Source organism: Artemia franciscana, chromosome 2 (genome assembly GCF_032884065.1).
Source record: "Artemia franciscana chromosome 2, ASM3288406v1, whole genome shotgun sequence".
In the NCBI taxonomy this organism is placed as follows: Eukaryota; Metazoa; Arthropoda; class Branchiopoda; order Anostraca; family Artemiidae; genus Artemia; species Artemia franciscana.
In genome coordinates, this window is record NC_088864.1 from 17,840,830 (window position 1) to 17,912,918 (window position 72,089).

General features: G+C 35.9%; 1 protein-coding gene and 1 long non-coding RNA gene across 2 annotated transcripts; one reads left to right on the plus strand and one right to left on the minus strand.

Moving 5' to 3' along the window:
• Positions 1–392: 392 nt before the first annotated feature.
• LOC136038057 (uncharacterized) lies at positions 393–16,082 on the minus strand. Its single transcript, XR_010620123.1, has 2 exons — positions 15,981–16,082; positions 393–3,219 (listed from the first exon to the last, which is right to left on the minus strand). It is a non-coding gene; the product is annotated as an uncharacterized LOC136038057 (long non-coding RNA).
• LOC136038048 (uncharacterized) lies at positions 16,043–33,039 on the plus strand. The gene is made up of 2 exons (XM_065721002.1): positions 16,043–16,251; positions 31,933–33,039. The coding sequence occupies exon 2, from the start codon at positions 31,972–31,974 to the stop codon at positions 32,938–32,940; it is 969 nt and encodes a 322-aa protein (XP_065577074.1). The 5' UTR covers positions 16,043–16,251; positions 31,933–31,971; the 3' UTR covers positions 32,941–33,039.
• Positions 33,040–72,089: the final 39,050 nt, after the last annotated feature.

Below are 72,089 nucleotides of genomic sequence, written 5' to 3' on the forward strand. Positions count from 1 at the left end.
ATTTAATTCGTAATATAGATATCGATATATGATATTGCCCAACACTAGAAAAATGTGACCCTGACGTTGCTTGCCAAGACGAGTACAAGTTGAATCCTGATGAGTTGCCACCACTTATTATTACCAATGGTTACCTATACAAAGAAAAAAGTAATCTAAAGAATGAAGGATCTTTATTGTACATATAGTTTAAATTAATAAACAAATTCACCAACATTTTCAAAGCATCTCAATCTTAGAGCACTGAAATTTATATTATAAAGGTAGAAACGTATATATTCAACTAGAAATTTGTTCAATCGAGGATTGTCTATATAAATGCTGAGACATTCACTGCAAGTATATTCACAACATCGAAGAATAAACCATAATAGAACATGAAAAACACAACGTTTGGTTGATAAATCTTGTACTCTCTTCCAATATTTTGGAAAGAAAAGATAGAGGGGGGAAAGTATGGAGGGGGAAACTAACTCCAAGCCGAAGAGGTGGTTTGTTAGCTCTTTTTAAATTGTCTATAAGAGTGACATAGCCGAGTATTAAATGGTAGGGACATTCATTGGGAGGCACAACAAAAATTTGGATCGAAATATAATCTTATTGTTTTGGTTTTATAAAAGGAAATATCCATTTCATTTCTGAGAGAAAAAGAAACACAAGATTCCTGTTTTAGTTAATAATTCAAAGATATAAGTGTTTGAAGAGGTTAGGGAGAAGTCCATGACAATGCTTAAAAGTGAAACAAGAGGAAAGAAAGATATACGTAGATTGACCATCCAATAAATTATTGCTGAGCTGTTCTGTCATCTCAGACACTACTTTAATTGTTCTGTTCTATATTTTGAAAACAGTTAAGATAAAAGAAGAGAATATCGATAGGCAGTAGTACACTTAAAGTTAAATTAGAGAGTGAAAGAGGATCTTCATTATCGAACCAGGAAAAAAATGACGAAACTTCCGAAGACCTGCTAGGTTTCTGGAGAGTTTAAATTTCAAAAGAGCACAGTGATGTCTGAAAGAAAGACGTTCGTTCAATAAAAAACCCAGGAATCAAAAATGTCTATCAGGAGGACCAGTTTTATCACCATGAGTGGTAGGTAGAACAAAATTTTGATCATAAATACTACAACAATATCGCTTTGTTTGTTGAGACACAGCAATGAAAAGATCATTGATGAATATAAGGAATCAAAAATGTCCTAGGATAGACCCCTGAGGGATACCAAAATCAACCAGAATTGATCTTGATGCTTAGGGTCAATACTGATAGACCATCCAGATAAAAAAGTTTAAAACCAATGATAAGTATTTCCTCGTATCCCACGCCGTCAAACGCTTTCCCGACATCAAGAAATATTGCAAGTGGTAAATGTAACTTGCTAAATCAAGTGCGCTGTGAATCAACTTCCACAAGGCCATGCAAGTATGTTCTGTTGAGTTTTTAAGGCAAAAATCAAACTGATTGTAATGGAAATGTTCTATACAGAAACGACAGAAGTCTAGAATAAGTGAATTTTTTAAATTTTAATTAAGGCTGATGAAGAGAAATTAGTCCATAATTAGAAGGATTATCTCTAGAAATACCCTTATGGAGGAAAACTAATCTTACATATTTTAGGGAACTAAGAAAAGTTCCATTCAAAAATAATAAGTACATAAGAATTGTGAGAGGAGATAAAATAGAGGATAATATAAACTTCACAGCCTCGACATGAATTTGGTAGCTCAGAGATGATTCTCTGGACTTTAAACTCTAAAACAAGATCCAAAACCATCAATTTTTGACAAGACGGACTAAGGTACTTCTTGGAGTCACTGGTAGAAAAAGTATTAATTCAAAATGTCTTCAGAAATATATTTCCTTTTGGATGCAAAGTAAAATTAATATTCATCCATAATGACCTCACTATTAAGTATTATTGCCCCCTTAGAATTTATGTATTTGGCAATTTATTTCTTTTGGAAATAGGATGAAGAACTGCGTTCTGAAGTTACCAGGTTAATCTCATATTCTTGCCAAATTGGGATAACATCTGGGAGTAATAAATACACTTGGCCTTAAAATTAATGACTTCAATAAATTTCTGTTCTTTTATATTTTTCAAGATGATGACTATTTGTACTCGTACGAAAAGCTTAAGTTAACCAAGGGGCACAAGAGACTGAACGCTTGAAGATTTTAGAAGTTGAGACATAATCAACAAAAGTCTCTGGCCAATTCATAAAATCTGTTGAAAAGAGTATAAAATAGGGAAAGACTATCCTTTTGAGGTTATCCTTTGGCTGTATCCTAGGGGATTTAATCATAAATTGTGGGGAATTAAGGAGACCTACAAGCTACAAGTTTGGTTTCTACTAAGTTTAAAAAATCCATTATTTACCATGTAAGAAATCCTAACAAAGCTCTCCTCAAGACTCTCAGAATTATCGAGAGGGTCTTGGTATTTTCCCCATTATTAAACGGTAAAGAAACTTATTGTCTTTAGGATGGACAATACCACCTATCCTCCCTTTCAGAGATAGCGAACATGGCTCTCTTGATATTTTACTATTTCAGCACTCCACCATGCGTAATAAGTTAAGTTTTTTGGTACTAAAGTACTGTTCAGTAGGTAACATATAGCTAGGCTTCAATTTTCTTTTCGAAAAAAATTACTAAATACGAAACTTCAAACTCACCATACCCTAGAAGACAGAATATCAAACTTCTTATTTTCATGTATTTGAAAGGGTAGAGTCAATCTCCAGAAGAATGCATTATTTTTAGAGCCAGCAAGATCTTAGCTATTTCCCCTTCATTAACACGAAAAGAATGTCTTATTTTAGCTATTTCCTTTAAGACCATGGGAGGTCCTCAAAGCCTTTCGAAAACTATTGAGAGGACATAGGTTTGTTCTCTTTATTAAGCAAAAAAGAATTCTATATTTCTTAGGATTGGTATTGCCATCAGGGGTAGCGAGCAAGGTTCCCCATACCACTAAAACATTAAGCTTTACGAAAAATATACATGATATGCATTTACACTAGGACCTGAACCTCCACCTTGCATGCTGGGGGCGGCTCGTGAGGGCCCCACATCAGTGTGTTGTAGAGCCAAAGGGGCAGCATTCTCCTTGCTTTTTGTGGGATCGCAGAAAAACCTGCGTCTTCGCACTGTAGCGTTACCTCCTCATTGCATGCCTTTGTCCTCTTTCTAAGATGTTCTTGCTCAGAATTCTCCTTAAATAGACATAAAATTGGAGTTTCTCATGAAACGAAACAACTTATATTGATCATTTAAGAAAAATGGAAATTAGTTTTCATAAAATGAACACATATGGTTAAATTATATCTTGTTTTTCCTAAGAATAGCTTTCAAGAACCATGGAATTTAGTTTTCAGAAACACCTCACCCCCATCGTCCCTCACCTGTCTTAACGGGTCCCGAAAAATGAGGTAATTATATAAGACCTTGGAGGGTAAACATTAGCAAATGATGTGTAACCCCTTTGCTCTAAGTGGAATATAAACTTTAATAGGGATTAAAGGGGGCTCTTCCCTAACCTTCATAAGGTGGGTACGGCAGAAATGGGATATATGACAGAAAAATTTTAAAATAAGAAATATCGCAGATCGTAAATATTTATTTTGCCTTTATATGCGTTTGTATTCTTCCTGTACTATGTTATAGCAAAGAAAAAACATATGATTCTTCGCACATATTTTGTAATTGAGCTGCAAAAGTTTTGTACAACACCATTCTTGAGCTACAAAATTTGTATACAACAGCCTTTAAAAAAAATCGAAGAACATTTTGAAAACAAGAATAAATTTCTGGTTTTCATAGTTTCTTTATAGCACCTCCTTTTAAATTTGAGTTTAACAGGCCATGCATTATTGAAAGATCTGGCTTCAAAATTACTGCATATCACCCTTCATATTTTTAGGAGGAGGGACCTTACACAATAATTCATTATTATACTCAGAATATTCCTTGTTTTAAATATTTTTGTTTACTGTAAGAAAAAAATATTATCCATTCATTCATTATAAGTATCAAAAAGTTACATTTTTCGGACATTTCTTTTGAAGATTTAACTAGAACCATCTAATTTTGCAGATGAAAGCAGCTATTAAAAGTGACCTTTATTGGTAATTAAGTAACTCCAGATGTTGCTAGTAGCTAACTCTTTTTACCTGAAGGTATTATCAAAGGCTACAAAAATATCTAATGGCTATAAATCTTATCCCTGTCAGAATACAAAAAGTGCTTTGAAAAAGCTGGGCGGGTGAAAAGCGCATATTTTGCAAGATAAATTAATCAGCGATGGAGCTATATAATTGAGGAAGGGGGCAAGTTTTTACTTAGTAATATAATATAGTGAGTTATATTAGCTCTTACTTTGCTATAATCTTGCATTTTTTGCTAGATGGGGGCGGGTATACTTAATATACATAGAGACTTGCCTGCATATAACCAGACATCCAATCCTCTTTTTTCCAAATCGACTTGACACGTTCCATCTCAAATATAATACTGATAAAAGTTCCATTCTACTACCTTGTCCTATACCCCCCCGGAGGATAAAGAAAATCATCCGGTCCCGCCTGAAGAAAAGCAAAACAGCTGAATAATGGGAATCCTTTGTCCCTGGGAAATCAATAGAGGATCCTGTACGCTTCGCATTTGTTCCTGAAAAAAGCGGAAAATACGTTGTTTGCCAAGAACAAAAGGACAAAAGCAGAGGCGCCATTTGGAGGGGCAGGCGTGGGCAAATGGTCACCCCAGATTTTCTGGGGGGCCCAAGCTTCACCACAAAGGGTCCTTTTCCGGCCATAATAATCCCTTATGTCCAACATAATCCATTCTGTCCATTTGATTTGAAATTACTGCATGCCTATTAACCAAGTAGCGTAATTATCTGACGACCCTTGGGGTTTTGCTATTACGCTATTTGCTATTAATCATTGTCTACCATAAGACTCTAAAGACGAGAGTACAGAGAGAAGTAGAAGACTTTACATCATTAAGCCTATTAACTTTTTAGTTAGGTAAATATAAAGGCATTAATAAAGCCCTTAGCATTAGAACTCAAAAGATCACCAAGCATCTGAAACAATTTGTGACAACTTCGAAGCTAGGAAAGAACTTCATGCAATCTGGAAATCGGACTACTACTTTGGCGGATGAAATGAAGCGAGAGTACTCCGAGACTTTCGACCGTCTACTAGTCGAATTTGGCAGACAGTTTACAGATAACTTGCCAGTGCTGAGCACACTCGAAGCCTTGGGTCCAAGCTCGACCATGTTTATGGACACAGAGTTGTTCAAGCGTTTCTCAGCATTTTACGGCGAGCTGGTATTACCAAGCGTTTCTTGCTCGGTGAGGAGAAAACCCGGAAAACTTCCTAGACATTGTCGACCATCTTCAAGCATTACCAGTGGCTTACTCAGAAGTAATTAAAGTACTTTGTATTGCTGCCTCACTTCCTGTGACAACAGCGAGCGATGAGCGTTTGTTTTCTAGCCTAGAAATAGTGAAAAACTACCTGCGGGCTACAACAGGAGACGATCGTCTCAGTCACCTCCTTTTGATGTTTGCAGAGAAGGATTTAGTAAGAAATTGGACAAAGACCAGCTTGTTGGCGATTTTGCAAAGATGAAACCTCGGCAGTTCCCCTTGTTACCTTGAGTGTAGTAATATTTTTTCTCTTTTTATGTTTTTCCTTTTTGTAAATATATTTGATGAAGGAAAACCGAGATTTTGGTTACAACCCTCAGCATGTTAATGAAGATTACTTTCACCGACGTATTGTTTATTTGAATAAGAAAGTTTCTCACTGAGGAAGGCCAGTCTGTAGTCTGGTTGAATTTTCCACTTTCAGTTTAATCCCTTAACCTCGTTGATTGTGATCTTCTATGTTATAATTAATCCTAGAGGTCAGTGTGGCAGAGTTCCACATTCGGTTACAGTACATTTCCAAGCAATACATGGGTGCTGAAAATGCGTTTTTACTTAGAATATTCGATCGACCTGCTGCCAAAACCCGCATTTTTTCTTACGCGACACGAAGAGAGTCGGGAGGGGGGGCAAGATGGAGTTCATGCCCACCCCAAGACTTGGCCCAAATGGCGCCTCTGGACAAAAGGCTCTGTATGTGAAGCAGGAAAATATTGGTTATGAATAATTTGGACCATGTCCTCTTTGGCGACTCCCTGAAGGTTTTGTTCTTCACCAATAGGTTTTTAAACAACCAAAAAAATGTGATGTAACATCTGTGTTTGCATCATGATTTGGCGGGGGCCGTTGAGGTTTTTCCTGCCCCTCGTGGGTCCTTTACATCTATTATATAACAAACACCTGCATCTTAAGAAAATACTACCCGTTGCATAAGAAACACCTGAATTTTAAAGAAAATTAATAACACCTGAGTCTGGAGGATCGCCGTTAAAGTTCAACGTGATCTTAAACTATCGATGAAGAAAAGAGTAGCGACTATGTGGCATCACTACTGATATAAAGGATAAATAGCGGTTATTATTTGTGGACTTACGATAATTGGAAAATCTTAATTAATTGCTTCTTCTCTGAATCCGCATATAAAAAAGAATGACAACTCATTTTCTTAATTTGATTTCATTTGTTTTAAAAAACACACATTTTCAGATTCTCTGCAATTGCAGATATGAAAACATCATTAAGCTATCTTTTTCAAAATTTAAAATATTAATCTTAAGACGAATGTTTTATTTATTTGTTTTCATGGTACGCCAAACCAATAGTCGTAGATTATCAAACGAAAGCCTGTTCGAACAAAAACTTGTCATTTAAAGCAACAAAAGATGTCGCAATACAGAAAAAGGATTTTTTCTTGCCTTTTGACCTGTATAACAACCCCTTTGCTCGGAACATGACCGAAGCGTCTTCCAGCACAAACTAAGAAAAAGCCAATCGGATTAAACTTACTCTACTTGCTTAGTATACCTCAAGCCGCGTCTAGGCTGGTCGTGACGCCCAGAAAACGGCGACAGGTATCTTTCCAGAGGTTTAGTTCAAGGGTGATAGGTTCCAGAATTTTCTGTTACTGACGGTCCCAGTGACGGGCATATTTTCTGAAGCCTCCGATTGGTTCTAGATCGGACCTCACTGTCCAGCGTCAAGTCTTCTTTTTGCCTCCTGTTCTTTCTTCCATGCTGCTGGTGTTAGACATTTTCTTTTTCTGGCTTAAATAGTCATCTGTTGTGCGCATTATTTGGCCAAACCAACTTAGTCTCCTGTGCTGGACAATATCAGAGATAAATGGGCGATACCCACATCTCGCAAATTCGTCTTGTTGTCATGAGAGGCGATTCTGATGATTGTGACGTATATTTAGTGGAACATAAGATTATCCTTTGAGAAAAAAACAGGTCTAAGCGGCAGTAGGCCCTATCTCCTATTCAGGACTGCACTGGAAACTATGTTAAAACGTGCAGAATTTAAACTAGAAACATCCTTTTTCAAATGTAAGGTAAGAGCAACTTTAAGACTTAAGACCATCAGAAATTATTCAGTATATGAGGGGTCTATTACGACAACCCAATTTTGTTCAAAATAAAGTTTAACTTATTGGATCAACACTTTGAGAACGCATGTTCTCACATTAGGGCAATACATGAATGTTTTTTCAGTAAATATTTCTTTTGATATTTTTTTTCTACTCTACAGCCAATTTTGTGATTAATTTTCGCTCTTTGTCCTTGTAAAATCCTGCCTATGTTTCCTAAATATTGAAAGATCTTCAAACAATGACACCACACCCTCTTCTCCTAACAGATTAATAGCTATATTTTTGGATGTAACCGGGCAGAAGAGTCAACACAGAAGGGTTTAACCTTCACAATAAAAATCTAAGATATATCTTTGCATTTCCGATCTAGACCATGGATGCAAAGGCAACCCAAGTATTTATTCCTGCATGTGCCTTTTACATTTGGCACCCACTTCGTAAAACAACATATTTTTTTTCAAGAAATAGTAGCCTCCCTATTGAGAGTGGCTCTATTTGGCTACGCAATCTAGCAGGAAATTGCATTTTTACGAGGCTTAAATTATACAATTTTTAAGAATATATAACACCTACAAGACAGGCCAATTGGCAAAATCAAATGACAAAGAAATTAAACGCTATCACATCCTGTTTTGAGTCGACAGTTTTAATTGTCACAATTAAGAACCACCATACGTCCCGGAAACTCCATACTGCTTAAAGCAATCAAATATTTTAGGAGTAGCTGCTCTGACATCCATCAGTCTCATTTTTTCAAGTCATTATATACAAAAACAAGTTTTTTTTTAACTAAAAGTAAGGAGCGACATTAAAACTTAAAACGAAGAGGAATTATTCCGTACATAAAAGGGGTTGTTCCCTCCTCAACGCCCATCTCTCTACGGTGAAGTCTTTTTATTGTTTTAAATAGTAGAACTGTGACAGTCAAACTTTATCGTAAAGAGCGGGGCGTTGAGGAGGGGACAGCCCTTTCGATATACGGAGTAATTTCTGATCGTTTTAAGTTTTTATTTTGCTTCTTACTTTCAGCTAAATAAAAACTTGTTTTTGTATTTAATTTCTGAAAGTTTTTGAATTAATGCAGGTTTTGATTTTGGCTCATCGTACATGAGTAATTAAAATGAAATTTGCAGATTAATTTTTGCTTTTTTGGCTAAATGGATTTCTCTCAGTTTTCATCGGACGATTTTGAGAAAAAACGGGGCGGGAGAGAGGGCCTAATTGCCCTCCAATTTTTTCAGTTACTTAAAAAGGCCACTAGAACTTTTAATTTTATTTACGAACGTTTTATTAGTAATAAATGTACATAACTTACGTAACAAACTTCTATATTTTTATATTTTAATTACGTATATGAGGGGGTTCGTCCCCTCGTCAATACCTCGCTCTTTACACTCAAGTTCAAATTTTGTTCCAATTCTTTAAGAATGACCCCTGAATCACAAATACCGCTTAGTTAGAATAAATAGCTCTTTTGAAATTACAAAAAATACTTGAGTGAGGTACTAAGAAGAGTGAGGTACTAAGAAGGAGACGAACCCCCTCATATACGTACCAATTTTTGCTTGTATTAAGTTTTAATGGTGCTCCTTACTTTCAGTTGAAAAAACTTTTTTATTTAGTTTCCCATTGTTTTTATTTAAATAATACTAGAAAATCCAACGGTCCCTTCATTGAAATTCTCTTCCTTCATAATAAATTCTTCCGTGGAATGACCCTCCCACGTAACCCCCCCCCACCACTAGAAAAAATCCCCGTCAAAACGTATGTATACTTCCCAATAACCAATAAAATATGTAAACAATGGGCAAAGCTTATAACTTGCAGCCCTTCCCCCGCTGACTGCGGGGGATTAAGTCGTCCTCAAAGACATAGTTATTAGATTTTTCGACCATGCTGAACAAAATTGCTATCTCAAAATTTTAATCTCGTGACTTTGGGAAAAAATGAGCGTGGGATGGGGCTTAGTTGCCCTCTTCTCTTTTTCACTTAAAATTTGCACTAGAATTTTAAATGTTTGATAGAATGAGCCGTCTCGCTACATTCTAGCACCACTGGGTTGATAAAATTAACCTGAAAAAAAAAACAAAAAAAAACACCAATAAACTAATAAGCACGCATCCGTTATCTTTCTTCTGGCAAAAAATACAAAATTTAACTTTTTTGCAGATAGGAGATTGAAACCTCTACAGTAAGATTCTCTGATACGCTTATCTGATGGTATGATTTTCATTAACATTCTATGACCTTTAGAGGGTGTTTGCCCCTTTTATTGAAAATTTTCTCAGGGTCATAACTTTTGATGGGTCAACTTGATGAAACATATATATTTAAAATCAGCATGAAAATATGATTCTTTTGATATATCTATTGGTATCAAAATTCCGTTTTCGAGTTTCGGTTACTATTGAGCCGGGTTGCTCCTTACTGCAGCTCGTTACCACGAACTGGTTGATATTCTCGAATATTTTTCCAGTGTTATAATTAATTTTGACTAACCTTTTTTCAATGTTTGATTTTTTTTTGTCGCAGTGCACTTACATTTGTCAGGTTCGTAACTGAGAAAATAATTCGGAAGGAAAAGCAGGCACCGGTGTAAGAATTGTTTTCAAGTGCGGCCAATATTAATGAAAATATTATTTGATAATTAGAATAATAAGTGCCTAGATTTTTCAAAAAATCTCTTGTGTACGGGTATAAGGGAGAACTTATAAAATCAAAATGTTGTTATAGTTCTTAGAAGAATAGGGGGGGGGGAATGAGGTCTAACCAAGTTATACCTCAGATTCTAATTAAGGGGGTTTCTTCCTCGATTAGGTTTCAGGATTCAGGCCGCGTAAACCAAGCGCAGAAATATTTCTTAAAATGTGAAAAATATGCGATTTGAAGAGACTGTGCGTGATCAGACATTTAACATTTTTAGATCCCAAAATTGGAAGAATTTTTAAACAGTAAATGGTAGAAATCTTTTAATCATTTTATGATATAGTCATTCTATGCAAGAAACTTCGTGAACGTAGATACGTCGAAAGATTTTGCTTAAAATGCGCACAAGAATTTTGGTCACCAGCCTCTTCTCCTGAGCTTGAATGAGATAGCGTTTAAGACTCTCCAAGTGGACTGGTTGATTCTTCCTAAGGGGAATGGAATTAATCAAGGGTTCCACTGCCACTGAGGCAAAGTGGTTGCGGCTTGGTCAGATTTTTAGTGACTAAGAGAACATTTGGCGGAGCTGATATGCATGCTCATAAACACCCTGTCCTGCCTGTGAGCCCTACTCTTAGTTTTGCACTTGAATAACTCTGAGAAGAGAGGAATAAGCCAGACAGAAGACCATAAGATAGTGAAGACATATGGTTTTCGGAACAAAAATTATACAGTTTTCTCAGAATAAGGAAGACAATGACTTTTAAGACACAGAAGGACTTAAATTTTCTACCCTTTTAAGCACCGAGTTTCTCTGTACCCAATGATTATTTCGGTAATGACTGGCATATCGTACTTGTTAAATCCCTAATTTACAACAAGACAAAAGCAAGACCCCGTTATCTGTTGTCAACTGCTAAAGAATTATCGATAGATCAAAATATCTGAATAGTCACATAATAATATATTTGATTGATTTCTATTCCCAGTAGAGGATGTTGTGTCAATGTTATCAAACAGTTTTCATACTTTTATGCTGGCACATGCTGTCAGATATTCACATGAGTTGAAGTCCTAAAAAAAACTATATATAAAAATATTGACGTACCCATCGTTACCTCTGCACTAAAAATAGATAAATAGAAACATCATAGGACTGACACATACAAAATAATATATTTCAGGGAGGGCCTAACACTATGGAGGGGTCAAATTCTAAGAAATATACGATTTATTTAGAAAATTCTTGAGATTTTGGAGGGTCAAAAATAGAAAAATCCTATTTTGATTAGTTTTGATAAGCTAGGAAAGTAAGTTGTCCTAGCCATGAAACTTCAACAGAAAATATTATGCTGATTTATTAACAATATTTTCAGTTCTTTTGGGATTATTTTTATTGCAATAGGATCGAAGGGCGTGACACCAATTAATTTCACTCCACTTATTTCCAGGTGATTGAAAGATTGAATCGTCTCCCCGAATAAACTAAAATGAGGAATAATATTTACTGTCAAGATTAATTTTGGGGGAGAGGCGCTGAGCCTACTCCCGCTCCTTACAAATCCTCGAAGTGTAGAACTATTTGAAAAAACGTGTACTTTTCTTTAATGTGGTAGCCAAAAAAACTTATGTAGTTGACTGTATTTTCAACAGTTGTAAAAATTAAACATTGAAGTGACAAAGAATATTAACCATTATTTTCGGGAATTTAATAACAAACGTGGTTCAAGAGTAACATTCAGTCATGCTTCAATGTGAAAATATTTATCAATTTCTTCTTTCTTCTTTGTCGCGAGGGTAACTTATTAAGGGACTATGATCCAAATTTTGAACCAATACTGCGCATAAAAGAAATCTTGAACTCTGTAATCTATTTTAGTCTTATGAATAAAATTATTTATCATCATCAAGGCAGAAAAGTTATACCCGTTAAGTTTTCGATTTTGCCGTTTATCCAAAAATAAAGTAAAAATATTTATAAGCATTGATTTGCACCAATTCATTTTGAATTTTAATGAAAATAGGATCTGAATATTTTCATAAGGACGAGCCACAATACATGCGCCACTACGGTCATAGGCATTATAGTATAAATAATTTTGAATTTAAATATCAATAGGCTGAGAACCGTATAATAATGTCCTCGTAGGTCATTTGCACGTAAAATCGGTCACAATGGTATATGAATAAAATTAATACTTTTTGACCTTGTTGTCATGACTGTTATCCACATATAAAGATAATTTGGACATAAGATTTAGAAAAAATCCCCCTACCATCTTTCTCATCCCCAAGAACGGAAGCAATTCCCAACAATTTGTCTTTCATTTTAATAAAAAATTTGATCTGACTATTTGCATTAGGACGAGCCAAATTGAACCACTATGGACATGGGTATCATGGTATAGAGATTTCAAATTTAAACATCAATAGGATGAGAAGGGTCACCGTATAATGATGTCTGAGTCATTTGCATATAAAATCGGTCACAATGGCTTATAAATAAAATTGACACTTTTTGACGCTATTCTCATCGCTGTTATCTACATATCTAAAGATAATTTGGAAAAATGATAAACTAATTATGTAAAGGTTTCAGAATAATAAAAATCAAATCTAATTTCTTTTAGAAAGTCATTGTCGCAGACCTGGTTGAATCTCAATAGATTAACCTGAATATTTTTTAATCCTGTTGCGTACCTTTTATTAACTTTGGGGTGGGGTTATTGAGGGAAGCAAGTGCCTGAGTTTAGATAAACCCTCCTTAGCTGTGCCTCTGCTCATCAAAAGGCCGTATTTGAGAAGGTGGTCGCGTGTCCAAGGTCGTATCCGTGATTTCTTTTTGCAAGGGGAGGGCGGTTAAAAAAAAACTTTAAAACACGCACAAACAATTTATTTGTAGGCGTTTTTATAATTCAAAAAATTTTTTTTGGGGGGATGATTCAAACCCAGATGGATACAACCTCGCGCATTGCCCTCAATTAGTTGACCTAATGACAATTTAAAAACTAAAAATGGAGCCAGATTAGCCCTTAAAGTAAGTAACGTTGTTAACTCCACACCAATGGGAGAGGATGAAGGAAATACAACCAATTTGTTAATAAGTAAACTAAATCTATATATTTTTTTTAGTTCCTCTGTGAAATGTAATATCGAGGATTCCAGGGGGAAAGACAAGGGATTTTATCGGTTCTGATAAGTTGAGTTTAGAGACAAACTTATGCTTTGAATTCAATTTTAGTTTACAGAACTATAGCTAAAAAACAGATTCTAAAAATGCCTAGGCCATTGGCTTCATACTTTTGGGATTGAAAACAAATGTTGATTTATTGCTTGCAACAAAAGTTGTTCAATATTAAGTTCTCTACCCTCTATTTCAGTTCAAGTTTCATCAAAATCTAGCACCCCGAGCGTCTTGCACAGTCGATTTAATATGGAGCGACTCATTCAAATCCTTGGTCTGGTCTTTATCCATTTTCGGACTTGCATCTGGGCTACCTCGTAAGCACCCCAGACGCTAGTTGGATAGCGAAATAGAGATCACCCAATGGATACCCACCACCTCTCAACCCCAAGTGAAATGATTTATAAGCATAGCTTAGTATTGATTCATTTTTCATTTAATACAACATAGGATTTGATTTTTTTTTAAGAACGAGCCACAATACATGCTCCACAATTCTTTCATAATAAGGAGATTTTCAAATTTAAATACTATTAGGCTGAGAAAGGTCGCCGCGTAATGTTCTCGCAGGTCACTTACAAATGAGTTTCTCCTTCGGCTTCTGGAGAGTTAATCCTTGAAGTTTTCTTGAGATTTATTTCCCATTTGAATTTTCAACCTTTTCTTTTTAGACAGAATTTCCATCAAGAGTTGGTGTTTCAGAAGGTTGGCTTTCTGTCATGTGACGTTACTTAATTACGATTAAACCAGATACAAGAAAAGGGAGGATGGGAACCAGGCCGATCCCTGTTTTCGGGCTAGAGATTTGTAAAATTTATTCTATATTTTCTTGGGTTTTATACAGGGCCATATCCAAGATGTTTGTTTGTTTTTGTTGTTGTTGTTTGTCTTTTTAGGGGAGGGGGGTGCAAAAGGATTTTTTGAGGAAGATGGCTTACAAAAAAATTAAAAAATTACACCGGGCAAAAACTCCATTGGAGGAGGGTTCAAACCCCCTTACCCATGGATAGAGCTTAGATTATATGTGTATATCACCTAGTATTTCGTACTTATGTAGATGTTAAATAAATAAAAATAGGAGGAAACTTATATTCCGTTAAATTTGAGTTTTATCTGGTCAAAAGTTTAGTTTCAGAGGGTATCTTGACAATGTAAAAATTCTATCGTAGCAAGAATGGTTCTTTTTTTTGAAAAATTATCGAAATGCTCGTGAACTCTAGGAAAGGTTGGATTTAAAGATTAAAATAAAGTTTTTTTTCAATCTTCTCGATCACAAAAAATCCTACCGGTATACATGATTCTGCTGCTTCAATTTTGCTTTGAGTTCTGCTTCATTTGCATATCAGCCCCTTTTTCGTTGCAAAGACGTACTTTCAGTTCTACCACATGGTGCCAAAACCTAATATTTTCCAAAAGTAGATGGAGCTTGTTATTTATTAAAGAAAATAAAATGTATAATAAAAGTAAGTTGGTACTTTATTAGGGTGAGGATTTACTTATAAAAAAACTTTTATAAGCGCAAGAGGGGCATATAAATTAAATTTTAGATCTAAAATGATGAAATTCTCTCACTGGAGTCAGCCATCAGATGAGTCTCAGAGAAAATCCTCCTTGTCCACGGGTAGATATGCATGCATAAATACAATTTGTTTCATTTAGCCTCCAAACAGTGTTTCATGAGTAGTATTAATTTCGATTCCCCCTAGAGATGGCTTTTCACTAGGGTATAAGGCACCGAGGTAATTGAAATAGAATTCATTTATCTCCCCCTGTACCTATCTTAGGCCCACTCAAGGAGGTAAGTAGGAAAGGGCTCAGTTTGTAGGCCCTTTATAAATAAAAATATTTTTTTTCAATTTTTGGACACTTCTTATTCGAACTATCCCATTAGATATCGGTTATATTTATGTCCCATTCCCAAACAAAATTTTGTTTGCCTAAGGACCTGGTCTATTTAACCTGAATAAACCCAGGGTCTATTTTTAGCAAATTCTCTTTTGATTATTTCATAATTATTAAGTCTTGGGGTAGCATTACATTTTCGTTAGTGCTGTCACTTTGAACCATAAAAATAACAGAATTCCATTTTTCCTATTTTCTTGCCATATTTCTTTTAAGTTCTCACTTAATCGATGCTAACGATCAGATTCTATTCTCTATATCATTGATATTTTAAACTTTTAAACTTAAAAAAAATTCAGTTTTCTTAACTATTTGTTACGTAGTTATGGATTCTATGTTTTGTCTTCCAAAGGAGATAATTTCTCTTCGTTTTAAATTTTAATGCTCCTTACTCTCCTTTACTTTCTTAGTCCTTACTTTCTACTCCTTAGCTCCTTACTTTTATGTGATTTCTTTTTAATTCAAACAGTTGGTACAAGCTAAGGTTAGTTTCAACTATTCTGTGTGTTTGTAAAAAAAAAATTCTTATAAACAAATGCAAGTGATTTTCAAACCGTGATCATCATGAAAGCCCATTTATTACGCTTATTTAATGAGTTACTACACTTAATTACAATTAGTTCTTATGAACTAGAGTAGATTAAGCCTTCATAATTATCACATGTTAATTAATTAACAAAAAAGTGAATAGAGAAAAAATACAGGCTCAATTACCTACCCTGTTGAGGATGAGTCATCATGTGGGCTTCATGCTTGTCTTTGAAACCTGTCTCTTGCTTAGATTATTCAGCCAGTCTTTGTGTTGAAGCTCTGAGATATGTATCTTACAATAAAAGGAGCATTTTGAAGTTATTGGGCGCTAAAAATTGAATTTTTTAGTGTGGTTTGGAATAATTTTTTGTTCAAAGGATATAATTGAAATCCAGAAAATAGTCTGACCTTGGCTATGAAAGAAGTAACTTGGATTTAACTTAGCCTACGCTTTGAAGGTATGATATAGGGTCTAGAGGTGTTTATGCTCTAGAATTCATGGGAATATGGGGGAGGGGTGTAACGAAGACCAGACTGCCTTTCCATCATAAAGAACAATAGGGAAATTTTTTTGTAAGACTGGAATAAAACTTCAAATGAATATTTCAACCCTATATCAAAGGGCCGTCCTCGGCAAGACAAATGAAAAGTGAATATGTAAGAACTCACATGAAAATACAATCTTTAAAACTAAAATCTTTTCAAAACAGTATTAGCATCATTACTTCAGGGAAGTTCAACCAGGATTCTTCTTTCATTTGTTTTGCTGGTAAAATTCTAGTTAATTGACTTCTTGCTATCTCGGAAAGGGTTTAGGTTAGGAAAATGAAACTTTCAGGAATGGGTCTACAGGCTAATGTATGTCCCGGGAAGGTATTTTAAAGTACCCACCTCCACTCCTTCTCCCTCTAGAGGGCCCTGAAATTTGCCTACATGACAGGTCTATACCTATTGAAATTTTGACAAAACAACATTTTACCTTAATCTTTAGTTACTAGTTGCTTTTTCTCTGCCTTGGTTCTGAAAATGCAATTCCTGTTATTTGAGTAGAATTTTGAGCCATATCAATGCTTTTTTTCAAAATTTAGGAAATGTATTTGCATATCTTTAAAACCTTATAAAATGGAATTGAGCAAAGTTATGAAGCTGAAAACAATTTTGTTGTACTTCAATTAAGCAGAAAATCTATTTTGCAAGGTTTCAATTTTATAACACACATATTTTTAAAGGTCATGAAAGGTCAGGGCCCTCAAGAGGGGGAAGGAGTGGAGGTAGTTGCTTCAAAATACCTTCCCGGAGCATACTTTAGTCTGTAGATCATCCCTGAAAGTTTCATTTTCCTAACCCAAACCCTTTCTGAGATAGCAAGAAGTCAATTAACAAGAATTTTACCCCATATTCAATAAATATGGATATTGTGATGATTTAAGTTTGACTTCTTTTTACCAAATTTGTCTCCTCTCTGGCGTCAATTTAGGGGAGGGGATTAACCGCATAATTTTTCGCCCCTCCCTTACATTTATAAAAACCAAATTTAAAATTTACAGTCAAATTGATATTTTCGTATCTGCATTCATTTAGCCTATCAATGCTCTTGATTTATTTGGCTACTCGGAGTTTTATGAGGTTGTAGCCCCCTTCAAAGCAAAATTGTTGGACATTGTGGAAAGGACGGCGGTACTTGTTATAGCCACCACACCAAAGGAGTGAAGTTAGGTTAATCCTAATTAAAAATACCAAATTATGAGGAAAATATAATACTTGAGTAACAGAAAAATACAATAGAGAATTACAGAAAGCAGGCTATCCAGAATACAGTATATTAAATAGCCTACATAACCTAGCCAACCCTCAAGTTAAATATTTAGTTAAAAATTTAAATAAAAAAATTTACAGTCAAATTGATATTTTCGTATCTGCATTCATTTAACCTATCAATGCTGTTGATTTATTTGGCTACTCGGAGTTTTATGAGGTTTTAGCCCCCTTCAAAGCAAAAAAATAAGTTTTTTAAACTGAAAGTAAGGAACAACATTGAAGCTTAAAACGAACAAAAATTATTACTCATATTAAGGGGATTGCCCCCCTCCTCAACATCTCGCTCTTTACACTAAAGCTTGGAGTATTTTTAAAACAGCTTCTTATTGTTCTAATTAAACGACCATTGTGTTTCAAGAATCGTATTTAGAGAATTGGGATAAAATTTAAATTTTAGTGTAAAGAGTGAGATGTTAAGGAGGGGGCAATCTCCTTCACATACGCAATAATTTCTGTTCGTTTTAAGTTTTAATGATGATCCTTACTTTCAGTATAAAAAAACTTGTTTTCATATTAAATTTCTGATTATTTTTTAAATAATGCCAGGAGATCTGGCCCCACCTCCAGGGAGAAACCCCCCTCCCTACGGAAAAATCCTTTAAACAAGTCGTAAAATTCTGGTTTAGCTACTTTCAGCTATCTTGGAAGGGGGTTAGGTTAGAAAAAATGAAACTTTTCAGGGATGGGTCTACAGGCTGAAGTATGTCCCGGGAAGGTATTTTGAAGGACCCATCTCTATTCTTTCTCCCTCTAGAAGGTCCTGACCTTTGATGACCTTTAACAATCTGTGTGTTATAAATGTGAAACCTTGCAAAACAGATCTCCTGCTTAAATAAAGTACAACAAAATTGTTCTCAGCTTCACAACTTTGCTCAATCCAATTTATAAGGTTTTAAAGATATGCAAATACGTTTCTAAATTTTGAAAAAAAAACATTGATATGGCTCGAAATCCTACTCAAATAACAAGGATCGCATTTTCAGAGCTAAAGCCAGAGAAAATGAAACTGGTAACTGAAAATTAAAATAAAATGTCTTTTTGTCAAAATTTCAATAGGCTTACCCCCCCCCCCTTCCCACGGAAATATCATTTAAATTGTTGGTAAAATTCTACTTTAGCTACTTTTGGCTAATCTTGGAAAGGGCTTAAGTCATAAAATGAAACTTTCAGGGATGGGTCTACAGGCTAAAGTATGTCCCAAGAAGGTATTTTGAAGTAGGCTACCTGTCATGTAGGCTAATTTCAGGATCCGGTAAAATTCTAGTTAATTGACTTGTTGCTATCTCAGCAAGGGTTTAGGTTAGGAAAATGAAACTTTCAGGGATAGGTCTACAGGCTAAAGTATGTCCCGATAAGGTATTTTAAAGTACCCACCTCCACTCCTCTTCCCTCTAGTGAAATTTGCCTCCATGACAGGTCTATACCTCTTGAAATTTTGACAAAACGACATTTTACATTAATTTTCAGTTACTAGTTGCCTTTTCTCTGCCTTTAGTTCTGAAAATGCAATTCCTGTTATTTGAGTAGAATTTTGAGCCATATCAATGTTTTTTTTTCAAAATTTAGGAAATGTAGTTCCATATCTTTAAAACCTTATAAAATGGAATTGAGCAAAGTTATGAAGCTGAAAACAATTTTGTTGTACTTCAATTAAGCAGAAAATCTATTTTGCAAGGTTTCACTTTTATAACACACACATTTTTAAAGGTTATCAAAGGTCAATGCCCTCAAGAGGGAGAAGGAGTGGAGGTAGGCACTTCAAAATACCTTCCCGGGACATAATTTAGCCTGTAGACCCATCCCTGAAAATTTCATTTTCCTAACCTAACCCCTCTCCATGATAGCAAAAACTAGCTAAAGTAGAATTTTACCAAACAATTCAATACCGGTTAAAATTTACCCCGGACAAATAGGCTACTTTTAACAACTCCAAGCCTAAAATTGACACAGAAAAAAGAAAGCAAGATATATAAGAAGAATTTTGCATAGAAATTACGGCAAATATCCTCATTGTATAGGTTCCCCTGACAAGTTCATCCCCTGGAAACTTCCCTCCCCATTGAAAATTCACCCTCGGAAAAAATCCAAATTGAAAATTCGTCCCCTCCCCACCCGAAAACGTATACTTACTTCCCAATAACAAATACTATGCGTAAACAATGGGTCAATTTTATAACTTAAACCTTTCCCCTGGTGCTGTGGGGGATCATGTCATATCCAAAGGCATAGTCATTTGGGGCTTTCAACTATGATAAATAAGGTAACGGTGGGCTACTTATGTAGTATACGACAAACATTCGAGAAGTGAAAATTAGTTAATGTTAATGAAATAAAACAAAATATGATGAAAACATAATGCTTTATTAGCAAAATTGTGAAAAATACAACTTAGAATTATGTGCTCAGAACGCAGAAATGTCCTTAAGAATCGCGTTGAAATAAATTCTGCCTTGTGCCTTTACTGCCACTCGCCACATGTACTCTGCTAAGTATGATTTTAAATGATGGCGGCATGTACCTCGGTACTTGTGGTCTCCGGTTAGGTTCCCAGGAACCCAGAAATAAACGAAGCGAACTACAGTAGCAAATAGTATTCTACTTTTTGAAAACCACGTATTGACACACAAATTGACGTTTTTCAAACATGGCCTAGATTTACACTTCCAAAAATGTTGCTTCTCGTAAGGGTACTCCATGGTGAGACATTATAGGCATATTCTATCACAATGCATTGCGGACTAACCGGTATTGTCCTATCAGACCTCTGCGATCTAAATTCTCGAATGTTTATCTCATCTTCGCGATCCAAATTCTCGATTGTTTCTCGTATAATGCAAAAGCACCAAAATGACTATCTCAAAATTTTCATCGGACGATTTTGGGAAAAAAGAATGTGGGAGGGGGCCTAGATACCCTTCAATATTTTTAGTCACTTAAAAAGGGCACTAGAAGTTTTAGTTTCCATTCAAATGAACCGTCTCACGATGTTCTAGGATCACTGGGTCGATACGATCAACCCTGGAAAAAACAACAACAAATAAACACGCATCCGTGATCTCTCTTCTGGCAAAAAATACAAAATTCTCCTTTTTTGCAGATATGAGTTAGAAACCTGTACAAAAGGCCCCTTTTTTTCGAAAACAAAGCAAATTTACTCAGGCTCGTAGCCTTTAACGGGCAAAACTAAAGTTTATGAAATTTCTATATTTGAAATCAGCACAATAAGCCGATTTTTTTGATACACTATTGGTATCCAAATTCTGTTTTTTGAGGTTCGGTTACTATTAAGCCGGGTCGCTCCTTACTTAAAGTTCGTTACCGCGGACTGTTTGATATACCTGCAAAGTAGTTGGTCTGGCTCAGACTAAGCTGATAATTTCCAAATGGACATAGAAAACTGGTTTCATTACAGATCAAGAACAAAGCGTGGTTCCTATCAAATATATAGTAATATATAATATATAGTAATATATATCTATATATAGTAATGGTTATTGGGAAGTGTACAGGCGTTTTCAGGAGGATTTTTTGGTTGGGGGGAGGGGTTGAGATGAGGGGGATATGCTGGGGAAATTTCCATCGAGGAATTTGTCATGGGGGAAGAAAACTTCCATGACGGGAGCGCAGGATTTACTAGCATTATTAAAAAAAAGCAATAAAAAAATTAAATTTGAAATTTTTTTTTTCAGCTGGAAGTAAGGAGCAGCATTAAAACTTAAAACGAACAGAAATTATTACCCATATGAGGGGATCACCTCTTCCTAATACCTCGCTCTTTACGCTAAAGTATTTTTAGTACTTTCAACTATTTATTAGTTGAAATTAGGACAAAAGTTGAAATTAGGACTTAAAATTGGGACAAAATTTAAGCTTTAGTGTAAAGAGCGAGGTACTGACGATGGGGCGAACCCCCTCGTACATGTAATAAAAACATGAGAATACAAAAGTTCTTTATGTAAGCTAATTTATAAGTTACGTATATCTTTTGCTAATAAATAGATTCGTAAAAAATAAAAGTTCTAGTTGCCTTTTTAATTAACCAAAAAATCGGAGGGCAACTAAGCTTCCTCCCTCGCTATTTTTTCTCAAAATCATTCGATCAAAATTATGAGAAAGCCATTTAGCCAAAAAATTAAAAAAATATGCAAATTTTGTTTTAATTATTCCTCTGTGGAGAGCCAAAATCAAAGTATGCATTGATTCAAAAACGTTCATAAATTAAATAAAAAAAACAAGTTTTTTTTAAACTGAAAGTAAGGAGCGACATTAAAACTTAAAAGGAACAGAAATTACTTCGTATGTGAAAGGGGCTGCTGCCTCATCAACGCCCCGCTCTTTACGCTAAAGTTATTTACTGTTTTAAAAAGAAGAGCTGAGAAAAAGAGTCAAACTTTAGCGTAAAGAGCGGGGCGTTGATGAGGTAGCAGCCATATTAGAGCAAATTTTATTTGTTAATTTGAACAGGGGGGGGGGCAAAAAACTGGAAAAAAATATTATTCTAGGGGGGGGGGGGCACTGTGTAAATCCCTGACTGATCGTAATTCATAGCTGGATTATCAGTTTGCTTATCTATTTTTATCGTTTACCAGTGGGATATGAATAATAAGTAATCTAAACATGATTATATACTGTACCCACTTAGTCAACGAAATAACCATTAATTAAAATTAAGGCAAAGCCGCAGAAGCGATAGAATGATGTTCATCCATTCCGTTTTCATCCATCATTTCCGTTTTGCGGACCCTGTTCCCCTAAAATTACGCCCCCCTAAAACAACTCTTGTACGCTCGCCTGCAAGTAGATTATTTCATAGCTTGACAGATCCTGCATTTCACTGAGTCTTCCTAGAACGAAATAGTCGCTATTTAAAACATTTCATATTAAAGCTCAGTTTTCTCCAAACGCAATACAAAAGGCTGCAGGCGAGGGGCTCTGAAGTCGATATTTTGCATATAAGTAGCCTGTTTGTGCGTTTTCTTAAGATCTGACCCTCCTAACATGTCAGCTCTAAACATAAATTGTGTGTACGTGCCTGAACACGCCTACCAATTTTCTCTTTTTATTGATTAATGCAATGTTTAGATTGACGGCAAATGACGAAATAGAAAATGAGAGAAAATGTTGAGTTTTCCTTAATAAATTTCAATGACGACTTATTCCTTACACCACCAAATCTAAAGCATGGTTGCGTAATAATTCGGAGTAATTAGGCCTATATTGGAGTTTTAGTAATCTTTACTAATTATTATGAAGATTGAAAGGAATCAACCCATTTTTAGATTAAATAAAAAAACAAGTTTTTTTTAACTGAAAGTAAGGAGCGACATTAAAACTTAAAACGAACAGAAATTACTTGGTATATGAAAGGGACTGCTTCCTCATCAACGCCCCGCTCCTTACGCCAAAGTTTGACTCTTTCTCTCAACTCTTCTTTTTAAAACAATAAAAACTTTAGCGTAAAGAGCGGGGCGTTGATGAGGAAGCAGCCCCTTTCATATACGAAGTAATTTCTGTTTTATATTCCATTTTTTAGAGTTTTGGTTACTATTGAGCCGGGTCGCTCCTTACTACAGTTCGTTACAACGAACTGTTTGAAAAAAAAAATTAACTCAAAACGGTAGTTGGCAAGGAGGGATGGGAAATGGATGGGCCTTCCAATAATACTAATTCTTTGCTTGATTTCAATTTTCAAAAAGGTGTAACATATTCTCTGTTTCTTCAGGTTATACTTAATTCTAATCTATAATCAACAAGCTCAGTTTTTCGGTTTTACGATATTTTCTGGAAATCAAACACTGTTTAGGAAGTATGTACCGAATTTCTCCGGGTTGCAGTCAGTAAGCTCAGAAATCTTTGTAAATAAACTTCGGCGGAAATCATATCTGAATTTTGTGCTACTGGAGTTTTGATTTAGAAAATGCATGCTGCAATGTTGAAAGATTTTCAAAGACTTAACATTTAATCAGTAAGACCATTTCCAAATAGTCTCGGAATGTTCATAAGCTGAAAGAGGTCGTATATCTGTATGCTAGTTAAACCGCTTAAATAAAAGAGCCAATACAAAAAATGTTTATATTGGTATTCATATGGGGTATTTACGCACATGGCAAGCCTACCTGCCTAGACTCAGGCCTGAGAGTACAAAGACCCGTGCCTCCACACCCTAAAAAAATAGGTTAAAGCTATCCATCACTTAGGGTTAAAGAGACCAATATAGTGGAAATGGTATTTTCGTCCATTGGTTGGCACTTTACTCTTTGCTGGTTGGCACGGTATCTCTTGCATCCTTATTATCATCCCAGACCTTATGAGCAGTAGTGGACGTTTAACAGGTGTGGGTCCATGAAGAGCTTACCCTATCTGAAAACATCCCATTACTCCTGCTTAACCATTCATTGTCCAACATTCCAGCAGCTCCGTCAGATATGAATAAAATGATTTAGTCTATAGCAGACTATTGCAATGGTCGGCCCGAGTTTGGCCGCTTCATCTCCTTTATATAATCACCCAAAGAGTTTGGGGGACTTATAAGAATGAAACCTAGTGCTAATGTCGAAAGAAACGACAACCACCTTTACCTCTTGTTAATATTGTAGACCAAAAACTACGGGATTCTTGTCTTTTCATGTACCTTAAAATGCAAAGGAGGGTAAAGGAAGTATAATACTATCCCTAATGGACCTGTTATCCCTGTCCTCCCGTGTTAAATAGCCAACGATTCCAATTTTTATAAATTTGTCAGCCTCTTTGTCATCGCCTTTGAATCCAAATTGACCTGGAACCTGTATCAAAGTTATTTTATTCTTTTTGGTGGCCAATCCTTTCAGTACAATCCAGAGAGAGAGAGAGAGAAAGAGTGTCAAAAATGAAAATGAAGAGCAAAGAAACACGCGGTTATAAGACAAGTGACAACGATAGTCTGAGCTAGTCAAACATCAGAGTGAAGAAGAAAGAAATATTAAGTTGCAAAAACAGCGGCGTCGTAATCTTCGACATCAACAACGTTTGGCACAAAACCAAGTATATACGTACAAAGATGCCATCATCTCAGTGCTACATTAGTGTCAGTATTACATGGTTCCGTTGCAGCTGAATCACCGTTTAACTGAGTCCCAATTAACTGAACCACCGTGCAACTGGACCCTCTTGCAACAGGACCCTATTTAGCTCAGCCCTCGGCAACCCAACCCTATTTAACTCAACCCCCGTACAACTGAACCCCCGTACAACTGGACCACCGTGCAACCGGTCCACTGTTCAACTAAACCCTTGTATAACTGAAGTCTCATGCAACTCAACCACCGTACTTACATTGGGTAAAACACAAGTTAGAATCTTCGCATGTTCAACCTTGTTGGAATTTATTTTGCATTTTAAAGTCATGATACAAATGACTGTTGTCACAAAAAAGCAAAGAAAATCAGACGTCATAAACTTAAAGCCAGATTTTTTCTCCTGTTTAAAGCCTTTTTATGGGGGTTCCCATCTCCCTGCCACTGTCTACGGGTCTAGGCGGTTATCCTCCCTCTCCCATGGAAAAACCATCCCCTAGAAAGGACCCCCTCGTGGAAAAAATGGTTTTCCAAACTTAAATATTTTATTTGAGTTCTCTTATGTATTAGTTTAGTTGAGAAGTGCTAACAAACTTGGAATAGAGAATTTACGTGTAAAAGAGAAAGTGAAAAAATCTGCTTCTCATTAAAAATACTCCAGACCCCCCCCCCCACCATCAGAAAACACCCAAACGAAAAATGTCCGTATGTTTCCCAATAACAAACACTATCTGTAAGTAATGGACGAATTACAAAACTTAACAAGACACTTAAACTTCTGCAATGGGGTTCTCTGATTGTTTTGTAGCTAGGGAGAGAGAGGGATACCTCAAAGGGTACATTTTAATGCCAAAACATCTCAGTTAAAAGTGATAGAAGGGTTTCCACCCTCACCCTCTTTTTTCCCCAAATAATTTTGCGATGACCATATTATTTAAAATAGTTGCTAATCGTTCTTTCAAAGAGTTCGTGGTAACGAACTGAGTAAAATAGGGTTATATATTCGTTCCTTAAACAGCTCATCTTCGCCTCTTTACCAAGGGACTTTAGTTGCACAATTGTGGTGCAGATGTAGCTCGCTCTGGTCACTAACTCATAATCAGTCTTCTTAACTTTAATCCTCTCTAACCTTCAGACTCTAGCCATTCCTTCCTACATCTTGATGCATAGGTGCCCTTTTTCAGTTTGGATGGAAAAATTCTTCTTTCTCCTCCAGAGATGTTGTCGGGATCAAGGACACATCAAGCTGGCTGAGGCCCAAAGAGATCCCTGATCCTCAGGCAGTCCAGAGGGCTTAGCTCAGACCCTAAATTTCTTTAAAAAATTGTCTAAAAGGTCAAGATAAACTAATTTTTTCGGAGATAATATGTATTATGTATTCACATCCGAGAATAAAGCAAGGTTAGGCTATAGATGGTTTAGAGAATGATGACGTTACTAATACGTTGCAAAAGCACTGTCATAAACTCATTTTAAGCTCTTTTTCTTCAGGAATGAGTCAAAGGGAGCATGTCAAAGGGAATGATGAGTCATGAAGTATGTCAAATGAGTCAAAGGGAATGAGTCAAAATGGGTATCCTATGCAGAAAAAGTTGTCTAAAAGGTCAAAATAAACTCAATTTTTCGGAGATAATATACATTAGGTATTCACATCCGAGAATAAAGTAAGGTTAGGCTATAGATGAGTTTTTTTCGAATACATCACAAACGCATCGTCATAAACTCATTCTAAGCTCTTTTTCTTCCGGAATGAGTCAAAAGGAGTATTATCTACAAAGGGGGAGGTTGTTTAAAACTCTTTATGAAGTGTTTCGAAAAATTGCCACGTGTTTAAAACGAAGTATCATAACCTTCAACCAATTCGTGGAATTGTCAGGCCCTGTTCAGAACCCTACCTTCCCATTCAAAGGCCCTAGAAGATTCTGCTAGAAAGATCGAGTAGCAATGCGCTATAGCGGAACAAAACGAAGTATGCTAAAATTATGAAAGATATATTGTATTTATTTCTCGGGTGTCCCTTGAGATATTCAACTTATCGAAGTGTTTTTCAAGTGTGAAAAGGTTGAGAAACACAGGTATAGGTCCTCAGGAGGTCCCCAGATATATGGATTTCTACGTTTTTTTTCTAAACTTCCTCTAGAAGATGGTGCTTTGGGTGGTTCTTAGAGAAGCCCCCTCCATAAATGTGGTCTACTTAATGGTATCATTATATATCATTAACATGGAGTTACCTGGTACGGGGGTTCGCGTTCTATCAACCACTGGATGTACATCTCGGAGTTGCACTTGCTCCAACAAGCCAGGCCTCTTCGTGTCACGCGTTGGACACGCGCTACGCAGGGAGCTTGTCGCTTGCTGAAAACGATTTTGAAAGTGGACAACCCCTCAATCTGACGTGTAACTCCTTAGTTAGGACGGACACCACGGATATATGTTACAGCTATATGTTCTTAAAAAATGGTATCCCTCTGGTTTATCCCCGAGCGTATTCTTCCATTTAACATAGATACGAAATGGCCTAATATGCAGCTCCTGAGTCAAGACAGGTACTGCTACTACTATCTTTTTAGGTGACTCAGATTTTCACTATATTTAAGTCGAGCAGCCGTGTTTTTGCTCTTTTCAATGACTTTCTTCAGTCATTTTGTCCTTGGCATTTTTGATATAAAATATGCGTGTTTATTTTCTCTTCCAATGGTGCTCGAAGGCTTCTTAGATAATCGATTCCATAGTAAACCCGGCATTTTGATTATATACCCTCGTGTCTAACTTGTTCCCATCCTGAGTTGTGTATATTATTGATGGTGGTTTGTGGTCATAATAAGATTTTTTTTTTAACTTAATAGTTAGTTTATAGGATGTTTCAGGTCAGGTGTGATCGTAATATGACAAATAATAAAGGCATAATGTATTCTTGGCATAGCATAAAAAGTAAAAAAAAACAACTAAACATAAGGTACAAGAATAAAATAAGTAAAAAAAGCAAACTGAGAAAGAACAGATTTGTAAAAAAAGGATTACGTTTGTCTTTATCAAACTATTGTTGAATATCGAATCACAGAAAATGAGATTATTTGTAAAAACAATATTGTGACTCAAACACTTCGTGCTCTTTTTGCTCTCAAATTTCATACAAAAAACTTTTAGTTTATTTTTAGTGGCTCAAAATTTGACATATCATCAACAGGTGAATACAACAACGAGTAAAAAGGCAGGTTTCTTCGACTTTCATTTCTGACATACATTTAAATAATAAAGAAATTGCTCCCCCCATCAAAAAATAGGACGATTTACCTCACAAGAAAAATCAGTCCAATTAAAGCCCACTTAGCATGAAAGTGTACGACAAAAATCTCTCTTATTCTTTGGTTGAGTCTTGGACCCCTTCTTGCATATTTGAATCATTAATAAACGAATTGCAGATTTCATATGTACGCTCTTTTCTTGGGAATTTTAGGGCTTGCATTTGTTGGTGTGCCCGATGCCTGGACCACCTCTACATTCTTTTGCCTCGTGTTTGTGTACATAAGAGGCTTTGAAAATATAACCAAACAAAATAGGCTTTGATCATATGATTTAGCTTATTCCACTCAAAAAAATGTTCGAAGCTTTAGATATTAGGCTGAGGTCTTATGTATTAGTTATTACTTATTTGATTTCTTATTGAATGAGGTCTTATGTATTAATATATTAATAAATTACTTATTACTGAATAAAACTTATATAACGGTACCCATTTGAGAAAAAATCAGTAAGATTAATGTTATTTCTTATTCCTTATTTATTATTATTATTTAGTCTTATTACTTATTTATTGATTGATTTGTTTATTCTGTGGAAGCCTCATTTGGTTTCGTGGCTGATCTATTTTTCTCATTTTTGTAACTATTAAATAAAAAAAACAAGTTTTCTCAACTGAAAGTAAGGAGTAACATTAAAACTTAAAACGAACAATCAATTATTACGTATATGAGGGGGATTGCCCCTTCCTCCCTACCTTGCTCTTTATGCTAAGGGTTGACTTTTTGTTCTAATTATTTAAGAATTACTCCTGATGCACAAGGACCGTTGAAATAGAATTACAAGTTTTTTTTATAAATTCAAAAAACATTTTAGCGTAAAGAGCGAGTACTGAGGAGGGGGCAACCCCTCATATACGTAATAATTTCTGTTCGTTTTAAATTTTAATGTTGCTCCTTACTTTCAGTTGTGAAAACTTGTTTTTTTATTTAGTTTCTGATAGTTTTTAACTAATGCTGGGAAATCGAGCTCCCCCTCCTATGGAAAATTCCCTTCCTCCATGAAAGATCGTGCGTGGAAAGATCCTCCCACGTAAGGATCCGTACCAGAAAATCCCCCCTTCAAAATCTTTATACTTCCAAATAGCCAATATTATGTGTAAGCAATGGGCAAAGTTCATAACTTGCAACCCTTCCCCGGAGGCTGTGGGGGGTCAAGTCATACTCAAAGACAAAGTTATTAGATCTCTCGACCATGCTGAAGAAATCTCAAAATTTTGATTGGACAATTTTGGGTAAAAAAGGGCAATCGAAAATTTGATATCCGATCAAATGAACCCTCTCCTGATCTTCTAGGATCACTGGTTCAATACGATCACCCCTGGGAAGAAACAACAACAAATAAACACGCATCCGAGATCTTGCTTCTGGCAAACAAATTCAAAATTCCGTATTTTCGTATATAGGAGCTTGAAGCCTTGACAGTAGGGTTCTCTGGTATTATGAATCTCATGGTGTGATTTTCATTAAGGTCACTTGATTTCTTAAGGGCGTTTCTCCCCTTTTTCAAAAATTAGGCAAAGTTTCTCAGGCTCGTAACTTTTGATGGGTAGCATTAAACTTTACGAGTTTTATATATTTTGTATAAGCATCAAAATTCAATTGCTTTGATATATCTATAATTATCAAGACTCTGTTCCTTGCAGTTTCGGTTACTATTGAGCCGTTTCCGTCCTTTACTTACAGTTCGTTACCACGAACTGTTTGATATTGTGGTAAACAGTAGGTTGCAGGGGACATGAAAAAGGGAACAATTTGTCTCTTGTTTCGTTAAGAAGTCCTTAAAAAAATCCTAAAAAATCTGCTATCCTTAATTGATTGAAAATAAAGGAGTGTCATTAGCTTGTCTTTAGATTTGAATTAAGCAGTTAACTAGGACCGTATTCTAGATTTGCATCTCATGTGAAATGTTCTGAAACAATTTTTTCAAAATCATACCAACTATGAAATAAGTTTAAAAAAACAAAATTTAAAAAAAAAGAAGTTTATTCAAACTTCAAACAAGTTTAAAAATTATAAACTAAGATTTAAAAATTCAAAAACCAAGTGGTGCAAACTGGCAAATCTTACGAGTGCACTACAATTGGGTGGGTGTAAAATTGAGTTGAATGAGGTGAATTGGGGGTTAAAGTGGAGCATAAAACATGATGAGAGCAGAATGATAATTATTGAGAAGCTCAGTGACAAAGAGGACCTAACTTTTCCCATACCCACAGTGCAGGAATTAGTGGGGAATGAATAGAAACTTTAGAGGAAAATAGTCGAATAGATATGAATTTTACTGGACATTGAGTCCTGCTTGCTTGTTCGAACATATCGGCAAACCGATTTAGGACTATGAAGCACCAGGCTAGGTTAGTACCAGCTGCGAAGCACCAATTTGGTGAAGCACTACGGTTATTACAAATCATTTGAAATTACCGGGAATAGGAATTGGTTCAAGAGTTATTATTCGGCACAAAAGAAATTAAGTACCAAAAAACAAAACAAACGAGGGTAACTTTCAGCCAGTGAATAGCAGAAACAAAGCAGTTATATCGGCAAAACCTCTGCTAAGCCATTATCAGTGAAGTACGTCACATTGATTTTTACCCTTCCCCTTCCCGGTTTTGAAAAATGCCCCTTTTTAGGATTTATATTAAAAAAATACTAGTGTTTTAATATTTTCATCGGAGAACTAAAAAAAAAAGATAAATGACCCCCCCCCCCCTAATCTTAGTTTAATTCATACCACACAAAAGTGTATAATACACTAAATATTATTATTCGGGATAAAGTCCCTCATGGATTGGGTAGAAGTTTCCCGCTCTATATGTTTTATCAGTGCTATGCTTATGAAGATATTATAATTATTGTTGTTGTTTACAAGTAATAACGAAAACAACCCTGGTTTTCCATCACATAAAAAGGCAAAAGCTTGTGCAGAATTGGGAATTATTCAGGGAGATGGTTATCTTTACTCTAAATCTGAAACTTTTAGGAAGACTATTGCATTGCCAAAGATTGATCCTACTTGAGATTAAATAAAAAAAACTAGTTTTTATAACTGAAAGTAAGGAGCGACATTAAAACTTAAAACGAACAAAAATTACTCCGTATACGAAATGGGTTGTCCCCTCCGCAATCCCTAGCTCTTTACGCTAAAACTTTTAATTGTTTTAAAAAGTAGAATTGTGGCAAAGAATTAAACTTGAAAAGAATTAAAAGTTGAAAAACCTGTTTTTGTTATGTAATTTCTGAACGTTTTTGAATCAATGCATGTTTTGATTTTGGCTTCCCGCAGATGAATACTTTAAAACAAAATTTTCATTTTTTTAAAGAAGGATGGGGGAGGAGGCCTAGTTGCCCTCCAATTTTTTGGCTACTTAAAAAAGGCAACTAGAACTTTTAGTTTTTTACGAATGATTTTATTTAAACCAAAATTGCGGACATTGCGAAGCAATAATTTTGGTTCATCTTAACTTCACTTTTTGTGCAGCTATAGCTGCAACCTAGGAAAGGAGCTACAGCGCATAGTAGCCTGACACTGTCAAGTGAGAATAATGTTTCATTTAAAAGTGTTGCAGGAATGTAAAAAAAGTGTATGTTCATCTTCATAGAAAAAGTTCATTGCGAAAACAAGTTTTTAAATATCTTGAAAAGGAGCTTGAAAACCCTCGAAAATGTCGGCTGATCATAATAAAACTCACACCGCTTAAATTACCATGGTCGAAACCTCTGTACTGTGGGTTTTGAGTCCCCCATCTTGAAAAATTAGGTAACTGGCTTTTCTTGCAAGGGTAACAGTGAAATGTTTCTCCCTTTTTTTATTTTTCAGCAATGTTGAGCTCTATTTTTTATGTGGCCCCTGCTCATATTAGTACATATTATGAACACATCCTTTGATTTTGGTATTAACTACCTTTTCCGCTATTTTTTCGTGGGAAAGGCAAAATCTTGAGGCATCAGTGCTCATTTTAATCTCTTTCAGGATTTCCGGGTTTCTGTTGTCATCTGCCAAATCAAAAACATGTGGAATCAACGCAATGTTTATCAGGGTGTACCATATGCTAGTGGTGTCCAGAAAACATTCAGTCAATATGCAAGTACGCCTCACTTGTTTGTTTATCAGCCTACAGATGTCGACACAGATGACATTGAGTCTGGTTATGGTGCAGGTTCCAGCTCAGGTCATTCGACAACAACCCCTGAACTAATATATTCTTCTTCGGTTGAGTGCAATCAGAATAGAAATGTGATCCGTCGTGTCAGTGCAAGTTCGATTAAAAACATCGCGAATTCCATGAGAAACCTGTCAGTTTATAAGGATGCCAAAGATGAAGGAATTGAAACAGGTTTTGTTACCGAAAGAGAACTAATGCGCGTAGAAACTTTCTTCAGAGGAAATAAAACAGATGTTTGTGTCTGTAAAACACTTGCTAATTTATATACGGCAAAGAGTGAGTCATCCCTTCGACACTCACAAGAGAACCTACTTGACTCCTCAAGTACTCCCGCATGGGAACTCCGATTCACTGGGATTCCTGTTCTTTTGTTAAATACCGGTGCTACAAAATCCAGAAACAAAAGACATATACAAATTATTTTGGCTGAGCGTGCTACCGGGTTTACATTGTGGTCTGATATAATCGATAATTTAAGTAGTTACACCGTCGTTGATAAGACATTTCATACAATGCGGTTATCAACAGACCATAGACAGATGATTGGCTTCAGTTTTGATGATGGAAAACATGCCTGCAATTTCCATAAAAAACTTTTAGAATTGACAGCCAATCCTGCAAATATTTCTCTTTCTATGCCAAAAGCTAACAAAAAACTGTTGAAAGGTACAACACCACCCAAGCCCGCGAAATTTAAACTACCAAAGAAGAGTGATATATCCCAGCCATGCTTCTTTCGACATTTGACAAATGTTGATATACACGATCAAAATAAATTATATTCATTACAGGTGCATTTGCCTTCAAAAGTTTAAACCTTGTGTGATTGTATTGTGTTTTAAAGATGACCTGTTTGAAATCGTATTTGAAAACATATTTGTTATTTATGTAAAATAAGAATGTCTTGGCACTTAGGTATAACTTGGCTATTCCTTCGCTAGGGATTTGATCAACCTTGATAAAAAGTTCTGTATTTTAGAGCTCCGATTTCGTTTTGCAAGGGTCACTTTTTACTTACCATTTACTACTGTAAGCGGTGTGAAAATACCCCGAATGATAATAAGGGAAACGAATATAAAATTTACAAAGGCTACACTGGAGACATCTTGTGTCTTACTAAGTCAATCTCTATCAGGCATTTCGCCTCAAAACTTTAAAGCTTTTATGGGATTGTTTTGTATCTTAATATGACCAATTTGAAATTGAATTTGAAAATATCACTGTTATTTTGTAAAGCAAGAATGTTTTTGGCACTTTTGTGGTCTAGGTCGGCTTTTATTTTGCTATGGATTTGAACAGCCTTGATAAAGATGCAAACTGTCTTTTTCGGTTGTATTTATCATGAAAATCTTAATACACCATTGTTATGATAATTAAACAACGTTACGCACCAGTAATTTAACTAAGAATTCAATTCTGTCTGCCAATTCTTAAAATTCGGCTTTTTTAAATTTTCAATTTCGTAATGTATTCTTATACACCTGACCATTTAAGGTTAGGTTTACAAAGAAAAATTTTCAATGTGGTCGCATCGTAAATTTCTCTCATTCTGAAAAAAACTCTTATACACCTGACCATTTACGGTTAGGTTTACCAAGAAAAATCTTCTATGTGGTGCATCATAAATTTCTCTCATTCTGGGAAAACTCTTTGCACAAATGATTTTTGAGGATGGGATCTTCGGAACATTTTCAGGAAAAAATTACCATCAGTTAGGCTATGTAAAGCCAAATATTATAAACGTTGCGCTACAATTTTAGCTGGGGAGGGGTTTATTTTTAAAACTGAGAACTTCGGAACATTCTCGATGAAAAATTTGTCTTTGTAGAATGTACACACAAGGAGTATCGTAAAATTTAGCTGCTCGAATTAGCCCTTTTCGGATATCTCTCGGCATTGGGCCGATAAGCTATCCCCTACATCATCATATCGGTGATCATTCTTCTTGCCTTTTTTTATTATTATTATTAGGCCTACAACTGCCTTTTCTAGTTTCGATTGCTATTACCGCGAGTTTTGTTTACATTACATGCCACCCCGGACTTGGGAACTATAATTAACTATAGAGCTCGGTCTTGCAGGGATTTAAGCAAAGGTGGGCTTGGGACCCGGCCCCCTCCTCCTGAAATCCTGAATTTCCTTGGATTTGTTGACAGTTGTTATTCAAATTACGCAATTTTTCGTTATTACTGGGCCCCCTGATTTTTTTATTATGCCCTCCCCTTTCCAAAGACCGTGCTTAACTACAGTCATGATCCAAGACAATAGTTTATCTCTCCAAAGACATCAGTTTCCAAGCGGGTCCTGTACCACCTCACTCATGTCAGGTTACAGTTGACAAAGCAAGTAGATTGCGGCTGCAGCGATTCAGAAGGTGTTACCCCTGGTTCCAACTGCTGTGATTTCGTGCAATATCCTGCGACAAATGACACAAATTGTGCGACAAACGACGCAAAACCATCCGCTTTGCTACAATATCGGATGCGTTGAATAATTTCAACTCATACGACAAATCGCATGCGTTGTTCTGATAAAAAAAAAAAAAAAATCATACCCAAAGTCATGGAGCTGATTGAAAAGCTAATTTTGGCTAATTTGAATTCTTCTAGAGTTTGTCGCAGCGACGCAAAAGTCTGCATTTCTTTGTGAACCTCCATCCGATTCTGTCGTACGTCTCTTCTGCCAGAAAAAAATCATGTCGGGATTGACGCAGCAGTGGGAACCAGGGGCTATGCGATATTTTTATATGATTTACAACCCGCTTCGTCATATCTAGTATTTCCAAATGATTTGTTCAAGATTTTTCTTTATAATCTGGTTTTCGAGATTCTCAGAAGTTTATAATTTTCTTAGTTGGTTGTATTCTTTTTTATTACTCATTTAAATAATTGGAAAAATAGTGATTTTGATATTAGAGTCATTTTTGTCGTATATGCTTCAAAAACCTTCCTTGTACGAAAAATGGCCCTTAAAAACGTCCTGTGGTGGCGCAGTGGGTTTGACCTTAGCTTGGTAATACGGGGCCCAGAGATCGAATCATGCTGCAGGAATGCACTGCAGGGTCGACGCAGGGACCTTAGTAGTCAAGAAGCGTCGTTAATCTGATACAATACATGGCCCTTAATTACTACAAAGTGCTGCCAATATATTATTATTTTTTTTTTTGGTTTCATATATAACTTGTCGTATATAACACGCCTTCTGAATTACCGTACAAGATAGTGAGGGGGGGCGCTTACTTTCAGAAATCATGTAAACCAGGTGGTGCATGGAAAGCGTGGTGGAAGGGTGCCAAGCGTGGCGGAAATTTTATCAAAAGTAATGCTCTAAGGTACTCGTGGCGTTCCGGGGTGTACATCAGGTGGCAGAAAGTGTATATATGTATATATATATATATATATATATATATATATATATATATATATATATATATATATATATATATATATATATATATATATATATATATATAGGGTATATATAAATAAATAATTATGAAACACCGAGTCGTCACATATCCTATTATTTAACTGTTTCCTACTTTGGTAAATACACAGGACAACCAGTACGGTACACTGAAACGGTATCAACCAAAAAAGAGGGGGGGTCAATAGAAAGTGCAATTTTAAGAAAGTTTACCATAATCCCAAGCCAGTATGTACAAAGACACATTACAAAATTATTTCAGTTTAAACAGTTTAGTTGTTAAAACATGAAATCTGGAGTGCAGCAGCGAACACCTTAAAAACCATGTACGCTAGGTGCCACATTACCCATGTGAAGGAAATGTACCTTACGTGGCACGATGAGACACCGTTGGACGAAAGTGTGTCACGCGCAGAGCAGCAAGTGACATTTACAAGTGCATAATTGCCGGTGGAGAGGTGACAAAACCTCATTTTCAGTGTTACTGTGGAATCAAGGCCTGCAGGCACGTACACAAGAATTTGTTTCGGCTGGGGGGGGGTCCAAATCCTTCAAATCCCTTACTCTATGAGAAGTATCGGAAATTATGGAAAGATAAAGAAAAATTGTGAGATTTCGGGGGGGGGACAATGACTCCCCCCCCCCTGCGTACATGCCAGAAGGGCTGTGTTCTAGTTTAAAATTTCAAATTCATCTGAGTAATTCTACCCAACTCTCATGAAGGTTTCTACAAGTACCACCCTCATTATGTTTGCTGGAACGGATGATAGTTGATTTGAGGGATATTAGCTGTGAGGGTAATCTAGAATAAATTGCGGTGCAGAAAATGCTTAAAACAATTCCATGGCTGGGTCAAAAAAACACTACATTATATTTTCTCAGAATGCATTATTCCGTCTTTGTTTCCCTCCATTGTCTATAAATACCCCTTTCGACAAAAGCTGGAACCTTAAAATATTATATATCAATAAGTCACTGACATACTTCAAAATAGGAGGGTTGTCAGAAAGCGTGATCGCGTAAATTTCGTCGTTCTAAGGGGTTTTAAGAGCGTGTCTATGTTTGGGGTCTTCTAGAGGGCTGGGCAGTAGATCTGGAAAAATCAACGGCTCTAACCACACTTCATCAAGTGTGCGTCGATCGCTTGAGTTTTCAGGATTTCCGGCCGTATAAAAAAAGACGCCAACTGTGAACAACTGGACACGCTGTAACTCATAACTTTCGAGTCAATTGTAGACGTGGAAAACGCTAGAGAATATTTGGAGCTAAGACCCGAATGTAATGAAGTTGTGTTTTCATTTGGTGGGAGGGTGCTTATGTGTTATACCCATCACACTTTGTTCTTGATGTGTAATGAAACCGGTTTTCTGTGTCTAATCGGAGAAAATCAGCTTAGCCTGAGCAAGATAAACGGCAACTATGCGGGATAAATATTTAATATAACATATACTATAATATTTAATATATAGAGGTGGTTAGGTCAGATATTTAATATAAAACGTTATGGATGACTTGCTTTCCATAATTCTCTGCTTTTTTTAAATTTTGATTCTAAAGTATTATGTTTTCATCATATTTTGGTATATTTTATTAGGATTAACATAACTCTCCTTTTTTTGTATGGTCGCTATAACACGTAATTACTGGTGGCGGTTTACGGAAAAATTTGAAAGTAAATCCACCAATGAAGCTGCGAGAAAACAATTTTTTCTTTGTAGTAGAGGGAGAAACGGGGTTTCTAGACATTGAGCTTCTACGCATAACTTTGTGCTATTTATTTATTATTACAGCTATTATTATCTGTTTATTAATTTCAGGTATTATTACTTACGCGAATGAACCTATTTATTCTTCACTTCTGATTATAGCTAAAATTGTGATTATTTGAAAAGGAAATTTTTTTTTATGTTGATGTATTTGATTTCCAAAGAAATTTTTATGACAGTGTGATTTCTATTAAGTGACTATTTAATTTTTATAATTACACTATTTAATTATCATAAGGATTCAATTTGTGTAGGATCCTGATGTCCCGTCTGGACTATTTTGTAAACACGCGTGTATTTTTTGAAAATAAAAAGTGCGGCATAATTTTTTCTGATCTACGAATCTAAATGTTTGAAAGAGGTTAAATTATTTGAATGAACGTCAGATAAAAAAAAGTACGAGAAAAAGCTGTTAACAGGGGGGAGGGGGATCTGCCCTCAATAATCACCTCGAGTAAAGTGGCATAATGCAGGGAACATCAGGGTTAGTCGAAACTAATAAGACAGGCTCGCTTCGTATTAGCACGTGCGCTCAGTACTTTCCTATGAGCACCAAATCAGCTCCGATTATCCAAATAGCGTTATTCGATATTTTTCTTATAAACTAGGATTTAAAAGCCACTTCCTCATATAAAGCAGGATATACGGGTTGTTTCAATCTGTCTTTTTCTATCGTATTTGGTTCTCAGGATACTTCTTCTTTGATTCAGGATTCGTTTCTTCTTCTCCAAAGTTCGTTCTATCCTTTTTTTAACTCTTAGTTTTAAAATGAAGCTTTGATATCATAGTCTTTTTGCCATATATTCTAGTGTTTAAAGAAATCTGTCTTGTGCAAAGAAGAATTCCCATAATTCCAGTAAAAAAATAAAAAAAAAACATTTCTATCTTTTTCTTCTGCTCTCCTGTGGTTTCTGCCAGAAACTTACCGCCTTCTGAATTACCATAGCTAATACAGGTTCATCTATAAATCGCTTTAAATAAATTGTGCATCCTCTGTCGTAAATTTTAGACAGCTTGTGCCTCTGACGTCCTGACCTTGATTTTGTTTCCACATCCATCTTTGTATGGTTCATAAGACCACGAAGTGCATAGACCCTCGCGATTAGTTCAATTTTATCGATTTTTGTTGTAGCTTATATTTTAATTAAATAAAAAAAATTTTCAACTGAAAGTAAGGAGCAACATTAAAACTTATAACGGACAGAAAATATTTCGTATATGACGGTGGTTATTCCCTCCTCATTACCTTTCTCTTAACATTAAAGTTTGACTTTTTGTTCCAGTCATTTAAGAGAGACTCCTGAAACAGAAGGGCTGTTTAATTAGAATAAAGAGCTGTTTTGAAATTTCTAAAAAAAACTTTACCGTAAAGAGCTAGATATTGAAGAGGTATTCCCCCCTCATATATATAATAATTTATGCTCGTTTTAAGTTTTAATACTGATTCTTACTTTCAGTTGAAAAAGCTTATGTTTTATTTACTTTCTGATCGTTTTTAAGTAATGCCGGGAAATACGGCTCCCCTCCATGGAAAATTTCTCCTTTGAAAAATCAAAATTCCGCATTTTTGTATATAGGAGCTTCAAACCTTTACAATAGGATTTTCTGATATGCTAGAAATGATGGTGTTATGTTCAAAAAGACCATTTAATATTTTTGGGGGTATTTCTCATTTTTTCAAAAATTGGGCAAATACTCTTAGGCTCGTAACTTTTGATGGGTAGCATTAAATTTGATGAGTTTTAAAATTTTTAATAAGCATCAAAATTCAATTCTTTTGATTTATCTATTGCTGTTGAGTCTGTTTCTCAGAGTTTTGCTTATTTTCAAACAGTTCGTTACCACGAACTATTTGAAAATGATTGGTAGTGCTTTCACACTATGCTGAACCTTTTGCACTAGCGTTAGGCGTGCGCTACTTTGTACAATCTTACAGAACACATTTTGTCCAACGCAGGCAGGGCCAAGGAGGCTCGAGCACTACATAGTTTTGCGCTACATAAGCTTATCCTACGGTATTGAAACATACCCTAATATAATAGCGACAAAAGGAATAATATTGAAACATACACGCAATTGGTGAATTTACAAAACTAATTAATAAGCTTTTCTGGTTTTAAATCACTTTAGAAAATATACTTATGAATAAAATAAATAAGTTCTGTCGAATTAGAAAATTCTCAATCAACTAATTTGTAATTAGTTGAATGCCAAATATCTCTTGTCTCGTTTCCCAAACTTCCTGGTGAAATGATCACCAGAAACCCATGGCTTGACTTAGTGCCCCCGCTGGTGGTCCAATGTTGAGTGACATGTGATTCTTCGCCTGTGATCAGAAGGGTCTTGTGAAAGAATAACTACTTCTTGTAGATTAGTACCAATCATTGAGAGATACTGGGTAGGGCTGTCCCTCCATCTGAACTGGGGCCTTATGCAGGGGCACTTCCAGCTATTTGCAGAGGGGTCAAAATTGAATAGTGTGCTGATCGGTGTTTCTGCCTGAATGTGGACCAAATGACCAAGCCGCTTTTGAGTTTGTGAAGTAAGCTGACGGTAGTTGGGGATCTGCTAGTGCCAGTAGTCTGGTGAACAAGATAAAGCTGTAGCACCTCATCCCTTCAAAATGTCTCAGGAATATTGTTTGGGCCACTAGCAGCCGGCCAGGTCTCAGCACCATAAAGCCCCATACTTGAGTTACATTTTATTAGTACTTAGTGCAGTTATTAGTACACAAGAAAGTTCGTATAATTATACAAAGCACCAGGAAAACAACTTAATAAGGGGCAATTTCGGCAAAAACATGCCGTCAACTTTTGCTTGCATTGCAAGAGTAGGCTACCCATGAGCTGATATATGAAGCCACTATAATCAGAAATATTTCCAAACAGTTCGTGGTAACGAACTGTAGCAAGGAGCGACCCGGCTCAATAGAAACCTAAACTCTAAAAAATGGAAATTTGATACAAATAGCTACATCAAAAGAATCGCATTTTAATGCTGATTTTAAATATATAAGTTTCATCAAGTTTAGTCTTACGCATCAAAAGTTACGAGCCTGAGAGAATTTGCGTTATTTTAGAAAATAGGGGAAAACACCCCCTAAGGTGAATTACACCATCAGATTCAGCGTATCAGAAAACCCTACTGTAGAAGTTTCAAGCTCCTATCTACAAAAATGTGGAATTTTGTATTTTTTGCCAGAAGGCAGATCACGGATGCGTGTTTATTTGTTTTTTGTTTTTTTTTCCAGGGGTGATCGTATCGACCCAGTTGTCCTAGAATGTTGCGAGAGGGCTCATTCTAACGGAAATGAAAAGTTCTAGTGCCCTTTTTAAGTGACCAAAAAAATTGGAGGGCACCTAGGCCCCCTCCCACGCTAATTATTTTCCCAAAATCAACGGATCAAAATTCTGAGATAGCCATTTTATTCAGCGTAGTCGAAAAACCCTATAACTATGTCTTTGGAGACGACTTACTCCTCCACAGTCCCCGTGGGAGGGGCTACAAGTTACAAACTTTGACCAGTGCTTACATATAGTAATGGTTATTGGGAAGTGTACAGGCGTTTTTAGGAGGATTTTTTGGTTAGGGGGAGGGGTTGAGAAGAGGGGGATATACTGGGGGAAATTTCCATCGAGGAATTTGTCATGGGGGAAGAAAATTTCCATGAAGGGAGCGCAGGATTTACTAGCATTATTTATAAAAAAAACAATGAAAAAATAAATATGAAAAAGTTTTTTTTCAGCTGGAAGTAAGGAGCAGCATTAAAACTTAAAACGAACAGAAATTATTACCCATATGAGGGGCTCACCTCCTCCTATTACCTCGCTCTTTACGCTAAAGTATTTTTAGTAATGTCAACTATTTATTCTACGGCTTTTGTGATTCAGGGGTCATTCATAATGAATTGGGCAAAATTTAAGATTTGGTGTAAAGAAAGAGGTACTGACGAGGGGGCGAACCCTCTCATATGTGTAATAAGAACATGAGAATAAAAAAATTTTTACGTAAGCTAATTTATAAGTTACGTATATCTTTCACTTATAAAAAGATTCGTAAAAAATTGAAAGTTCTAGTTGCCTTTTTAATTAACCAAAAAATTGGAGGGCAACTAGGCTTCCTCCCCGCTCTTTTTTCTCAAAATCATTCGATCAAAATTATGAGAAAGCCATTTAGCCAAAAAAAAAAACGCAAATTTCTCTGCGGTGAGCCAAAATCAAAACATGTATTGATTCAAAAACGTTCAGAAATTAAATAAAAACTTATTGTTCTAATTAAATGAAATAACATCATTTTTAATGCCGGAATTGCCTCTCACTCAATTGGTCTGTGTCTTGGCTTTTTCTGCAATGCTCACAACTATTCCATTTTAATTCAAATGTCTTTTAACAAATAAACTAACATCATTTTTGTACAATCAAACAGTTCGTGGTAACGAACTGTAGGAAGGAGCGACCCGGCTCAATAGTAACCAAAACGGAATTTTGATACCAATAGTTACATCAAAAGAATTGCATTTTAATGCTGATTTTAAATATATAAGTTTCATCAAGTTTAGACTTACGCATCAAAAGCTACGAGCCTGAGAAAATCTGCCCTATTTTAGAAAATAGGGTGAAACACCCCCTAAAAGTCATAGAATCTTAGTGAAAATCACAACATCAGATTCAGCGTATCAGGTAACCCTATTGTACAAGTTCCAAGATCCTATCTACAAAAATGTGGAATTTTGTATTTTTTGCCAGAAGACAAATCACGGATGCGTGTTTATTTGTTTTTTTTTTCTTTTCTTTTTCCCAGGGGTGATCGGATCGACCCAGCGGTCCTAGAATTTTGTGAGAGGGCTCATTCGAACGGAAATGAAAAGTTCTAGTGCCCTTTTTAAGTGACCAAAAAAATCGGAGGGCATCTAGGCCCCCTCCCACCCTCATTTTTTCCCCAAAGTAGTCGGATCAAAATTCTGAGATAGCCATTTTATTCAGCATAGTCGAAAAACCTTATAACTATGTCTTTGGGGACGACTTACTCCCCCACAGTCCTCGTGGGAGGTGCTGCAAGTTGCAAATTTTGACCAGTGTTTGCATATATTAATGGTTATTGGGAAATGTAGAGACGTTTTCAGGGGGATTTTTTGGTTGGGAGGGGGGGTTGAGAAGAGGGGGCTATGTGGGGGAACTTTTCCATGGAGGAATTTGTCATGAGGGAAGAAGATTTCCATAAAGGGGGCGCAGCATTTTTACTGTTTTCAAAAAGTAGAGTTGAGAGAAAGAGTCAAACTTTAGCGTAAAGAGCAGGGCATTGAAGAAGGAGCAGCCCCTTTCATATACGGGGTAATTTCTGTTCGTTTTAAATTTTAATGTCGCTCCTTACTTTCAGTTAAAAAAAACTTTTTTTTTTATTTAATCCTAAAAGGAGAGATTAATGCCAGAATTGTCTCTCTCTGAATTGGACTATCTGTTTCGGCTTTTTCTACAATTAGCCATAACTTGATGCCCACAACTATTCGGAAAAAATTTAAACTATAGTGTAAAGAGCGAGGTGTTGAGGAGGGAGCAACCTTCCTCATATACGCAACGATTTCTGTTCGTTTTAAGTTTTAATGTCGCTCCTTACTTTCAGTTTAAAAACTCATTTTTATTTAAACTTCTGATCGTTTTTATGGCACTTGGTATTAACCAAGTGACATATAGCAACCGCCAATTCTGTCGGTCTGTCTGTCGGTCCCGGTTTTGCAACTTTAGGCACTTCCAGGTAAGCTAGGACGGTGAAATTTGGCAGGCGTATCAGGGACGGGACCAGCTTAAATTAGAAATAGACCATCTGGGGGGGGGGAGTGGGGGGCCAGTTAATTCGGAAAAATAGAAAAAATGAAGTATTTTTAACTTATGAATGGGTGATGGGATCTTAATGAAATCTGATGTTTGGAATGATATTGTGTCTCAGAGCTCTTATTTTAAATCCCGACCGGATCTGATGACATTGGGGGGAATTGGAGGGGGGGACCTAAAATCTTGGAAAACACTTAGAGTGGAGGGATCGGGATGAAACTTGATGGGAAAAATAAGCGCAAGTCCCAGATACATGATTGACATAATCGGAACGGATCCGCTCTCTTTGGGGTAGTTGGGGAGAGGGGGGGTAATTCTGAAAAATTAGAAAAATGAGGTATTTTTAACTTACGAACGGGTGATCGGATCTCAATGAAATTTGATGTTTAGAAGGATATCGTGTCTTAGAGCTCTTATTTTAAATCCCGACCGGTTCTGGTGACATTGGGGGGGGGTTGGGAGGGGGAAACCTAAAACTTGGAAAATACTTAGAGTGGAGGGATCGGGATGAAACTTGGTGGGAAAAATAAACACAAGTGATAGATACATGATTGACATAAACGGAACGGATCCGCTCTCTTTGTGATAGTTGGGGGCGGGGGTTATTTCTGAAAAATTAGAAAAAATGAGGTATTTTTAACTTACGAACAGGTGATTGGATCTCAATGACATTGGATATTTAGAAGGATATCGTGGCTCAGAGCTCTTATTTTAAACCCGAACAGATCTGGTGACATTGGGGGGGGGGATGGGAGAAACCTAAAACTTGAAAAACACTTAGAGTGGAGGGATCGGGATGAAACTTGGTGGAAAAAATAATCACGAGTCCTAGATACATGATTGAAATAACCGGAACGGATCCGCTCTCTTTTGGGTAGTTGGGGGAGGGGTTAATTCTAAAAAATAGAAAAAATGAGGTATTTTTAACTTACGAACGGTTTATCGGATCTCAATGAAATTTGATATTTAGAAGGATATCGTGTCTCAAAGCTCTTATTTTAAACCCTGACTGGATCTGGTGACGTTGGGGGAAGTTTGGGGTGGGGGAACCTAAAATCATGGAAAACGCTTAGATTGGAGGGATCGGGATGAAACTTGGTGTGAAAAATAAGTCTTACATACGTGATTTACATAATTGGAACGAATCCGATCTATTGGGGAGGGGGGTTAATTCTGAAAAATAAGAGAAAATGACGTATTTTTAACTTACGAAGGAGTGATCGGATCTTCGTGAAACTTCATATTTAGAAGGACCTCGTAACTCAGATCTCTTATTTTAAATCTCAACCGGATCAAGCGTAATTGGGGGGGGGGGCCGGAAATCTTAGAAAATACTTAAAGCGGTGAGATCAGGATGAAACTGGATGGGAAGAATAAAAACTTGTCTAAGATACGTGACTGACATAACCGGACCGGATCTGCTCTCTTTGGTGGAATTGGAGGGGGGGGTAATTTTGAAATTTGAGGTATTTGTAACTTACGAAAGGGTGACCAGATCTTACTGAAATTTGATATTTAGAAGGATCTTGTGCTTTAAAGTTCTTATTTTAAATTCCGACCAGATCCTGTGACGTTGGGGGGAGTTGGAGGGGGAAACCGGAATTCTTGGAAAACGTGAAAATTGGGGTATTTTTATCTTACTAATAGATGATTGGATCTTAATGAAATTTGATTTTTAGAAAGAATTCATGTCTCAGAGCTCTTATTTCAAATCCCGACCAGATCGTTTGACATTGGGGGAGTTGGAGGGGGAAATCTTGGAAAAACACTTGGAGTGTAGGAATCGGGATGAAGCTTGGTGGATAGAATAAACAAATGTCCTTGATACGTGATTGACAGAATCGTACTTGATTCGCTCTCTTTAGGAGAGTTGGGGGGAGGGGTTCAGTGATTTGGCGAGTTTGGTGCTTCTGGACGTGCTAGGACGATGAAAATTGATAGGCGTGTCAGGGAGCTGCACAATTTGACTTGATAAAGCCGTTTTCCCAGATTCGACCATCTGGGGGGCTAAAGGGAGAGGAACAATTAGAAAAAAATAGGTATTTATAACTTACGAGTGGGTGATCGGATCTTAATGAATTTTGATATTTAGAAGGACATCGTGACTCAGAGCTCTTACTTTAAATCCTGACCTGCATTAAGCCTCTTATTTTCCTTTTTAAATCAATCTATTGATTCATAGAATTTTGTTAGAGCTCATACCATATGATCTCTTGGCTCTTAGCTCTTCTCGCCTCGTCACAAGTGCCATATGAGCTCTTAGCTCTTGTTTAAATAACGCCAGGATACCTGGTTCCACCTCCACGGAAAAATCACCCTTGAATAGAATCGGTAAAGAGAAAGCAAGACACATAAAGAAATTTCTTCTAGGAATTCTGGTAAATTCACCCAGTGTAAAATTTGCCCTGAAAAGTTCACCTCCTGGAAACTTCCTTCTCCATGAAAAATTCTTCCAACAGAGAATTCGTCCTTCCCTCCCACCCAAAAATATGTGCATACTTCCCAATAACAAATAAAACGATAGGCAAATTTTTTAACTTAAAAACCTTTCTCCAGGGCTTTAGGGGGTTATTTTATGTCCAAAGACATAGTTATTGGGCCTTTCAACTATATTGAAAAAAAATGTATCTCAAAATCTTGCTCGGACGATTTTGGGAAAAAAGTGGTGTGGGAGGGGGTCAAGTTGCCCTGCAGTTTCTAGGCCCACTGGGTTATTACAATCACTCATGGAAAAAAACACGCATCTGTGATCTTTCTTCTGGCAAAATTATAAAATTCCATATTTTTGCAGATATGGGCTTTTTGAGTAGGGTTCTTTGATACGCTGAATCTGATGATGTGTTTTTCATTAAAATTCTATTACTTCTAGGGGGTCCTTCCCCCTTTTTTCAAAAATTATACTAATGTTATCAGGCTCGTAGTTTTTGATGGGTAAGACTAAACTCAATGAAACTTATATATTTGGAATCAGCATAACAATTGAATTCTTTTGATATATCCATTGATATCAAAATCCCGTTTTTTAGAGCTTCGATTACTATTGAGCCAGGTAGCTCATTACTTACAATTCGTTACCACGAACTGTTTGATTATCCATCAAAGTCCAAATAGAGATCATAGAAATATTGACAGTCTTTTTGCAATACCAAAAGTATTGTATTCATAAAACTTTACAGCTTCATGGAATATATTTAAGCAAATAGAAAAAGTTTTTCAACTTAAGTAAGGAGTTTAAAACTTAAAATAAGTATAAATTACTCTGTATATAAGGGGGACCGTCCCCTTCTCAACACTTTGTTCATTACAAAAAAGTTTTTTCGTGCTTTGAGAAATCTTTTTTTTCCAATTCTGTATTTTCTCAAAAATTTGGAAAAAAAGCCGCAGTAAAGAGTGGGGAGCTAAGGAGCAGACAGCCCCCTTCATACGAAGAATATTCTGTTCAAATAGGTTCCAAATCTGTTCCTTGCTTTCAGTTGAAAAGCTCTTGTGTTATTTAATTTTGATTGTTTTTCAAATCATACCCAGGCCTATCCAAGATATAATTTGAGGTACAGGCCCTTTAATCCCTGGTTAATTGGTTTTAAAATGTGTAAATCAATAATTGTATATTGATTAGCACCATCCGACGTTTAAATTTTTAATTTCAACTTGGGATAAAATTTGAATATACCTAAAAATTCGCGATGAATAGTAAATTAGGTGAAAAGTCCTTGTTAATATTATTACTAAAGAACTTCGGTTGGATGAAAATGAGTATTATCGTTTGTTTGTCTGAAGGGTGACTACCTCCCGGAAAGTTATGATGTTGGTGGGTGAAAATTTGAGAGAAACCTTCCAGGAACAGTTGAATACTAAACTTGAGAGTTTAAAATTAGACAATGTGGAAGATGGATGGAATAATTTTAGAAAAACAAGTTACTGATGGTGTCTTAGGGATGACAGTTAAGACTACAACTAGGAATGTTAGTGAAAAAGCTTTATGTTTGATAGAGAGTAGAAAGGGTTTGCACAAGAATTATCTGAGTGATAGATCATATGAAAACAAAAGAAATTTAAAGAAAGTGGAGAAAGCATTAAAATATGAGCTAAGGAGATGTGAAGTGGAGGCCATGGATAAAATTGCCGAGGATCTGGAAGATGCAGCTAGACGGAATAATAGTAAAATATTATACTGACATGTCAATAAATTGAGAGGGAGTAGTCAATCCGGACTAGTCCAAGTTAAAGATAGGAACGGGGCCACAATTAGTGATAAGGAAAGAGTTAAAGAGAGATGGGCGGAACATTTTGAGAATGTGCTAAACCGAGATACTGTTGCAGGTAAAGATATAGATGAAAATGAAAAAAGTTTGTGATACTTTGGATGTGAAGGAAGAATTGGCGACAGTACTAAAAGTATTAAAAAATAATAAGGCCCCAGGTGCTGATAGTGTGATAAATGAGTTTCTTAAATATGGGGGCTCTGAGGTTAGAAACAACCTACTGAAGATAATGAATATGATTTTTGAAAAAGGGAAAGTACCTATTGATTTTAGGAAAGCCTTAATTAAACCATTGTATAAGAAAGGTGACAAGAGTGTCGTAATTGTCGAGGCATTAGTCTCGTCTCTGTAGGCAGCAAATTACTTAGTAATATGATACTTTTTAGACTGAGAGATGCTGTAGACAAAGTTTTAAGAGAAGAACAGTGCGGTTTTGGAAAAGGAAGAGGATGTGTCGACCAAGTTTCCGCTCTTAGGTTAATAATGAGAAGTCCCTTCGTTGTCAAACACCTTTCGTTCTCAGTCTTATCGATTATGAGCAAGCGGTCGATTCTGTTGAAAGAAGAGCTTTAGCAAAGGTCTTATTCTTATATGGTATACGAGACAAATACAGTAAAGTGAGTTGTGCTATGTACGAGAATAATACTGCTGCGGTTAAGGTAGGAAATGAGGTTAGCAGCTGGTTTTGTATTAAATCAGGAGTTAAGCAGGGTTGTGTTCTATCCTCCTTTATATGGATCATTTTGATGGACTTCGTCTTAAGGAGTACAGGAAAGGCAATTGGAGACCACGGAATCAATTGGGGAGGAAAAACTCTTCTGGACTTAGATTATGCTGGTGATTTAAGCATATTAGGTGAAATTTTGAGCAAAATGAATGAATTTTTAGAGGTTTTGCGAGTTCAAGGTGCTAGAATAGATCTGAAAATTAATGTTTTAAGAAGAAGACTAAGTCACTAAGGCTAGGTATAAGTGAAGATGAAAAGGTGACGTTGGGTAACGAAAAGATTGATCAGGTGGGCAGCTTCACTTACCTTGGTAGTATTATTAGTAAAGACGGTGGGAGCAATGAAGATGTTAAAAGTAGAATAGCTAAGGCTCAGGGTGTTTTTTCACAGTTAAAAAAGGTTTGGAAGAACAGGAAGATAAGTCTGTAAACCAAGATTAGAATATTGGAAGCAACAGTGATGACAGTGGTCAAACTTCAGGTTGTACGAAAAATGTGGTTCAATCTCACTTTCTAGAGCTATAATGAAAGAAAGGTTGAGATGGCACGGCCACGTTCTGCGGATGAATGATGACAGATTGCCGAAGATTTTCCTTTTTAGCCAAGCAACTGGGGCTACACGGAAAGCAGGTCGTCCTCGTCTGTGGTGGGAGGATGTCATAAATAAAGATTTAAAGGAAATGGAAACTTCCTGGGAAGTTGTAAAGAGGGAGGCCTTGAATAGATTAGGTTGGAAGAGGAGCGTGCGTAGCTCTGTTGGCCCCAGTGCTGCAGTGTTAGTAGTAGTAGTAGTAATTTGTATGGATGGAAATTTTGTGAGACTTTTGATTTTCAACATAACTGAAGCCATCACAACCCTAGGATTTCCTTATCGATAAATACATTACATACATTCGTTTAAATGCATTGAAGTACTTCATATAAATAGAAAAAGAAAATATTACCATTTAAAAGTGCTGGAAAAAAAGCTCCTAGCAGTATTTGCCACTCAAAGAAATTTCCAGGTGGGGCTGATGATGACCTGCCTTGCCTTTTCCACCTATGTGCTTTCAGATGCGGGAATGTAAAATTTTAGCTGTATAAAGAAACCATCAGATTAATTCCTACTCCCCCTTACCTCTTTCAACATTTATCTGAAGCCTAAGGAAGAGTAAGCAGTTTGTCCATTAAAATGTACTTTTGTAGGAATCTACCCTACCTCCACCTAAACAATGACCCACCCCCTTCATTATAGCTGATACACAATTACAGATCACCAAACGTAGCTTAATTTCATTACAAATAAAGCGAATCAACATGGGTTAAATCCAGTGCTACCACCGTTTGGCATTACTTCTTTTAAAACTGGGAACAAAATTGACACTTTAAATCAAGTAGCGTCTCAGAATTTTAAATTGATTAATTCTTCTTCTTCGGGGTAAAGTCGTTGTTTGGTGCCCTAAACCACCTAAACTGTCACCCAGCCACCGCTGCTATTTTAGCGTCCGGCCCCCCTGGAAAATTTTCTGCCGGCACCCTTGGGTATTCGGCTGACTGACCTTATTTCAAACAGTATTTCAAAAGTATTGGTTCAATCCACGTATTTCAAAAGCGTGGTTCAACCTCGCCTTCCAAGGCTGTAATAAGAGAAAAGTTGAGATGGCTAGGGCACGTTCTGCGGATGATAGATTACCAAAGATTGTCCTTTTCGACGAACCGTCTAGGGCTAAACAGAAAGCAAGTCGTCCGCGGTTGAAGTGGGAGGATGTCATAAAGAAATATTTGAAGGAAATAGAAGCTTCCTGGGAGGGGGTAAAGAGGGAGGCGTTGAATAGATTGTAATGAAGGAGGAGCATGCGTAGCTCTGTTGGCCTCAGGCAGCTGGGTGCTGAGGTGTGTTATAAGTAGTAATAGTAGTAATTAATTTGAAATTTTTGTAAAGCAAAGCTTCAATATTTTGTTTTCCAGCCTTTAGTAACTGTTGAATAACAATAGGACGCTGGTCTAACTCCTGTTTCTTTTTTTGCATATGATACTGAAGATACGCAAATAATACTAACATTCAGCTAAATTGCTCTTCTCATAATTGCAATATTCAGGAAGCAATTTTTTAATGTTGATTCTTCAAGGTCAATATCTTTTCTTTGTTTCAGTGCCAGAAATCACTTTCGAGTACCTTTGAAGCAACAACCTGTCTATAGATAGATGCTGGTACATACTATCTATTCGAATGTAACCAGTTTTTTTGTTTTACTCTGGCTAAATTAGCGTAATCTGCAATTCAGTCCCTTTACAGAGTGGAAACATGGCTTTAGCAGCCGAGATAAAAACATTAGAGTAAAAAGTCAGCTAAAGAAACTTCTGTTTCAAATTGCCAATGTATAGAGGGGCTGTTCACTTTCCATAGTGAAAACACAAGGTGAAATCTGGCGGAGATTTACCACTCATGGTACAAACTATGCCATTAATTTGGCAATGATGTGCTGTTTTGGCAGGAGTTTGCCAAGTGAGGTGGCACAAGTGAGGTTTCGATGTACGCCCGGTGGCCGAGAGTGGGCTAACCGCATTGTGTTTATATTTGGAAATTGATTTATGACAAGTCATTAGTCTCGGCATAAAACTAATTGAATAAATTAATAAATAAAAAAGGGACTTCAATAGGGTTGTATCCATGAGAAGGGAGGGTGGGTAGGTATTATTTATTGAACAACAAAAACAGATATCTATGTATCGCTCCTATCAAGGCATTTGATTTAAAACCTTGACAGTATACTTACTATGTTTAGATTCTGGACAGTCGAGCTCGTAAATGACTCTGAACGACTGCAAAATAGAAGCATTGGTTAGATTTAACTCGACAGTGTAACTTTCGTCATTCCAATGTTTTTATAGTTTATAGATTAAATTGGATTCCAATGTATGCTTTTTCAATAGAATTTGAAAAAGCTTATGAAAGTCCGTCGAAAGAATGGAATGTGATAAGCAGCTCTTTAGGACAATCGCCTGGAGGAATTCTCCAGGAAATATTCTGTAAGGATGGTGCCAGCCTTACAAATCCAGAGGAAATTTCTGAAGAATTTACCAACCATTTTTCGGCAGTTGGTAGGAGAGTGACAGAATTGGTTATAAGCAAACCAGGCCATCGGGCTTTTCAGAATTACCTTTCTAAGGACTTGGAAATCTCTTTAAATATACTCCCAGTTCAGGAACCTGAGGCTTGGAAAATTGTTTATGCTATGAAAGGTTCGGCTGCTGTCTCTGATATTGTTTCACTTAGAACAGTAAAAACATTTTGGGTAGTGATTGCTCCAACTGTTGTATAATTAATTAATCAGTATCTAAAAGAGAGAGTATTTCCAAGTTGTTTTAAATCAGCAAAATTTATACCAATACGTAAAGAAGGGAATACTGGTGATGTTGAAAATTATAGACCGATTTTGATTTTACCCATTATGTCTAGGATAGTAGACAAGTGCATTTCGGTCAGAATTAACAATATCTAGAAACCAGAGAATATTTACTCCTACGCAATTCGAATTCCGTCAAGATCGTACTGCTGAGCAAGCAAATATATATTTGACTAGCATTAAAATAATTAATTATTATGCCATTAAATAATGGATATAAAGTGGTAATTGTTTCTTTAGATATTGTAAAGACTTTTGATACAGTCAGTCATGATATTCTTCTAATGAAGCGTGAAACTTATGGGAATAGGGGCCCAGCTCTTTCATTTTTACGTTATTTTTTGTCTTGTAGAAAACCATTTGTTCAAATTGGTAATATGGGTTCGGATGAAAATTGTATTGAGTATGGAGTTCCACAGGGTTCGGTACTTGGACCCTTATTATTCTTGATTTTTGTGAACAATCTTCCACAGTCCGTAAGTAAACTGGAAATAAGAATGAGTCAGATCCTTAAGAAGGATGGGGCGGCTACAGTGTCTATGTTTACTGATGATAATTCTTTAGTGTTGATCGAAGAGTCAGAGAGACTGCTCTTAAAGAGTATAAGAGAATCACTAAATGGGGTTTCAAGATGGCTGAGAGTGAATCAACTAAAGGTAAACTCCACCAGGACAACTTTTCTCATATTTCCAAGGACTTCGAATTATTAGCCATGGACACAGCATATAACATGTGAAGATGGTATGATTGCTCGTCAAAAGGTTGTAAATTATCTTGGCATTTTTATAGATGTGAGTCTCAGTTTCCGATCCCATATTGAAATACCCCGGATTTTATCGCGTAATTTGGGGATAGTTCGTAAACTTGAATCTATGTTTCCAACTAGTATTCTTAGGTTTCTCTATTTTTCGTTAATCTATCTTTATTTTTTATGTTGTTCTCCTCTATGGGTACATTTTCTTCAATGGTTAATCCTGTGCGAATTATTCAAAGCAATTCTATGAGAGTATTATCGGAAAAATCAGAAAAAGAATTGGTTCAAGAAGTTTGTTCGAGAGATTGGTTCGAGAGCTGAGATTTAATAATAATAATAATAGAAACACACTTACAGAAAGCTATAAACAAACATCGTGTGAGAGCTGAAAATTTTTATATGTTATTCTGGACCCTTATTATTCTTGATTTTTGTGAACGATCTTCCACAGTCCGTAAGTAAACTAGAAATAAGAATCTCAATCTCTACAAACAAGAGTTTGGCTTTTGCCTCCTTCTCTCACTGTAAAATTCTAAAACCTACTGCGTCATTGGCACTTTACTGAAAATTAGCATAAAAAACAAAGTTTTTCCGAAGGGAGCAAAGAGTGAAGTTGAATAAGCCAACTAATTATGTTTCCTTGTGTTTCTAGGATTATATAAATCTGGTGCTTTATTGAAAGCACAAAAGTTAAATAAAAAAAAAACAGGAATATTGTTTTGGGAGTCAAAAGTGACAATTTTGCCTGACAACAATAGTTTAATCTATATTACTATTCATTGTCTTGTGCCAGTGGTGACATCATTAACTTTCAATATACAATTAAAATTATCTTAAAAACATAAGCGTAAAATTAAATATTTTCTTAATAACCACAAAGTCATTGAACAGCATTGAGAAATATCGGATTAGTTTATCAGGTAGTATTTTGGTGTCGCCAGTTAAAATACCAATAGTGAGTAATATACAATCTTAAATTGTAAGAATTATGCTTTAGTAGTACTTGAAATGAAGATTAAATAAGACATAATATGAACTCTGGAAATCAAGTTATTCCTCTCTATATAATAGTGAATTTTAAGCTATGATACAAATTCTAAAGTTAGCCTATAGTCCTAATACTATCAAGATGGCTTTACTTCAAACTTGGCTACAAACTAATCATGACATGTCCTTTTCAGAATCAAAACAAGAGCCAGTCATTGAACTGAGCCATTGTGAAGAAGTGATAGCATCAATCCAAAAATGGATTGTTGCTTTATCTTAAAAAGGATTGATCCTTAAAGAGACTAATAATATTGTTATTCTGTAAAAACTGTCCTTAATTGGTCTGCTTTTACTGTACCCAAACTCCTATATTATCTTGTGTTTTCAGTAAAGCACTAGTTTACTATAATAATAGAAATATAGGTAATCATAGTTATTTGGTTTATTTGTAATAGTTTTATATATATATATATATATATATATATATATATATATATATATATATATATACATATATATATATATATATATATATATATATATATATATATATATATATATATATATGATATATATATATATATATGATATATATATATATATATATATATATATATATATATATATATATATATATATATATATATATATATATATATATATATATATATATATATATATATATATATATATATATGATATGATAGGACGGGAAGTAAGAATTTTGGTCCATTTTAAGTTTCAACTTCACTCTTTACTTCCCTCGGAAAAACTTTCTTTTTTAAATTATTCTTTTCTCGTTTTGATCAACATTTAATATAGAAACAACGGTGCCATGATATTTTGTTATTTACGTTGCATAATTTCTATTTGTTTTAAGTTTTAATGTCGCTTCTTAGTTTCAGTTGAAAACTTATTTTCAATATAATATCTAGTCATCACCGATCTAGGGGAAGTGCGACACTTCTAGAAAATAATGGAAAACAGCCTTGATGGCTTCGAAAAACTTTCAGTCCATAACATAAAGTTCATTATCCATACTATACAAAACAATACATGTTTTTTAGGAACGTTTGTTTTTCATTGAACAAAAAGCTGTTTTTACTAGGCCAACTTCGCCTGAAAATGCCATAATGGAGACCTTACCTTAGACCTTAGATCCTCCTGTGCCTCCAGAGGCACCCAGGGCGTCCAAGAAGAGTCTCCAATCGTCTCTGAAACTTGCGGCTGCGTCGATGTCTTACCACTCTGGCTATATTGAGGCGTGAAGGTGCCACAGGTCGTTCTTGTAGGCACGATGAAGTGAGTTTTTAGGTCTTCCTTTTTGTCGGGTGCCTTCGGGTAACCAGAAAAAAGTAGACTTGGGAATTTTGGAATGGTCCATGCGCAGCACATGTTCGAGGTAGCTCCACCTGCGCCTGTGTATGGTCTCGATGAGGGACGGTTGACCTGTGATGTATCTAATGTGCTCGTTCGTTACCTTTTGGGTCCAATGGATGGCGAGAAGTCTACGTAGACACATGTTTTCAAACGACTGAATTCTCCTCTCTTGTTCTTGATTGAGATGCCGTACTTCAGATGCATAGAGGAGGACGGGCAAGCCGTTGCTGTTGAACAGACAGAGCTTTAGCCGGAGAGAGGGTACTCGACCTCCAAACTTTTTTGAGTCTGTTGAAGGTGCTGCTAGCCTGTCCAGTTCGGGCGATGACTTCTTTGGCTGTGGATCCCTTGTTCTCGATGGTGCTGCCGAGATATTTGAAATGACCACTTGTTCCACGTCGTTATCACCACATTTGATGTTCATAGGTGAACCGCTAGTTGCCATGCCTTTGGTTTTACTGGCGTTGATATTGAGTCCATAACCTTCCGCTTTTTGTTGGACGCTCGAGAGCAGCGCTTGAAGCCGTGATTTGCAAGTTTTGAAGATGGCAATATCGTCAGCAAAATCTAGGCCTTATAAATTGCCTACTGACTAGCAGAAACTAGAAGGCTACTGTAACAAAAGAGAGCTGTTCAAGCATTCATTTGAAAGGTTTTATTTATGCCTAATCGCTTTTTACATATTTGACTTGATAACACATTCCCATAAGAAATTTCATTTTTTTTAATGAAAAAAATGCCTTTTCCAATGAAATGACAAAGACAGGTTTTTTCAAAGCCTAGGCAGGAGCAAAAAACTAAGGGGGCAAGGACGTCCCTTCCTCTCAATTACGGCCGTTAGGACTAGCACACAGGCTACATCACAGATTGAAGTTTGAACGTTCAATTTAAAACTGTTGGTCATTCAAGCTTAATTTATGGTGGATTTTTAGTTGAAAAGTTTTTACTTTTATCTAATCTGTTTTTATGCGACTTGTCTGGTGGGCTCCTCTGTCACGTTTTTAAGTTTTACGGAGCGTGTTCTTCGGTAACGGATGCCTTCTGGTTTACAGTGAAGTATTTTAGGAAGTCTATGATCTGGCATACGGGGGGATATGCCCTCGGTACCGCCATCTTCTTTGCCTAACAACGGAGTGATGTCTGGTTAGCATGTGCGGGTACGGATCTCGTCGTTGCTGACATGGTCTCTGCCTGATACTTAGGATCCGATCAGCTGATACTTTGGTGATGACAGTTATTTTCAAAGGCGGTAAGACGTTTTGTCCTGTTCTTTGATTAGCTTTAGACGTTCCATAGAGTAACTGTGAACAGACAAAACATTTCTCTGGAACAGTCTAAGTTCCAAGACAGTGAAATTGGATTAAAATAGAGTTAAAACAATGTTTTAGAATACCAAGGTAAGTGGAAATAAAATCTGGTCGTTTGAATTGGTTAAGTGAGAGCTTACACGACCATGTGTACCTTTAGAAATAGGAAGGTGCTAGTGTAGAGTTACTCCTCCTCATTTTTCAGTTTCTTGATTTCGTCGACGTTGCCTCTTTGTCATTAAATACATTTGAAGAAAAGAATGAGTTGTCGAAAAAATGCATGGAGAATGTACAATTTGGGTTATCTCTTCGCACAATAGGGGTAAGGGGGGAGGGTAATGTGAAGTTAAGCACTCTTAAGAATGATGTAACCAAGTATTTTAGTAATTTTTTTATGTTGTTTTCGAATTGTATGGTGTTTCCTTCTGAGGAGAAGGAATTCTGCATTAGAATCAATAGGGAAAAATTAGGGATACACTTTCTTAGGAAAAAGAACACTATATGCAGTTTAATAGATTTTGCTAGGTGCACGCGCAAGAAAAAAAATGATTCTCGAGTGAAAAATCTATAAAAACATTTTACGTCACACAGCTGAAGAAGGTGTAAGCATCCTTTGAAGCTCTAGTTGTCTTAGTATACCTGAACATAGAGAACATACCTGAAGCCTGGGAGTAAAAGCGCAGAGAAGACAACCATACACCACGAACAGAACTCAGGGGACAACAACTCTTCAGAGGAAAAAAAAGTTATTCTATTTGATTCTTTATTAAATGGTCCTTGAGAATCCTTTTAAAAGTCCCAAATGAGTGACATCTCTGTACTGAAGAAGGTAGTGAATTCCAGACCTGTTGACAAGCAATGAGGGGATTGAAATCTGATCGAATAGTAGGGGTAGGCGGAATGTAGATATCATTTGAAAAACGAAAAGGCTATACAACTCTAAGAAATAATAAGTTTGAAATAACGAAAGGAAAACTCTCAGAAAATAGCAGATTTTAGGCATGAACAGATTTTATTTGTCGATGGTCTCAGTATTTTAAAACACATTATACCAAATAAGATTTGGCAAAATAAATTGAATTAATCAATTGAGCGCATTAAATCAAGAACGTAAAATTTGGTTCTCAACTTGATAAAATGCAGATAAATATTAGCAAACATGGCTGCCCACAAAAATTTTACCTAGGGGGCGGGCAAACTTTTTAACATTTTGTTGGTATTTTCAAATTACCATTTATATGGCTTAAGAAAACGTCTTCTTTTTTTAGATTGACTCCATGGTAAGAAAAATGTTTGAATCACATCTCCCTCTGGTAAAATGTTTTGGCTACCATGTTTGTCAATATTCGTCCGTACGGATGCAATTTGGCTGCAGTAATTCCAAATGTCATATGTGACATTTTACTTTTAGGAATAGCTTGTAGCAAATATCAAAATTAGTTTTTCCGTATATTTGTTAAATAAAAAGTTTTTTTCTAGGAGAGCAGATTTAGAATGTGTCTTTATTCCTACTCGTCATAGGTTTTAATTTCGCTCTTCATTTTTCTTCTAAAACTATGTTAAACATTTCTTGTTAAATTAATAAAAGAAAAGAACTGGCTATTCAATTGGTTGAAATTCTTAATTTTCTCCATTTGTGGATACTGGGGTGATCCTGTCGTCAAATAGCACTTCGTAAGGTGACAAGGAGCAAAAGCCATCTACACAAGATTTTAAAAATGATCATCAATAAATCTATTTTATTCGTCAATAATCAAGTATCAAATGAATCGAACGTTCCAATAACTTATCAATTAGGGTCTCTTCTATTCATGATTTGTCTTCACAGGGAGGGGGTTAATAATATCTTCCTGTGGGCTTATATTACATGTGTTTTAAACTACTAAATGTATTTTGTTTACTTGGGCTCAAACCAGGGTTTTCAACTGCTAACGTCTCAAAAGAGTGCAAATGAAGGCCTAAAAAGGGGTTTAAAAAAAAAAATAAAAAAATAGTGCAACTCAATGAATTTGCGTGCGTGGCGCGATCATTAAACATATTGCGCTTAAACTTTTCAAATGTATTTAAAATGGAGTCAGGAGAGGTCCCTACTTAAATGAACCTCTAAATAATGAGTCAGATAATAGTTCTCGTTCTTTGTAATGCTAAAAGGTGATACTCTGCTAGAATTTAAATGTGCTAATTTACGATCGCTTCGATCTTTAACTGAATTAAATAAAAAAACAAGTTTTTTTAACTGAAAGTAAGGAGCGACATTAAAACTTAAAACAAACAGAAATTACTTCGTATATGAAAGGGGCTGCTCCCTCATCAACGCCCCGCTCTTTACGCTAAAGTTTGACTTTTTCTCTCATCTCTTCGTTTTAAAACAGTAAAAACTTTAGCATAAAGAGCGGGGCGTTGATGAGGAAGCACCCCTTTCATATAAGAAGTAATTTCTGTTCGTTTTAAGTTTTAATGTCGCTCCTTACTTTCAGTTAAAAACTTGTTGTTTTTTTTTATTTCTGAACGTTTTTGAATCAATGCATGTTTTGATTTTGGCTCTCCGCAGTGGAATAGTTAAAACGAAATTTTCACTTTTTTTTTGGCTAAATGGCTTTCTCATAGTTTTGATCGACTGATTTTGAAAACAAAAGTTGCGGGGGAGGAAGCCTAGTTACCCTCCGATTTTTTGGTTACTTAAAAAGGCAACTAGAACTTTTAATTTTTTACGAATGTTTTTATTAGTAAAAGATATACGTAACTTACAAATTAGCCTACGTAACGAACTTTTGTATTCTCATGTTTTTCTTACATATATGAGGGGGTTCACCCCCTCGTTAGTACCTAGCTCTTTACAATAAAGCTTAAATTTTGTCCCAATTCATTAAGAATGACCCCTGAATCACAAAAGCCGTAGAATAAATAGTTGAAATTACTAAGAATACTTTAGTGTAAAGAGCAAGGTATTAGAAGGAGGTGAGCCCCTCATATGCCTAATAATTTCTGTTTGTTTTAAGTTTTAATGCTGCTCCTTACTTCCAGCTGAAAAAACTTTCATATTTATTTTTTCATTGTTTTTTTTTTAATAATGCTAGAATATTCTGCGCTCCCTTCATGGAAATTTTCTTCCCCCATGAAAAATTCCTCGATGGAAAGTTCCCTCAACATATACCCCTCTTTTCAACCCCTCCCCCAACCAAAAAATCCCCCTGAAAACGCCTGTACACTTCCCAGTAACCATTACTATAAGTAAGCAAGGGTCAAAGTTTGTAACTTGTAGCCCCTCCCAAGGGGACTGTGGGGGATTAAGTCGTCCCCAAAGACATAGTTATAAGGTTTTTCGACTACGTTGAATAAAACGGCCATCTCAGAATTTTGATCCGTTGACTTTGGGAAAATAATTAGCTTGGGGGAGCCTATGTGCCCTCCAATTTTTTTGGTCACTTAAAAAGGGCACTAGAACTTTTCATTTCCGTTAGAAAGAGCCCTCTCGCAACATTCTAGGACCACTGGGTCGATACGATCACCCCTGGGGAAAAAAACAAGACAAAAAATCAACCCAAACAAATAAACACGCATCCGTGATCTGCCTTCTGGCAAAAAATACAAAATTCCACATTTTTATAGATAGGAGCTTGACACTCCTACAATAAGGTTCTCTCATATGCTGAATCTGATGGTGTGGTTTTCGTTAAGATTCTATGACTTTTAGGGGGTGTTCCCCCCTATTTTCTAAAATAAGACATATTTTGTCAGGCTCATAACTTTTGATGGGTAAGACTAAACTTGATGAAACTTTAAAATCAGCATTAAAATGTGATTCTTTTGATGCAGCTATTGGTGTCAAAATTCTATTTTTCAGATTTTTGGTTACTATTGAGCCGGGTCGCTCCTTACTACAGTTCGTTACCACGAACTGTTTGATTAAATAAAAAAAAAGTTTTTTTAACGGCAAGTAATGAGCGACATTAAAACATAAAACGAACAGAAATTATTCCGTATATGAAAGGGTTTGTCCCACCCTCAACGCCCCGCTCTTTACGCTAAAGTTTGGCTCTTTTTCACAATTCTACTTTTTAAAACAATAATAAACTTTAGCGAGAGGAGGGGATAACCCCTTTCATGTACGAAATCATTTCTGTTCGTTTTAAGTTTTAATGTCGCTTCTTACTTGCAGTTGAAAAAACTTGTTTGTTTTGTTTTGTTTAATTTGTGAACGTTTTTGAAGCATTGCATGTTTTGATTTTGGCTCACCGCACATGAATAATTAAAACGAAATTTGCGTGTCAATATTTTTTTTTGCTAAATGGCTTTCTTATAGTTTTGATCGGATGATTTTGATAAGAAAAGGGGTGGGGAGAAGGCCTAGTTGCCCTCCGATTTTGGTTACCTAAAAAGGCAACTAGAACTTTTTATTTTTTTACGAACGTTTTTATTAGTAGTAAATATACGTAACTTACGAATTGACTTCCATAACGAACTTCTATATTTACATATTTTTATTAAGTATATGAGGGGGCTCGCCCCCTCGTCAATACCTAGCTCTTTACGATGAATCTTGAATCATGTCGCAATTCTCAGTACACAAACGACATAGAATAAATAGTTGAAATTACTAAAAATACTTTAGCTTAAAGAGCGAGGTATTGGGGAGGAGACGGATCCCCTTATGTACGTAATAATTTCTGTTTTATGTTTTAATGCTCCTCCTTACCTCCAGCTGAAATTTTTTTTTTAATTTATTTTCTTATTTTTTTTAATAATGCTAGAAATTCCTGCGCCCCTTCATGGAAATTCTCTCCAATCATGATAAATTCCTCCACGGAAAGATCATCCCTTTTAACCCCCTCCCTTCAACTCCCCTCAACGCGAAAATGTCCCCCTGAAAACGTCTGTACTCTTCCCAATAACCATTACTATATGTAAACAATGGTCAAAGTTTGTAACTTGCAGCCCCTCTCCTTGGGACTGTGGGGGATTAAGTCGTCCCAAAAGACATAATTATTAGGTTTTTTGACTATGCTAAACAAAATGGCTATCTCAAAATTTTGATCCGGAGACTTTGGAAAAAATGAGCGTGGGAGGGGGCCTAGGTGCCCTCTAATTTTATTTATCAACTTAAAAATGCCACTAGAACTTTCAATTTCCGTTAAAATGAGCCCTCTCACGAGGTTCTAGGACCACTGGGTCGATACAATGACCCCTGGAAAAAAAACAAATAAACACACATCCGTGATTACTCTTCTTGCAAAAAATTCAAAATTCCACATTTTTGTAGATAGGAGCTTGAAACTTCTACAGGAGGGATCTCTGATACGCTGAATCTGATGATATGATTTACTTTAAGATTCTATGAATTTTAGTGGGTGTTCCCCCTAGTTTCTAAAATAAGCCCAATTTTCTCAGGCTCGTAACAGGAGGGTTTTCTGATGCGCTGAATCCGATGATATGATTTACTTTAAGAATCTATGAATTTTGGTAGGTGTTCCCCCTAGTTTCTAAAATAAGCCCAATTTTCTCAGGCTCGTAACTTTTGAGGGAGAAGACTAAACTTGAAAAAAATTATATATTTAAAATCAGCATAAAAATGCGATTCTTTTAGGTAACTATTGATATGAATATTCCATTTATAGAGTTTGGTAGAATAATAATTTTTATTTCAGAAAAAAAGGGCTATCACAAGACCAGATGGGCCATACGCACTTTAAAATGGTGCATAGGTTTAAAGTATTTGCAGAATTTTATCAGATTATTAAATTCGGATTTCCACTCTCCAAGTTTCCACGTGTTAATTTGAACTACTTCTTCGTAAATGATCGGAAATGCTTGAAAGACGACCAGAAGACTGAGGGAAGGCACAAGCAGAGATAATGGAGATCATAATAGCTAGCAGTTGTATCTTTTGAACTAAGGGTGCAAGCTGGCAACCCTGGTTCGAAACCTTCAGACCTTGATTTTTAATTTTATTTTTTTTTCGCCGGATGAGTACTAATTTTAACATTTTAATAAATTGTATACTTCATATATTCTAGCTTCCTAGGGACTGGAGCGGGGGGGGGGGGGGCTGGAAAATTGGATTAGAATAGGCTCAGAACAACTAACAAATGCTGTTTTGTTGGGCTTTACAATTAGAACTTTTTGTCTTGTAGCCAACTGCATAAACAAAATCCCAATAATTCGTCGTCAACAAAAAGAAGAATCTTAGCTAATTCGAAGAGATCCATTTTGCAAGACAAAGCAGTATGAATTGAATTTCAAATTATGACTCCAAGGGTCTAAAATTGCAAAGCTCGTTCAACCAGACTTCTCACAATCAAAAATACCAACCTCAGCAGGATGCAACACCACTGTTAGTAGTTAAAGTAGTTAAAGGTAAAGTAGTTAAAGTAGTTAAAGTAGTAGCCTAATGGCATAGCAAGATTGCTTGTTGCGAATATTTCTAAAAAAAAAAAATTGTGAGTACTTGCGTTAGTACCAGCACGCAAGCAAAAGTTTTTCAAAAGAGGGGTAGATTTTTTCATTTTCACCAAATCTTCCAAAGGACCGAAAATATTAGATATGTAAGTACTGATTATATAAAATTAGCTGTTGGGGTGGCGCTTCGCGCCACCCCGACACCTAGTTGGTGGGGCGCTTCGCGCCCCCCAAGCCCCACCGCGCGCGTAAGTCGTTACGCGCCATATTAGTTACGCGCCATTGTAGTTGTGTCCCTGTGTCCCACCTGTGAATAGATGTATATATATATATATATATATATATATATATATATATATATATATATATATATATATATATATATATATATATATATATATATATATATATATATAGATATATATATATGTTTTTAACTACGTAAAACATGCGAATATACAACATTCTTCGCTGTCCCATTGTCTATGCATATAAATAGATTGCCAGGTTTACTGACTCTTGACCATGCAACGTATAATTGTCCATGGGAAAAACAATCCGTATTCAGATCTATACCTCATTATTCTAATGCTGTGTCCCTGTGTCCCGGTCGTCATTTATATTCCCTGTGTCCCGGTCGTCATTTGTGTCCCGGTGTCCCAGTTTGTAATTTCTCTTTGAGTGTCCCGGTCGTCATTTATATTCCCTGTATCCCGGTGTCCCGGTCGTCATTTGTGTCCCGGTGTCCCGGTCTGTAATTTCTATTCGAAAAATCCCTGTGTCCCGGTCGTCATTTATATATCCTTCCTGTGCCCCCGGTGTCCCCGTTGTAGTTGTGTCCCTGTGTCCCGGTCGTCATTTATATTCCCTGTGTCCCGGTCGTGATTTGTGTCCGGGTTTCCCAGTCTGTAATTTCTCTTTGAGGTTCCCGGTCGTCATTTGTGTCCCGATGTCCCGGTATGTAATTTCATCAGTTGACAAACATGACGTCAGTCGACAAACAACTTCATGACGCATACAGCTCAATCCTTAAAATGACGTCAGTCAACAAACATGACGTCAGTCGACACACAAACATGACGTCACTCGACAGACACACACACACACAGACAACTTATTTTTATATATATAGATATAATTGTTAAATATCCTGGAAACACTCAAAAAGTCAGTTGTATGTGATCTGGGATAACCGGTTTGTCTTTCACGAGCAGTAATGACGGGTCAATTTATTTAACAAGCCAGATAGGGGGTAAACTATATAAGCTACTTGTCTCTCAAGACGTTAATACGCAAACCTGATGTCTGATGCAATACTAAAGCGCAATTATATAGTACACCTGCGTAATAGGGTTTGCTTCTTACGTCATAGGGAATGTTTTCTAAGAGATGCAAGTGTCTCTGAAACGAAAAAATTGACAATTAAAATAGCACAGGAAGGTGTAAATAATAAGGGTAAAGAAATACAAATAAAAGGGAAACATACAAAAAGACAAACAATAATGATCAGCATATTTTTTGAAGATATAATATATTGAGCGGAAGCGAGCACTCACTAATAATCATGCGTCAGAATCAAAATCAGTACTGGCCGAGGGGAAAACTAGGGTAAGCGGTTCGTAGTATGCGTCATCAACCTTGATCTAGTTAGAACTATAAGTCTTTTTAGATTCTAGCCATAACCTAGTCCCCTTCTGAACCACCTTGGTATAAGACACTTTATCAGAGGCAACTTAACGATTTCTTAAGTTGTAAACTGTACTCAAAAGTTCTTTCCAACGTTTAGCCAACTCGAATGGAAGGTCAATATTAATAATATTCCCCTTATTTCTTAGATTACCAACACAAGCCATAATATTATCCTTATGTCGAAGATTTTAAACTGATACAAGAATAGGGTCCGATGCCAGGCGCGAGTTTTATCTGCTGGGGTGTTTAGCCTGGCTTCTAAGTCTAAAGATGGCCGTAAACCTAATATCCCTGTATTTCCCTACCGACATCTGTGATAAAAAATCGTTAACGGTTTCGTCAATATTTTTATCTTTCTTAAACACTGGTCTTTAACTAGCACAGGAATAGGTTCCAAGCCAGTGTTCTCTTGTTTAACGCTGCATTCTCCCTACGAAGATTTTCAATCAGTTGCTATAAGTCGTCCATTCGCTCATCAAAATACTTTTTTGTGACAAACATCGCTAATTATATTATATCGGTAATTAACATTTCGCTAATTATACAGTACGGTTGTTTCTTTCCTCAACTCATCAAACTGGCAAAAGAAACTTACAGGCATGGGCCCCTTTCTTTATAAAATCCAAATATGAGGGGCCCAGGAATTAATAGTGCGATAATTGATATGAAACTGGATTTCGCAGTTAAGAGAACTATCACAAAGTTAAAGAGAGGTCTTGCCTTGACTAGCGTTAGTTCAGTACTTGAGGTTATTGTAGTCGAAAGTGCTTTTATTGAATTAGTAGGTGAAAAATATGTGCATTAAGAAGAGATCCATATGACTAATTGTTCAATTCAGTTTTGTTCAGCTTGACACATAACTAAGGACAATTTGGCTTACTTGTGAGTCTTATGTTACAACCAAAAAGTACGAACTTTTTTGGGTTTTGAAGCTATTTTACTAACTATTACTGGCTAGTTAAGCAGATGGCTAAATTGAGGCTACGAATACTCTGGAAAAGGTGTAAAGGGTGCGTTTGAAGAACTTGGCTGAAACCAGACATTTACAAAAAAGTTTGCACAGAAAAGCTTAAAGGACAAGCTACAATTTTCTACAGCTAAATGGATGTCACCAATACATACGTTATCAAAATAAAGGGTACTTGTATGAAGTAACCCCTACAAAAAATTCTTCTAATATGTTCTTCTGACTCTCAATCCTAGTGAAATATATATAGTTCATACAATAATAAAAATGTAAATTTTAGAAACAAATTTGGGCTCTATATTTGCACATTATGGGGGGGGATGGGGGTAAAGTATAGTGGATCTGCATGCCTAATGTGTTAGGTACAATTACTCTGCATATTATGTAGTAAGAATTGTTTTCTAACTTCACACAGTCCAAATACTTTACCAATACCCCCTCCCCCTGATGTGGATTCTGATATATCCTCCCTGAATTTATTCTGTCACTTCTCTTTGTCTTGTCTCACGCTAAACCGGTTCTGCAATGCGTAAATGAATGAATGAACAACTTGAGTGCTAGGGGGTATTTTATCCAAGTACCATAAATGAAGTTCCCCCTTATTTCTCTGTCACTACTTTTCTAAAGTTAGCTTAAGTGATGAATTTGATAAAAAAAAAAACTCGATTTATTTTACAGTTTAGATTTCGAAAACTGAAACTGAACAATGAATGAATACGGGGGCTTAGATTTGTGGAAATAAAACATAAACTTTATTTTGGAGACTAACATTAGAATATCTAAGCCATAATCAATTTCTCAAAAAGAAAATGTAGATTATTTTTCGTGAAATAAAAAGCAATCTATTACATTATCCTTTTTGAAATTTGAACCAGGGACAAAAGGGAGCTAAATAAAACAATCTTAGAAACCTCGTTTGTAACAAGTTATCTTAAAGTCGTGTAAATAACATTTGCTTTTAAAGTTATAAATTGTAACAAATATTTAGTGCTGAAATTAATTTAGGTTGAAATGATTTAACCCAGAAATGCAGGCGTTATAGTTTTGTAAAGTGAGTGTTCCAATGCATCGGTTTTTTTCTTTTTTTTATAGAATATGGTTCTTATTATTTATTATCAAATGCATAAAAATTTAAAGCAATGTGATTTAAAGTGATGATTAAAGCGTTGCTGTTAAGCAAATATGAATATAAGCTGTGATAACTACTACTAAAGAACGACTCGGACTTCGATACTCCTTCACCAGAGGATACATATACGGTGGTTTTTAGTTGATACAGACCCTGGAAATCGAACCCTTCTGGTATCAAAAATCTAGCATTTGATCAAAATTCTGCCTTCTGGTAAAATTGACTTTAATCAAAGCAACGGGATCTTCTTCAATACGTATATTTCATAATTTACATAATGACTTCACTGATGTAAACACGTAGTATTTTTTCCAAACATCTTGCGTCATCTTTACTCATCGTAAACTGGCTTAATTTGTTCCTCACGTTTTGTAGTGATGGTTTTTCAACGCTTATTCGAATGCTCCCTTTTCATTTTGGCTCACAAACATGAATTACTAAGAGAATCTTACTTCCCACATTTGTAGCTGAAGTACCAAGTATTGCCAGCTTTGCAATACCAACTAAACTGTAATATATATTGACTGAAAAAGGATGTCAGAAAAGTTTTGCTTTAATGGCATAATATATTTGAATCGGTGCGGGGGAAAAGGGGTTTATTATCCCCTCTTTTTCTCATATTTTTCTGTATTTAAATGTTGATTCTTGCAATTCTTTCGAGTAAATCCGGCCTGGTTTATCTCTCATGTTTTATGGAATTGGAGTGTTTGTTTGTCAGCTTATCGTGGAATATGACTCATTTTAAGTTTCAGCATACATTGTTTTGTGGAAAACAGAATTAATTTTGTATGTTGCAGGAATTTTTTCACCATTACTTTTTTTTTGTAAAAAGGAAAACGCAAACCGCACACGCTAAAATTGTCTAGCGCCTGCGAGAAAACCTGCTAAGGAATCTAGTGGATAGTCAAACAGTTCGTGGTAACGAACTGTAGTAAGAAACGACCCGGCTCAATAGTAACCGAAACTCTAAAAAACGGAAGTTTTATAACAATAGTTATACCAAAAGAATTGCATTTTAATGCTGATTTCAAATATATAAGTTTCATTAAGTTTAGACCTACCTTATTTAAGAAAATAGGAGGAAGCACCCCTCAAAAGTCATAGAATCTTAAGGAAAATCACACCATAAGATTCAGTGTGTCAGAGAACCCTACTGTAGAAGTTTCAAGCCCCTATCTACAAAAATGTGGAATTTTGCATTTTTTGCCACTAGACAGATCGTGTATACTAGACGGATACTAGCGTATACTAGACGGATGCGTGTTTATTTGTTTTTTTTCCCAGGGGTGATCGTATCGACCCAGTTGTCCTAGAATGTTGCGAGAGGGCTCATTCTAACGGAAATGAAAAGTTCTAGTGCCCTTTTTAAGTGACCAAAAAAATTGGAGGGCACCTAGGCCCCCTCCCAAGCTAATTATTTTCCCAAAGTCAACGGATCAAAATTCTGAGATAGCCATTTTATTCAGCGTAATCGATAAATCTTATAACTATGTCTTTGGGGACGACTTACCCCTCCACAGTCACCGTGGGAGGGGCTACAAGTTACAAACTTTGACTAGTGCTTACATATAGTAATGGTTATTGGGAAGTGTACAGGTGTTTTAAGGAGGATTTTTTGGTTGGGGGAGGGGTTGAAAAGAGGGGGATATACTGGGGGAACTTTCCATCGAGGAATTTGTCACGGGGGAAGAAAATTTCCATGAAGGGAGCGCATGATTTACTAGCATTATTTAAAAAAAAATGAAAAAATAAATATGAAAAAGTTTTTTTTTCAGCTGGAAGTAAGGAGCAGCATTAAAACTTCAATCGAACAGAAATTAATACCCATATGAGGGTCTCACCTCCTCCTAATACCTCGCTCTTTACGCTAAAGTATTTTTAGTAATGTCAACTATTTATTCTACGGCTTTTGTGATTCAGGGCTCATTCTTAATGGATTGGGCCAAAATTTAAGATTTAGTGTAAAGAGAAAGGTACTGACGAGGGGGCGAACCCTCTCATATGTGTAATAAAAACATGAGAATAAAAATTTTTTTACGTAAGCTAGTTTATAAGTTACGTATATCTTTTACTAATAAAAAGATTCGTAAAAAATTAAAAGTTCTAGTTGCCTTTTTTATTAACCAAAAAATTGGAGGGAAACTAGGCTTCCTCCCCCGCTCTTTTTTTGTCAAAATCATTCGATCAAAATTATGAGAAAGCCATTTAGCCAAAAAAAAAAAATATATGCAAATTTCGTTTTAATTATTTCTCTGCGGAGAGCCCAAATCAAAACATGCATTGATTCAAAAACGTTCAGAAATTAAATAAAAAAAACAAGTTTTTTCAACTGAAAGTAAGGAGCGACATTACTACTCCCCAACTCCTTTTTTCTCAAAATAGTCGGATCAAAACTATGAGAAAGACATTTAGCCATAAAAATAAATTAATATGCAAATTTCGTTTAATTATTCATGTGTGGAGAGCCAAAATTAAAACATGCATTAATTCAAAAACGTCCAGAAATTAAATAAAAAGACAAGTTTTTTTTAACTGAAAGTAAGGAGCGATAATAAAACTTAAAACGAACAGAAATTACTCCGTATATGAAAGGGCTGTTCCCTCCTCAACGCCCCGCTCTTCACGCTAAAGTTTTTAACTTTTTTGAAAAGAAGAGTTGAGGAAAAGAGTCAAACAAAGAGCGGGGCGTTGAGGAGGGAACAGCCCCTTTCATATACTGAGTAATTTCTGTTCGTTTTAAGTATTAATATCGCTCCTTACTTTCAGTTAAAAAAACTGTTATTTATTTAATTAACGATTAAAAATGGATTTGCAGGTTTCGCGGCAATTGATGAGATTTTTTGGATTAGATCATAGTAATAATAAATGTTCCACAGCAATAAATAGATTAAAACTCATCTTGTGTAAGGTAAGGTAAGGATAGATGCGATTTTTCCCTACTATACTCGCGACTTTCGAATTATTTTTATGCGTTTATTTTTCGAAAAATCAATGTGGAGTTCTGATTGTATTTTCCAGAAAATTGTAGCATGTGGGAAATAAGTGTAAGACAATCATGCTTCTCACATTTGTGACTGCATTGTCAACGTTGCCAATATCAAGCAAACTGCAATATCAAGTAATTTGTAATACATATCGACTTAAGTACTAGTTCTTGAAATCCTCTGGTTTAAAACCAGCTGTGTTTATTCCTATTGTTTTGTTAGTATTATAACGCTTTTTCAAATGTTTGCCTTTCAGCTTACTGTGATTTATGACTTACAAAATATTGCTTCCCACGTTTGTAGTATTTTGCCACTTATATGTGGATGCATTCCAGTTATGTAATTATTTCCATTCCAAAGACAAAGTTCAAACAAAACAGTCATGTGTGGGCGCATTCAAGTTATTAGTGTCATTAGTTTCGTCCCAAATCATCAAACATAATTCTCAGTTTATTGTAAGCTCAGAACCAACTAAAATGTTTGCCCCATTTGCTTATCTTAAGCATACTAGGGGTTGAATTTTTAGATATCAACTATTTGGCTATGTAGCTTTGAGTTAAAACCATGCCATCACCAATAAAAATGAAACGAGGTCAATATCACATTAATAGTGCAGAAGCGGTAATTGAGGGGCTGGGACGGGTCAATTTTTCTTCTTTATTTTATACCCCTCCCAAGGTTTTGGAAATTACCATTTTTGATATTTTCATTAAAAGAAAAAATGTCCATCGCCCTCAGTTTTGAAAAGTAACTTATTCGTTTATTTTCATTGAAAAGAGTTGAAAAATCCCCGCCTGTCCCCGTCCATTCCTTTGAATTCGCTCCCTTACATCAGTTTTTAACAGACATTAAGTATCAGGGAACGGAAAAAAAACATAATAAATAGATTTGAGAAAAATCTATTCATCAGTCATCAAATATGCAAATATTTGACTTCTACGCTTCTCTAGAAAGCTGATTCTGCTCGTAGAGTCCTGAAGTTAGAAAGACTCTCCCTAACGCGAGTAAAATCACAAACAACATGTTTGGATGTCGAATGCTAAGTAATTTTTTGTAGAAGCCAATTACGCCAAATCTGTATTAAAATACACTCAGGAATATTCGCTATGTTCAAACACAAAGGTGAAATGTAGAAATTCGGAAAAGCTGGTGCTCATCACAGACGCGGGGGAAAAAATAGCCTCGGGGAGGAGGTCAGCATTTTGTGGGGTCAGCATTTTCGTTGTAAAAACAACAACGAAAGGCAAATCATACAAAAAGTATGCAAAATTATAGGGACGACATTGAGCTTTTGCTTCGGGAGGGGGGGAAGGATTTTTAAAATTGGAGCTTCTACAAATGTTTAGAAAATTATAACTGTTCTTTAGAAGCTTTAGGATAAGATTCTAATGTATTTATCAGAAGATTCTTATGTTATTTATTCATTGGATGATTAGAAATTGCCGTGGAACATCAGATTCATCTCGTCGGAGAGTAACTAATATAATTCAACTTGTTTTAAATAACTTACCCCTTTATACTACTTAGTGAAGTTTGAAAGTTGTAAAAAATATTTTCTATTTAAAATTTGTATCGGTAATTACTGTACCGTAAGCATCCGGTAGCCCATATAGAAAAAAATGTTGCATGACAGATTAGTTTGTCTTCTGGATTATTACAAATTAGAAACCACTAAAATCTAGTCAAAACCATTAAAAACAGATACAAAAATCACGCGATAAATTGGGTTATTTTTATTTGAATAGAAAAGAAATCATGCACCAATTGTTAGGAGCTCAACTTAATCATGGTAGCCTATTACGGAAGTAAGTACTAAGGAATAGTGGTGCTTCGAGCCCATTCCTCCCAAAATCTTGAGCTGGAATTTAGCCTTGAATTTATTATACTTTCACTTGTCTTTTTGTTTTTTTCTTTAATACCGCCCCCAGAACGTATTTATGCTAATTTGACTGTGGCTACATATTGTTTTACCGTGCTTTGTTGTAAGTCGAATCCCCACCAGAGGTCTCGTTTTGAAAAATGTATCATAATACTACAGTATCTTGATAAATTAAATTTTTTTCTGAATTTTTAGCTAAATAAATATTAAAGGAATTTATATCATACTGTTTCAAAATATGCATTTGAAAAACTAACTTTATTTTAACTTTATTTTTATAATGGATAATAATAAACTAAAAATGTAACTTTATTTTAACCTCCTCCGGTAGGATATGATCCTCTGGGTCCCTCTCTAGGCTTAGACTTTTTGTACGCCATGCACCATATATCCTATTAAAATATCTATAAGTTTATATACACAAGAATCATAAAATATCTTCACTCTTCTCTTACGCTAAAGTTGTATTCTGAAATTATCAATGATTTCATTGCCCAGGACCCGGAAGTTGCAGCTAGACGGCATGATAGTAAAATATTGTACTGGCATGTTAATAAATTGAGAGGGAGTAGTCAATCTGGACTTGCCCCAGTTAAAGATAGGAACGGGGCCACGATTAGTGATAAGGAAAGAGTTAAAGAGAGATGGGCAGAACAATTTGAGAATGAGCTAAACCGAGATAGAGTTGCAGAAAAAAATATAGAAGAAAATGAAAAAGTTTGAGAAAAACCTTAGATGTGAATAAAGATTTGTTTTGTGAAGAAGAATTAGCAACAGTAGTAAAATAGTGCGGTAAACGAGTCTCTTAAATATGGTGGCTTTGAGGTTAAAATTAGTTACTGAAGATTTTGAACATGATTTTTGAAAAAGGGGAAGTGTCTACCGATTTTAGGAAAAACTTAATTAAACCACTTTATAAGAAAGGTAATATGTGTGAGCGTGGTAATTATCGAGGCATTAGTTTGGTCTTTGAATGTAGCAAATTACTTGGTATTATGACACTTTTTGAACTGAGAGATGCTGTAGACAAAATTTTAGAGAAGAAGGGCCCTTTTTCTAAGACCTAGGAGGTTTTAGAAGAAGAAGAGGATGCTTCTA

Bases quoted from the DNA above. Each gene is read 5' to 3' on its own strand.
- LOC136038048 (XM_065721002.1), top strand. From the start codon at position 31,972: ATGTGGAATCAACGCAATGTTTATCAGGGTGTACCATATGCTAGTGGT.